The sequence below is a fragment of the Miscanthus floridulus genome, chromosome 2, assembly GCF_019320115.1.
Source record: "Miscanthus floridulus cultivar M001 chromosome 2, ASM1932011v1, whole genome shotgun sequence".
Lineage (NCBI taxonomy): Eukaryota > Viridiplantae > Streptophyta > Magnoliopsida > Poales > Poaceae > Miscanthus > Miscanthus floridulus.
This window is the reverse complement of record NC_089581.1, coordinates 41817913-41878860: the sequence shown is the minus strand read 5'-3', so window position 1 is coordinate 41878860 and position 60948 is coordinate 41817913. Positions and strand designations below refer to the sequence as shown.

At 47.4% G+C, this 60948-nt stretch overlaps 2 protein-coding genes across 2 annotated transcripts; both read right to left on the bottom strand.

Moving 5' to 3' along the window:
* Nucleotides 1-4771: 4771 nt before the first annotated feature.
* On the bottom strand, nt 4772-5525 carry LOC136538590 (3-oxo-Delta(4,5)-steroid 5-beta-reductase-like). Its single transcript, XM_066530541.1, has one exon. The coding sequence runs from the start codon at nt 5515-5517 to the stop codon at nt 4804-4806; it is 714 nt and encodes a 237-aa protein (XP_066386638.1). The 5' UTR covers nt 5518-5525; the 3' UTR covers nt 4772-4803.
* Nucleotides 5526-35884: 30359 nt separating this feature from the next.
* Nucleotides 35885-44559, bottom strand: LOC136538589 (auxin-responsive protein IAA11-like). The gene is made up of 5 exons (XM_066530540.1): nt 43973-44559; nt 43102-43328; nt 36932-37067; nt 36791-36852; nt 35885-36650 (listed from the first exon to the last, which is right to left on the bottom strand). Exons 1-5 carry the CDS (start codon nt 44314-44316, stop codon nt 36613-36615), a joined length of 807 nt encoding a protein of 268 aa, XP_066386637.1. The 5' UTR covers nt 44317-44559; the 3' UTR covers nt 35885-36612.
* Nucleotides 44560-60948: the final 16389 nt, after the last annotated feature.

Here is a 60948-nt window from a genome sequence, read left to right as displayed (position 1 = left end):
GGGAGCGATGACCGACTAGGAAGAAACAACACGACCTCGGAGGCGTTTATTCTAAGCTGCGCGGATTGATGGGGTTGGGGTGGAAAAGGCACGGGCTTATTTTGACCCACGAGGTTTCCAAATGGTGCCGTGGATCACGACGGGGAGCAGCGACACGGGCCTCTCGCCACCCGCAGATGAGTCCGGGATCCCCGCGGGGATGCCCCTGTCCAAAGGAGCCCTGATTGGGTTCATGATGACACCTTTCACCCAACCACTTGAGTAAAACCCACTTTCTCTTCTTGCGCTTTTGCAAAACTCGATAAAAACTTTTTTTAAATAAAACAATATTATATTAAAGTATACCCTTCCTTTTCTTCTTTCTTTGTTCCTACCACACTGGTGTGTGCCACCTCGTGGAGGATCTCTAGAGGTACTCCAAACCGTCGAGACATTATACTGTCTATTCGGATCAGCTTGCTATGGCTCCAACAGGACACCGAATATAAAGAAAATCACAGCATCTACAGCTAAAAAGCAATAAAAGTAGCACAACAGAAGACACCCATAGTACATTCAAATGCTGAATTAAAAACACAAAAACAAGAAAGACTACCAGATACAGGAGCTTTGCCGAGTGCCAGGACCCCAAAAACACTCGGCAAAGCATTTTGCCGAGTGTTACACTCGGCAAACGACACTCGGCGTAGGTTTTAATGGCAAAGAGGTGTTTGCCGAGTGTCAATCGTCGGGCACTCGGCAAAGACTATGCCGAGTCCAAAAAAAAAAACACTCGGCAAACATTTTTTGGAAAAATAAAAAAAACAAGTCACCGGCGGTACCACCACCACAGCCGCCGACCACCACCACCACACCACGCCGAATCCGGGAGAGGGAGGGTTGGATCCAACCGGGAGAAGAAGAAGGGGAGGGGAGGGGCTGCTGCCATGGAGCCCGCCGCCGTCGCGTTGCTCGCTGTGGAGCCTGCCGCCGGAGGGATCCTAACCGTCAGATCCACGGATCCACCGCCACCAGGATCCAACCCACCGGATCCGCCGCCGGAGGACACCTCTCTGCCGGATCCACGCCGTGGTGGCTCCATCCCACCGGATCCGTGATGCCACACGCCGGTGGAGCCATGGAGGGAGGGGAGGAGGGCGGATCTGCACCGCCACCCGCTGCTGCTGCTGCCGCTCCGCATCGCCGGGAGGGGCCGAGCCGCCCTGCGCCATAGACGGGAGGGGTTGGGATGCCTCGCAAGCGGCCGTGAAGGGCCCCTTGGAGGAAGGGGAGTGGCGCGGCGGCGCTAGAGAGAGGGCGTGGGCGGGTGGATCTGAGGAGGAGACAGGGGAGGAGGTAGGGGAGGGGCGCCCGCAGGAAGAAGAAGGGGGAGGGGAGGGGCGCCATCGGGGGAATAAGAATGGGGAGGGGAGGGCGCCATCGGGGGAAGAAGAATGGGGAGGGGAGGCCGGGGCGCCTGTGGGAAGAAGAAGAGGGAGGGGAGGGGCGCCGGCGGGGGAAGAAGAATGGGGAGGCCTCCGGAGGGGAGGGGCGCGCCGGAGAGGGAGGGGAGGGGCGCGCCGGGTCGGGAAGGGAGGAGGGGAGGGAGGGGAGGGGCGACGGTGGGGGAAGAAGAAGGGGGAGGGGAGGGGCGTCCGCTGGGGCCGGTTAAAAAAGATTTTTTTTCTTTGCCAAGTGTCCTAGATTTGGGCACTCGGCAAAGTTTTTTTTTCATTTTTTTTCCTTCTCCTTTCCAAAAAAAGATTTTTTCCTTTGCCGAGTATCCTAGATCTGGGCACTCGGCAAAGTTTGTTTTTTCTTCTCCTTCTTTCCTAGAAAAAAAAGATTTTTTTTCCTTTGCCGAGTGTCCTAGATCTGGGCACTCGGCAAATTTTTTTTGTTTTTTTTCTTCTCCTTCTTTCCCATAAAAAAGATTTTATTTCTTTGCCGAGTGTTCTAGATCTGGGCACTCGGCAAAGTTTTTTTTTCATTTTTTTCTTCTCCTTCTTTCCTAGAAAAAATATTTTACTTCTTTGCCGAGCATAAAAAAAAAACACTCGGCAAACCCCATCTTTGCCGAGTGTTTTTTTTGACACTCGGCAAACCTCCTCTTTGCCGAGTGGTTTTTTTTTGCCGAGTGTTTTTAGAGCAGCACTCGGCAAAGAACTTGTTTGCCGAGTGCCCAAGAGAATACACTCGGTAAATATAAAAACACTCGGCAAATTTGATGTTTTCGGTAGTGAAAGTAATACATAAATTGGACCTTTTTCTGCCTTTTATATTCTAAACAACATGTTGATATAGACGGATCCAAAAATAGACTTCCGTTTAGAGAGAAAAAAAATAATTTGAAGTTTAGATTCAAATTAACTAATCACTCCACCAAGTTAGGCCCATATGTGGCAATGTGTGACCCTAACAACGCCGACACGAGCCATGCCTCTGTCTCTGGCCCTTCGCCCCTTCACCTTGGTCTTCAAGTCTTCATCAGTACCTTCCCCCTATGTGCAACGTTATGTCTTTATTAAAATATATACGCACCTTGTAAAGTAAAAAAATCAGTGCAATTATTGCCTTATTATGTCCACTCAACGAGCAAGTGATCACCAGTTCTAAGGACATGCATGTCATTATACACTCAAGCGCAAACAATCTCTCCTTCTGTCAGTTTCAGTGGAAGTTTCATCCACATTTAATAAGCTCCCACATAGACATTTTTTATGACGTGGCACCATATTAAGAGAGAGAAGAAATGAGTTTTATGGGGATGAAACTCTCCTGGCACAGTTACCAACTCGTAATGAGTCATGGAATTAAATGCCTATAAAACTATAGAATAAAACTATGCATTGAGAGTGGTTGCTTCATTCAAAGTTTTATTGCATTCTACTTGATGTGATATTCTTAGAAATAATATTACGAAACTCTCCACTGAGACTGGCCTTCTCCGGAAATTCTACGGGCAACAACTTTTCATAGCAGCCATTTTTTAAGAATCGCTTTACAAGAACGCTCCTCCAATAAGACTACTCGTAAAGAATGTTTAGTTGCTAGTCGCACTTTACCACACTTTACTTAAGGTAAGTTTACACTTTACTTAGTCATACTTTACCTTAACTTAAGTTTGACTAGCAAGTTTGGCATATGTCCACTCTTAAAGGATGTAAGTTTGACTAAGTCGATAAATGCTTGGTTGGAAACTAAAGTTAGATTTTTTAGGCTCCATGTGTCATATAGTAAAAAAGAGTGGTGAGATTCCTTTAAGCATAGCGAACTGTGGTTAGAATTAGTTGTGCCAAATTATGGCTGGAAAGCAAATAACCCTTGATCTCAAATACGTTGAGGTGAGTAAGTCTAGATATAGTGGAATATGCATAGAAATTTCAATGTGGATCTCTGAAAAAGTGTATACTGTAGGAAATAAAATCACCATAAACTTCAAAGGACAACCATACAAAAATGTTATTCAAAACAAGCATCTCCACTATATCTAGTTCCACCTTTCACTTAAAATCTAGTATAGCAGATTAAAAAAACCTGAATTAAAGTGTATAGAGGATATGTGCTCCAACCGTTTAGAAAATATCACCTCCTTTATACATAGGACCTACATGTGAGTGACAAAGAAATCTCTATCGGGTCTCTTCAAGGGGGAGTTGGCACATATTCCATATGAGCTCCCCAACACATACATAATTTATCCGTGTAACTTTTAATTACTTATTACATAACATAAGATTGGCCATGATGAAGCATTGAGTTGATGGCTAGTTCTCATAATGAATATAATTATATATCAATTTCGTGTTAGTAATTTATACCTATAATATATGTTAAAGAGAGCGAAGTAATTCTTTTGTCCCACTTTTTTACTTCTCAAACCACCCTCATGCCCTCCATATATGCTTCGTATAACTCATGATATGTGTTATCTGAGTTAGAACAACTTACGTCTAGCCATGATATAAAGTTCGATTTTTAAGATGTATTGGTTCCGTTGCAGATTTGGTAGTCTATCTATATAAAATTAGAGGAAGTAATAGATTCATTTTTTAACCTTTCCTAGTTACCCTCTCTGTATATTGTTCTCGGTGCATATATAAAAATTATATTAAAATTGAAAATCAGGCGATTGCTTGGTAACCTCTGTCATCATTGCAAGGGGACACAAGATCCCAAAAGGCAATTATGTTTTACGTAATTTAACATTGCTTTAACAATCAGGCATGACCTGCGAATACAATGTTCTGCTGGCCTAGAAACCGCAGGTCAAGTCTACTGGAAATATGGTCTATTGCCACCCATACACCTTTAGTCGGCAGCTTGACATATACTACTATTAAACTACTACTAAATGGACGTGAGAGCTAGTTTGAATCAATCATTCTCTTGTGGATTGGTGAGAGGATTAAGGGAGAAATTAAGTCATTTCCTCCTTAATCTCATTGAATCCTCGTGAGAAAATGGGGGTTATCCAAACTAGCCCTAAAATTTTAAAGCTGTGTTGCCACAGGAATTGCCCATGCACATGCAAGTTGCAACTTGAAAATGCCGCGTACAGGGTAGTTGGCGAGGAATAACAAATGAGTCTTTCACCATACATCTGAACGAACTTAAATTTTTAGGTTCATGTTTATTCGACAATACAAAAGTACTATGGATCGAGAACAAACTTGTTTATATCACAAGATGACATACAAGTGAAACTTAGATATTCCTGGGAAACAGTTGATACCTGACCATGGTAATAACTGAAACACATGCATGTCACAGCAAGAATAATTAGGGAAAACTAACGAGAATATATAGTAAAATCGAAGGTATTCAAGGAACAATCTTGTAGGCGTTCATCTTGTCGATCCATGTGTTGAAGGACTTCAACGTGTCGCGGAAGCCGAGGAATCCGTGCTCCTTGCTCTTGTTCATGCTGTCCAAAAGCTTCCAATTGGTGCCGTACCCATACACCACGACGTCCATAAGCCACCAATCGGCAACGTCGTGGAGGTGTGTCTCCACGAGTTGGTTCTCCCTGACGATCTCTGCCCACACCGCCTCCTTCCCGGCCATGGCCTCCGATACCTTGAACTGCTTCTCCTCCCCGTCGTACCCAGTCCACTCCAGCCCGAAACGAGCCGCAAGCATCGGCCACAGCATCTTCCAGCTGTAGAGGTCTCCGTTGTTGCAGTTGAACGCCTGGTTCTTGGCCATGGGGTCCACGGCCGCCCAGATGTGCTGCTCAGCGATGAGGTCCGCGTTGGAGGCGTTGCTGAAGCTCTCCCAAGAGCCGAGGCACCCCGGCCAGCGCAGCGCGACCCCCTCCTTGCAGCAGATGGCGGCGTACACGCAGAGGCTGCGGACGACGTTGATGGCGCCCCGTGGGGAGAAGCCGAGGATGATGTTGTGGCGGTGCACGGACCAGCTCACGTCGCCGCCGCGCCGGGAGACCTCGGCGAAGAGGATGTCCTCTTGGTCGTAGTAGAAGTTGGGGCAGTCCCGGCGTGGCATGTCCTGGGCGTAGGGTGGGTCCGGGGTGGGCATCTTGCCGATGAACTGGAAGGGTCCTCCCAGGTAGTGTTTGGTGCCCGTCTGGAGGGAGACGTGGACGAGGAACGGTTTCCCATGCCTCTAAGCAACCGTGTCTATAAATTATTGATTTATAGGTGTGGTTCTTAAGCCGTCTCTAGAGATTAATTTGTAGACCCAATTAGCGCTGGCCCAATTAACAGCCTATAAATACTAATTAGATTTTAACCCTAATGAGGTGCGATTCCTTTGGCCAGCCGCCGCACACTTTGCTTACTGCCGCACGAAACTTCTTCTACCGCACCAGCCTGCTGCCGCAGGGCTGCTGTTGCCTGCCGCGTAGGGGCTCCTGCCCACACACAACCTCTGGTGCGCCGCTGCAATCCTCCCTCCCGGATCAAAGGTTGATCGCGGGGATCTTCGAGTACGTGCCGTGGAGTGCTAGCACGCTTCGGTTCGTCGTTCCATTCCGTACGTGTGGACTGCCGTAGAGGTGTCGCTCGGTTGCGCACTTCGTCAAATCATACGACTACCTCCTCGACGTCGATCGGATCGACTACTCGCGCTTCATCAAGACTTCCGCTGCGACGCGCGACGAGCGAAGGTATAGGCCCCGTTCGGCTTACCCAGAAACCGGCTTGTTCGGCTTGTTTTTTTTTCAGCCGGAACAATGTTTTTCTCTCATAACAATTCAGCCAGAACAGTGCTTTTCAGCCAAGTTTCAGCAAGCCGAACGGGGCCCACATCATCTACTCGAAAGTGATCCTGTTTACGCGGTTATTTTATTGTGTGCTAGCGAGTAGCATACCCGCGTTTCCTAACAGTGGTACCAGAGCTGTGCTTGTGCTATTTTGATCTAGATTAAATATTTTGCATGGTTGGTTGTATATCAGATCGTTTCGGCGAATAGCGCTACGCGTGAATTGAACTATTTTACTCCGTTCTTGCTTCCTCATTACGTGACTGGCTAACTGGCCGTCTTTACGACAGCGCGCGAGCGTCGTGCGGCTGACCACGAGGTTGTGAGTTCATGTAGCGAAACATTCAATACGCGGCGTGAACGGCTATGTCGGCTAGAACGCCATGCCTGTTAGCTTGCTGGCAGCATGCGAAAAATCTGTTCTATCCGTTATCGGCTGACGGGACCAGATCATGTTTTAATTAAAAAAAGGGACGTGTTGCATCGTTCGTAGAAACACCTAACTTGTTTTTGCAGAGAATGATGTGATGGTATTGCCTCAAAATCATGTGATGATCTGTGTGTAATAATTCCGCATGGCCTGTGTGTCACAAATTATTACAGCCGGGTTGAGGCTGTTCATTTTTGGCCTGCGTGCCACTCCTGTGATGTAATTTATAATTTTAATTTAGCTACTAGCGTGTATTAGCTGAATTAGATTATGTAATTCATCGACACAAGCGAAGCGACTCGGCGACCATCATACCTTGGAGAAGGCGCCCAAGATGCGACGTCTCGGCGTAGGCATGCGGACTGGTGGTCATTGACATGTGCTGATTTTCATTGGACGAAGAAAAGGCCATACTATCACAATAATTTGATTATCTATGATGATTAATATTATGCACTGCCTGTGATGCGAATGATGAATCCCTCACGAAAAATTAAGATTTTATGCCCTTCCAACAGCTGCACCATTGGGATCTTGTTAGTAGGTGATGGGTCTGCCAAAGCGGGGTGTCATCTTCTACCTTGATCCATTGGGTGGTGTCGGACACCACAACATAGTGTTGGTTTACTTGACAGAGTTATCAAGTCAGACTTGGGCTTTGGGGCATAAGTGTTGGGAGCCGAGACATATGATGTCGCCCAACAAATGAGAGTCGCATTGGATGCGATTGGCAAGTGTTGCCTACCTTGTTCACTATGATGCTAGCGGTGATGCCAAAGCTCACTAGTATCACAGGGAGCGTTGGATCTCGTCCTGCTATGCAACGCCGGGGATGTTCGCACAACATAGCAGGAATTCTTTTATTAAAGGTGTTAATAAAAGAAGTGCTAACAATTGCGTATCTTACTGTTGTAGAAAATGTCAAGTGCATCAAACTTCAATCTGCGATCGATCCTAGATAGAGAAAAGTTAAACGGAACAAACTTTGTTGATTGGAATCGGAATATGAGAATTGTTCTCAGACAAGAAAAAAAGGAGTACGTTCTCGATACGCCTTACCCAGAAGGGCCTCAGAATGTCGCGCACACCACTAGTGCATATCGTGCTTATGTGAAGCATACTGATGATGCGGTGGATGTGCAGTGCCTGATGCTTGCTTGCATGAACTCTGAGTTGCAGAAGCAATTTGAGAGCACTAACCCGTACGATATGATCATGGGGTTACGTGGCATGTTCGAAAACCAGGCGAGGGTCGACAGGTTTAATACCTCAAAAGCCCTATTTGGTTGCAAGCTTGCTGAAGATGCTCCAGCCAGCCCTCATGTGATTAAGATGATTGGGTACATTGAGAGCTTGCAGAGACTGGGTTTTCCCCTCGATGACGATCTCGCCACCGATGTGACTCGCCACCGATGTGATACTGCAGTCCCTGCCTGCTAGCTTGGAACCATTCATCCTGAACTATCACATGAATGGTTTGAAGAAATCGCTGACTGAGTTGCATGGGATGCTTAAGACGACAGAGGCGAGTCTTAGGAAGACTCCTGGTCATGTGATGACACTCCAGAAGGGTAAGAAGCGTAAGCGCCCAGCGAAGGCTAAGAAACCTGTCGAAAGTGGGACTTCCGGGCAGGCGTCCAAGGCCAAAGAAAAGAAAGCTGGTGCCTCCCCTGACGATGCTTGCTTTCACTGTGGTGCAAAGGGGCATTGGTTGAGGAATTGCAAGAAGTACTTGGAAGATAAAAAGAAGAAAGGAGGTGCGACCTCCGCTCAAGGTATTAATGTTATTGAAATTAATCTTGCTACGCGTTCTAATAATGCATGGGTATTTGATACTGGTGCAATGATTCACACTTGCAAGTCGTTGCAGGGGCTGAAAATAATTAGACGCTTTGCAAGAGACGAAGTGGATTTGCGCGTCGGGAATGGAGCAAAGGTTGCTGCGTTGGCTGTCGGCACTTATCCATTGTCGTTGCCTTCTGGATTAGTGCTAGAACTCAATAATTGTTATTTTGTTCCTGCATTGAATAAGAACATTATTTCCTCCTCATGTTTAGAGGATGATGGTTATGAATTCATAATAAAGAACAAGTGTTGTTCCATTTTTATGAATGGCATGTACTATGGGAGATGTCCTATTGTGAATGGGCTTTACGTTCTTGATCTGGAAGATGCAGAAATTAATAGCATTAGTACTAAGAGAACTCGCGTAGATAACTCAAATCCTACTTACTTGTGGCATTGTCGTTTAGGCCATATAGGCGAGAAACGCGTAGAGAGGCTCCATAAAGTTGGTCTTCTCGATTCTTTCAATTTTGAATCGATTGAGACATGCGAGTCATGCCTACTTAGAAAAATGACTAAGACTCCCTTTGTTGGACAAAGCAAGAGAGCAAGCGAGTTATTAGGCCTAATACATACTGATGTATGTGGTCCAATGAACTCGGTCGCAAGAGGTGGTTTTCAGTACTTTATTACCTTTACTGATGACTTGAGTAGATATGGCTATATCTATTTGATGAGGAATAAGGCAGAATCCTTTGAAGGTTCAAAGAATTCCAAAATGAAGTACAAAATCATACCGGCAAGACAATTAAATTCCTATGATCGGATCATGGTGGAGAATATTTGAGCCATGAGTTTAGCGATCATCTAAAGAGTTGCGGAATTGTTCCACAATTGACTCCGCCAGGAACACCGCAATGGAACGGTGTGTCCGAGCGGAGGAACCGAACCTTGTTGGACATGGTGAGGTCTATGATGAGTCAGACTGATCTTCCATTGTATTTTTGGGGCTATGCACTAGAGACTGCTGCGTTTACACTAAACCATGTACCATCTAAATCTGTGGAGAAGACGCCATATGAGATATGGACTGGGAAGCGTCCTAGTTTGTTGTTCTTGAAGATTTGGGGCTGCGAAGCCTATGTGAAGCGTTTGACGCCCACTAAACTCGAGCCTAGATCTGATAAATGTGTCTTTGTGGGGTATCCTAGGGAAACCAAAGGATACTATTTTTATAATCGTCAAGAGAACAAAGTGTTTGTTGCTCGAAACGCTGTCTTTCTTGAGAGAGTTTCTCTCGAAAGAAATTAGTGGGAGCACAGTGCAACTTGAAGAAGTTCAAGAAACACAAGAAAATGTTTCTGTTCCCATTGATGAGGTGCAACATGATGAATCGGCGATGGTCGCTGACCAACATGATGAACCACAACCACGAAGATCAATACGGGCATGTCGCGCACCTGATAAGTACACGCTACTAATTACAGGGCAGAAGGACATCCTATTGTTGGACAATGAGGAGCCTAAAGCATACACAGAAGCATTGATGGGACCAGAGTCTGAGAGATGGCTTGATGCCATGCGATCCAAGATGGAGTCCATGAGAGATAATCAGGTTTGGAACCTGGTTGATCCACCCGATGGCATGACAGCCATTGAGTGTAAATGGATTTTCAAGAAAAAGATAGACGCTGATGGAAAGGTTCACATCTATAAGGCACGACTGGTAGCGAAAGGTTTTTGTCAAATTCAAGGTGTTGACTATGACGAGACATTTTTGCCCGTCGCAATGCTGAAGTCTATTAGGATCCTTCTAGCAATTGCCGCATATTATGACTATGAGATTTGGCAAATGGACGTCAAAACAGCTTTCCTTAATGGAAACCTAAGTGAGGATGTGTACATGACACAGCCTGAAGGTTTTGCCGACCAGCAAAATGCTAGAAAAGTGTGTAGACTTAGGAAGTCTATATACGGGCTAAAGCAAGCATCCCGGAGCTGGAATCTTCGTTTTGACGAGGTAGTCAAATCGTTTGGATTCTCACATAATAAAGAAGAGGCATGTGTTTACAAGAAGGCTAGTGGGAGCGCACTCGTATTTCTAATCTTGTATATGGATGACATACTATTGATTGGGAATGATATTCCGCTTATGGAGGATGTCAAGGCCTCATTGAGAAAGAGTTTCTCTATGAAGGACCTTAGAGAAGCAGCCTACATACTGGGCATAAAGATCTATAGAGATAGGTTTAAACGCTTAATTGGATTAAGCCAGAGCATGTACCTCGACAAGGTGTTGAATAGGTTCAACATGAATGATTCCAAGAAAGGATTCATACCTATGTCACATGGTGTAACCTTGAGCAAGACTCAGTGTGCGTCGTTGCCTGATGAGCAAGAAAGGATGAGTCGGGTGCCATATGCTTCAACTATTGGCTCGATCATGTAAGCCATGTTGTGCAAGCGCCCAGACATTTCGTATGCTCTAAGTGTTATGAGCAGGTACCAATCCAACCCGGGTGATGGTCATTGGGTTGTAGTAAAAAATATCCTAAAGTACTTTCAAAGAACTAAGGATATGTTCCTAGTCTATGGAGGTTCGGAGGAGCTCGTTGTAAAGGGTTACACCGATGCTAGCTTCCAAACTGACCAGGACGATAGCAAATCTCAATCGGGATATATCTTATGCCTCAATGGTGGTGCAGTGAGCTAGAAAAGTTCCAAGCAAGAGACAGTTGCAGATTCGACAACAGAAGCCGAGTATATTGTAGCTTCGGAAGCTGCAAAGGAAGCTGTATGGATCAAAAAATTTATTTCTAAGTTGGGCATGGTCCCTAGTTGCTCTAGTCCGATAGACCTCTATTGTGACAATAGTGGTGCTATCGTACAAGCAAAGGAGCCTAGGTCACACCAGAAGTCCAAACACATACTACGGCGATATCACCTGATTCGAGAAATCATCAATCGAGGAGATGTGAAGATATGCAAGGTGCACACCGACTTGAACATTGCAGATCCGTTGACTAAGCCACTCCCACAAGCAAAGCATGAGATGCATACGAAGTCAATGGGCATGAGATGCTGGCATAACTGACTAGCACTAGTGGGAGGCTTATGATGATGTATTCCATAAAGGTAGTCATAAGATGATGACATCATGTCAACATTTGTAATCTGCATTTTTCAGTGATATGTTCCATGACTTTGTCATTATATGTGATTAGCGAATACGTGATTCGTTAGTGAAACTCCATGATACAACATTGACATTGTACTAAAAATGGTCCCCAGCTTCCATCCGTCATGCGGGACTGTGACATAGAGATAAGCTAGTACATGTGTTGGGTGGATGATCTTGTTTCATAGGTCATGGCAATATGGGATATTGTGCCAACAATGTAGGCACGTGTTAGGAACACGGTGCCGGATAGACCCACAATGAGACACAGCGAATACACTGCTATCGGTGAATCTCGTAACAACACGCATATTACGTCCTTAGACCTAAGATCGGTACAGAGTCCTGGATTGTGGAGCATCACATTTTGGGGTTGCTAAATGCTATTCCGTAACTAGGTAGTTATAAAAGCAGCTTTCGGATGTGGTTGAAGCAAGTCACAGGGTGTACCAAGTCAAGAAGGAATCTGCCCCTCCCATTTTAGGGAGAGACTCCTCTGGGCCCTCTCGATGTGATGAACTGAAAGCACATGGCCATGCCTCGACTAAAGGTTAGTCGATCAGAAAAGTTCTTCACTGAGCGAGAAATGGCTAAGAATAAGGGTAGCACTTCATTCGCCTTACACTTGGCTAGGTGTCATGTGGCAGAAGGATATAATATTGGTGAGTGTTACAGGTTATGCAAGAAATGATCTTTGTGAACCTTCAGGAGTCAGTACGCCTTGCTAGAGGCCAATGCTAACTATTGATCGGAAATGGTTTCTGAGTCATGTCCGCAGGTTGCATGAACCTACAGGGTCACACACTTAAGGGATTGGAACACATGGATACTTGCATAAATAACTCTTGTGCAAGTGGGAGACTGTTGGGTGCCCAAGAGGGGCCTCGTCCAATTAGCGCTGGCCCAATTAGGAGCCTATAAATACTAATTAGATTTTAACTCTAATGAGGTGTGATTCCTTTGGCCAGCTGCCGCACACTTGCTTACTGCCGCACGAAACTTCTTCTGCCGCACCAACCTGCTGCCGTAGGGCTGCTGTTGCCTGTCGCGTAGGGGCTCCTGCCCACACGCAACCTCTGGTGCGCCGCTGCAATCCTCCCTCCCGGATCAAAGGTTGATCATGGGGATCTTCGAGTATGTGCCATGGAGTGCTAGCACGCTCCGGTTCATCGTTCCATTCCCTACATGTGAACTATCGTAGAGGTGTCGCTCGGTTGCGCACTTCGTCAGATCGTACGACTACCTCCTCGACGTCGATCAGATCGACTACTCACGCTTCATCAAGACTTCCGCTGCGACGCGCGACGAGCGAAGGTACAATCTATGATCATCTACTCGCAAGTGATCTTGTTTACGTGGTTATTTTATTGTGTGCTAGCGAGTAGCATACCCGCGTTTCCTAACAGCTCATACAAAAGAATTTGCAGGGGCGGCTGATAACACCAGCTGTCTCTATAATTTAGATTTGTAGGGGCGGCTATGATACTAACCGCTGTCGACAAAATATGGTCGGCAGTCCACCGAGGGGGGTGCCCGTGGTGGTAGATTGTCGGTAGACGGTGCGTGTAATCAGGAACCAGATGGTTACAGAGGCACAAGACACAAGATTTATACAGGTTTGGCCGCCGTGTTGGCGTAATACCTACGTCCTGTGTCTCATTATTCTGTATTGATTGAGGTTTAGATGGATTGTCCTCTAGGGGGACCCTTGCCCCTCCTTATATACTCCGAAGGGACAAGGTTACAAATAAAGTATCCAATTTGGTACAATTATAATATAGCGTGCTCCGCATGCTTCATCTTGTGGGCTGGGCCACCCCTGGTGGTGCGGCCCATGTATACCCATGAGGGTATAGGGGGTCTATTCCCCCACAGCTAGTCCCTGAGCGCCTTGTATCCTTCGAGTAGCGCCGTCTTGAGCTTGCCAGAAGGATGTAAGGGGCTCAAGATAAAATTTGAAAAATATTTCCCCCGAAGTGTGTCCACTTTGACTCTGAGTCGAGAAGAGACACCGTTGTCCTTGTAGAATCGGAGGCGTTTGATCCATCAGATCGAGCACATTCACCGCAAGGTGAAGTGTGCCCACTTAGTCCCCGAGCCTGGTAGTAGGTGACGTAGGCACGTGGTGCCAGGGTCTAAAAAGAATTCCCAGTTAAGTTGAGAATCCAATCGTCGTACAGGCGATACGAGATGCACCGGCAGGTGCATCGTACCGATGTAGTCCACGAGCTTGCTGGAAGGCGAGGTATGAGCCTTGTAGCAAGGTCTAAATGAGAAAGAATATCCCAACTGTATGCGAGTCGCCAGTCGCATGTAGTTGAGACGCAAAGTCCCCGAGCTGTGGTCGGAGAGTGGTCGAGGCAGTCCCTGAGTACAGGTCGAGGGGCGAGCGACAGAGTCCACGAGCTGTGGTCAGAGAGTTGTCGAGGCAGTCCCCAAGCACAGGTTGAGGGGCGAGCGGCGAAGTCCCCGAGCTATGGTCGGAGAGTTGCCGAGGCAGTCCCCGAGCATAGGTTGAGGGGCGAGCGGCGAAGTCCCCGAGCTGTGGTCGGAGAGTTGTCGAGGCAGTCCTCGATCACAGGTCGAGGGGCGAGCGGCGAAGTCCCCGAGCGTAGCTCGAGATCCCTGCAATATAAATATATAGAACGGTAGTATACGATGTACAAAATAATAAATTATGGAGAAAAATCAGCGGTGAAGAAATAGCGTATGACGCTCAGCAGTCATTTGCAAATGAGCATGATGTGATAAAGCAGTTGGTGCTTTGTAAACATCAGTGTTAATGTAAAGTTTGTGTTTATACTTAATATAAACTGCCCGACCAGTTAGTATGTAGCTGAGTCTCCAGCCCTAGCTAGCCCGTTAACCATAACGCGGGGCGCGGAGCCCGTGCACGTGTAGAAAGAACAAAGCGTCGCTAAGGAGCCGCTGTCGACCACCCATAACGTAGAGGGCAGACGCTCGTGCACGTGTAGGGAGGAGCCGGAGACAGGGCCTTTTCTGGAGACATCGAGCGTCAACATGACTGGTCGAGGATTTGCATTAAGTATAGCTGTATGTTATATTTAAGATGGTATACATGGACAAACATTATTTGAAGAATAATCATGACGAGGATGTTGTGGAGAAACATCGTAATGAAAATTATATTAAATATAAATATTAGAAGTGTACTTATCTTTGATAGAAATCTGGTCGGTGGCGATGAAGTTGTCCGGTCCTCGAGCTTTTCGACCTGTTGTGACGGTGGTCGCGGTTGTCATAGCGCCGTTCTTCGCGGTGATCATCATTGCGACGTGGTCTGGTGGTCGACGTGGTCGGAACTCGGCGGAGCCGCTCGGGACGTGGTCGACGTGGTCCGTGGTCGGAGCTCGGCGGAGCTGCTCAGGACGTGGTGGACATGGTCCGTGGTCGGAGCTCGGTGGAGCTGCTCGGGACATGGTCGACGTGGTCCATGGTCGGAGCTCGGCGGAGCCGCTCGTGATGTGGTCGACGTGGTCCGTGGTCGACGTGGTCGGAGCTCGGCGGAGCCGCTCGGGATGTGGTCAATGTGGTCGGAGCTCGGCGGCTCGCTTGACGGCTCGTGCGGTTCACTGGCTCGACGTGGCTCGCTCAGCGGCTCGACGTGGCTTGTTCATCGACTTGGTCGGAGTTCTAGTGACGCCATGATGGCTGCGCAGCTCCTGCCAAAAGCAATCGCGTAGATGTAGATATATCTGACATATATTTCATAGAATAATTAATTAAAATAGGAAACATGACTTAGCTTGCTTCTCATATGCCGAGCATGTATGTGTCTTCCTGCACGATGTACGGATATATGCAAACCAATCTTATCTAAAGTTGGCTTCCTTCCGCGTAGATGTGTGTATATACGTAGATGCATGCAAGCTACATATTCTAATTAACTTTGCATAGCTTGCGATCGGCCCTGTGCATGGCATGGTTGTGCATGGCATGGCTCTGTAGATTGCATGTACGTCTGGTTCTTGGTTTGGCATTATTGGATCTTTGGCCAAATAAACACAGACACATGACCAATTACCGCCGCATGCCTGCACGATTAATCCTGTACATCATGCATCTGTAGTCTGTATGGTGGTTCTTGCTTGTCACATACTAGATCGTACACCTCCTTTTTTTTAATTGCCTGGAGCTTTCCTTGACCACACGTTGCGGCGTCGTGAAGATCTGGCATGGAGAATTTGGTCTTGCATGCTGGTCGGAGTTGATAGAGGCTGAACGCCGGGATCGATCTTGACTGGGACAGATCGCTGCGGCAGCTGAAGTCACCACGGGTGGTGTTGATAAAGAGGATCCCATCTGATTCGCCGGAAGATCAGCACGCACAACCCCTAAAAGGGGACCCCTACCTGGCGCTCCACTGTCGACGAAATATGGTCGGCAGTCTACCTAGGGGTATGTCCAAGGTAGTAGATTATCGGCAGATAGATGCACAAGCTACAAACAAGATGATGACGCAAGACAAACACGAGGTTTTATCCAGGTTCGGCCGCCGTGGAGGCGTAATACCTACGTCCTGCGTCTGATTGTATTGCTGTATGTCAATGAGAGATGTTTTTTTAGAGGGGTCCTCTGCCCGCCTTATATAGTCCGGGGGGCAGGGTTACAGATCTGGAAACTAATCCTAACCAGTTACAATTGCCATATGTGGTCGGATAAGGATTCCTACTCTAACCGACCAGGATCTTGCTTGATCTCCAAATCTACCTTGATTCCTTGCGCGAGACTCCAAACAGATTGGTCGGGCCGCGCGTCGTCTTCTAGTGGGCCAGATCCCCTGGTCCGGGCCGGCCCAAGCCTAGCCGTAAGGGTATAGGGGTTAATACCCCCACAACCGCCCCTATAGTTTTCATTTGTAGGGGCGGTTATGTAACAACCCAAAAATCCACACACTAAAAATACCAACTACAAAATTTTTCTTAGAACAACCATGTGACGATGAGTGTCATGCATAGTAACCCAACCTAAGAGATGCATTAGGTCTAACCTCAACCCTAGCTAACACATAAGCATGGCATGTCATTAGTTAATTGTGATTATTTAAAATCTAACTAATAAAGTGATGCATACATTGATTATTCAAAATGTGATTTGGATTTCCATTTGAGTTATGATATGCTTAACAACTCCAATAAATTAGGTGCACCAATTTGGAATTCAAATTCTAGAACCAAATTCGAATTCAAACAAAAGAGATGAAAAGAAAAATGGAAAAAGGAAACGAGGAAGAAGGCCTCGCAGCCCAGGCTGCTCGGCTTCATGGCCCAGCTAGCCCAACCGTGCCCACCTTGCACCGGCGTGCACGTACGTAGCCCACGAGCCGGCCTAGCGCGTCGCCCACGCTCGCGCACCCGTCTGCCTCGCTCGCAGCCACTGCCCGCTGGACCCCGCATGACAGCCGCACCCCCCATCTACAGTGTCATCTTCCTCACCCACGCCTCAACCACCTATGCGACCGGCGCCCGACAGCTGTGGCAGGGGCGGGCCAGGGGGTCACGCCCGGGGCATGACCCTGTCCCCTTGCGCCACACCCACGCAACCTCGCACCACCGTCTGATGCGATGCACACGCCTCCACCACACGATGCCATCTGCCCTGGGAGGCATGGCGCTCGGCTATAAAGCCAGCTCGCACGCCGCTCACGCCCGGCGCCCTAGCTTCTCCCTCAGCCTCCGCCGCCGCTTGGTGGCCCAGCAGCCGCACCACACCGAGAGTAGAGGGCCAGAAAGGAGATCGTGAGAGGAGGATCAGAGCCCCGCACGCTGCCGAAGTCGCCGGAGCCGAAGGCTACGCCGTCGTCGTCATCACGATCACGGGTCAGCACTGCACGGCACTGCTTCTAGAGCTACACGGCCGCAACTCGACACTGCACCGCCATCCTTTCTTCCACAGCACCCATGGTGAGCCCCGGTTCATTCCCTGCTCGCCACTGGACCTTGCTACTCTGGCCATGGTGCTCCATACCGTGAGCGCGTAGGCCAAGGCCATCCCCGGCCTCTAGGCACACCAGCACAGCACACTCACGATGACCATGACCATCCCCGAGCCCTTGGACGCTGTAGGCCTCTCCAGGATCCCCGGACGCTGTAGCCGAGCACGCATGCCGCGCTCGCAACGCCGCCGCCATGGCGCAGCCACCACCGGAGCACCGAACCACCAGTCCGAGCACCCGACCACCTCCGAGCACTAGACCACCGTGCCGAGCACCAGACCACCGGTCCGAGCACCCGACCACCGTGCCGAGCACTAGACCACTGGTCCGAGCACCCGACCACCGGTCCGAGCACCGACCGCCGTGGCCAGTACTGCTGGGAGCGCCTGGCGCCTCCTTGACTCGCCCGTTCCGTTCGCTGAAGCCACGGGTAACTCACGCGCACGCCGTGACCACCCCGCCGGAGCCCGTAGTGACCCGCGCACCTCGCCGTCGTCACCATGTCGCCGTGGCCGCCGGGAAGACCCTACCGGCCACCTAGAAATTAGAAGTCCTGCCCTGAGCTTTGGATGCCCTCGCTGCGTCCACATGGATCCGTAGGAGCCTACATGCCCCACTGTGACGCCCTCCGAGGCCATAGCCCCCACACCGATGCCGCCGACAAGATCGGAAGGCCGTCCGCCGTGGCCAAAGCCACCGGAGGCCCTGGAGGACCCCTCGACCTACCCAACACGTCCGCTGGAGCATTGTGATGCCCATGCGCACCACAGAGCCGGCCAATGCCGCCGCACCCGCGCCATTCCCGCACGCCGGTTGTGCTCGAGCCTCCGTTCGCCGAGACCAGTGACTTAGGATGCACCATCCGTCGCCCTGACTCCACCATTGCAGTCGCCATGGCACAGGGAGGCTTTTCCCCACCTCAAATGGATGCCTGAGCCATTGCGGGAGCTCGCCGGTGAGCACGTCGCCGGTGGGAGCGCGCCGTGGAAGAACAGAGGAGAAGGGGCAAGGTGAGCAGCGCAGCCTTGCACACGGTGCACATGAGCCGAGCCAAGGAGAAATGACGATGGGCTCGATCCACCATGGACCCTGCCTTAGGGCCATGGACCAGGAGCGCTGGTCCACCGTGAGCCACACGGTGTGAGCCGTGCTGCGGACGAAGCCCAATAAGAGCCCACGGCCGTAACGTGGCTGCGCCATAGCACGCCACGTGTTCGGCCCAGCCCGGTTCAGACCGGCCCAACCCGAAGAACAACCGGCCCAGTTCGGACCCGGCACGTATTGACCGTTGACCGACCAATGTTGACCGTTGACCTGGCCCCACATGTCAGCAGCACAGACACGTTGGACCCACACGTTAGATGTTGACGTCATGATGACGTCACGAGGGACCCGCATGTCTGCGACCCAAGAGCCCTGGACCCACCTGTCAGCTCGGAACCGAGATGATGACGTCATGCTAACGTCATGCTGACATCAGCATGCCACGTTGACCAGTGACACCGTGACACGTGTCAGCCCAGGATTAATTCAGCCTTTATTCAATTTCAGAAAGGATTTAAACTTCAGGAATTCATAACTAATTCATACGACCTCGGAAAAATACGAGACTAGGACCAAAATTCATCTAAAATCAAGCTCTACGCAATGACCTCATGTTTGAGTGCATTTGACTGTTTTGAATTTTCATTGCTTCTTTGTGCTACTCTATAGACGTCGCTAACGCGACTATAATGCAAACGTTGCAGACTCGGAGGAGAATCTGACAGACGAGGACCGTGAGTACCGTGAGGAGAACGGAGATGACTACACTGAAGGTGCCACATCCCACCCAATCTCGTAGCACCTATTACGCATGGCTAATATAGAACTGCTATTGCTTTACTTTACTGTTATAGTCATACTATGCTAGGACTTGCATGGTAGTATGCTTGCTTGAAAGCCTTTACCTTGGCGCAACCTTACCCCTGCATACCCTGCTATAGGGCTAGACACACGCTTACTGCTGTACATTTCATTACTCATACTTCTACTATGCTTATACGACGTGCGTGGTGGATACTGGTATTATCCAGACCATGGGGAGAGTGCTGCGTGTGTGACTTGGGTGTGTGGAGGGTGAGGGTTGTGTCGACCAAGTTGGAGTATACGACAAGCCTGGGGCAAGTCTTGCTATGGGATGCTACCTGGGCACCCCTGGAAATGGATACCTGTAGTGGGTAAATGGTATATGAGGTGGACCTGGGTGTGAACCTATGACGGGTGGAGCCTGGGATGGAGGTGCTGTGGTGGCATGGTAAATGGAAACCCTAATGGAGACATTCTGGCTTGGTCATCCCTAAGGACTTACTAGTACTCAGATTCACCGGGAAGCCTTACGTACCACTCGCCCTATATGGTGTAGGACGGCTGGACTACTTGGTAGGATATTGCCACTACTGCTAGGTTGATAGCGGACAGTGTAAGGAGGTACGGGGCACGGCGGATTTCCCCCACACCCTTCCGAGACTTCATGGAGACCTTATGGACCCGGCTCATGACTCACAGTTTCAGCCACCCCAGACTAGACTTGGGGTGAACCAGGGCTAAATGGTAGAGTGGCATTATCCTAGGCTAGCAAGCGGCCGGAATCAGCCTAGTTGACGACGGTCAGCGAGGAAGGCGGATCTTGTGGTTATGTAAAACCTCTGCAGAGTGTATGGTTGATCGATCGATACATATGCCGACTTGTCGGCTATGGACCTTTCCTGGGTTTCGCTTAAACTAGATAGTGAGATGAGTCCTTCTTTTCTTCCCCCGTGAGAGAGTGTCGGTCGTAGCCAGGGGGCTACGGGCCTTGAGACAGTGCCGAGAGGGAGTTGGCCTGTCGACTGAGCGATGATATGGTATGGTGATGGTATGGAGATGGTGGTATGTCGATCCCAGGATTGAAACCTGGCTCGGGAAAGGGAATGGAGTGGAATGTGTGTGGGAATGGTGTTAAAACTTGACAAAATATTATTGTTTACTGATATGCTAATGCATAGGAGACCCCAACCTTATAGGTTCACCTTGCTTTTACCCAACGTGCATCCAATTTCCACAAAGCAATGCTCATAGGGTTGGGAGTGGCCAGTACAAATCGTACTGATAAATTTTGGCACATAGGTTCTGCTGAGGAGTTTAGCTCCGAGGAGTTTGACGGATGAGGGGTTCCTGCCTACGCTCGAGTTTGGCGATCTTATCTTCAAGCTGTTCTGAATGAATGCTACTTTTGATTCCACCAATGCGGCGATGTAATAAATTATGTAATTCCGCACTATTTGTACTCTGATATTATCGTTGTATGGATGTGATATTCGACTGGAATTTGGGTAATATGATCTACAACGATCTTATTACACTTCGACGCTGTGGATTTCCCTTCATGGAAATCGGGGTCGTTTCAGTTGGTATCAGAGCCATACTTGACCATAGGACGAAACCCTTAGAAATGGACGATAGAGTAGGACATGGACAACCCTTCATTCAGTTATATACCGACCCTGCATTCACTTTTATGCAAGGCTTATCTATATTTGACCTGCTAACACCTGTTCCTTAAAACATGCAGATGGCAACGAACGTTGACTGGTCGCCTCTAGGACCGCTACCTCTGGACCACGCCAAGCTTACCTTCGACCTACGTGAGCTCGGGGGTTTTGCACAGACCCTCTACCGAGTTCTCGTCACGTTAGGTGTCCCCGACGAGCTTGTCAAGGTCACCTGCACCAGAAAGCCAGCACAGGAAGGAGGAATCGAAGGACCAGTCGTCACCTCAGCCGAGTTCCCAGCTAGCACTACCTTACCTTCTGTCCCAACTTTCACCGAGTTGACTATAGAGGACACAGTCGAGGAGGGACTGCGAGCTATCTCACACAAGGCACTTCGCAGAGTGATGAGGGACCACTACGAGCACTTGAAGACGACCGAGTTCCGTCTACTTCCCCAGGCCCTCGACCTCAGCCTTACCCCTAGTGAGCAGAGTTTCACAGCCGGCAGAGTTATCCTTGCTGAGGAGGATAGATGCCTTCGTGTCTCAGCTATTCACCTACTGGAGCAGGATAAGTACGTGTCCCGACTTCATAAGTCTGACGAGGAGATCGAGATCAAGAACAGCCGTATCCCAGCTACGGTGTACGAGTTAGAGTAGATGACTGTGCGTGGTTATGAGTTGTGTTAGTAGCTACCATGAGTTGTACCCCATGATGTACCCCTTATGAGATGTATTTTGAGACGCTATGCGTAGTACGATTCTCGCACATCTTCAAGTGTAGCTACTGGAGATGATGTTATGTAATGAAACACATGTAATGAATGTTTTGGATCTTATTGCATCTTATGGATCTTATTGCTTCTTTGTAATGAGTGTTGGATAGTGTAAATGTTTTCTTTAAATCGTCAAAATCATGTAATCATATTAAATTATATGCACTTATGGCACGAGCACTAAACTCTCTATGATCCACGTTGCAGATGTCGAACCGCCGTTCTAATCGCCTAATGAACCGTGGACGTGCGCCCACCCCTGAACCAGTTGAACCAAATGGGGGACGTGGTGCCAACAACCGTGGCCGTGGCCATGGCCATGGACGTGGTGGGATACCCTTCAACCTGGAGAATACCCCGCCGCCTGAGGAGAACATTCCTCCACCATCACCACCGAATCTAGCAGAAGTGATGGCACAACAGACCCAGCTTCTTGCAGCCCTTGTTGAAGGAGCAAACCGTCGCTAGGGAGGTCAGCAGAACGACTTCCAAAGGAAGCTAGAAGGATTCCTGAAGCTAAGGCCACCTACCTATGATGGCACCGACCCTGACCCACTTGTAGCTGATGACTGGCTCAGGGAGATGGAGAAGAAGCTTAACCTCACTACTTTCACAGACGATGAGTGTGTTGGAGCTGCCACACACCAGCTCACAGGTGCAGCACGTGCCTGGTGGGATAGTTTCAGTGATTCCCATGAGGACCCTACCAACATCTCATGGGATGAGTTCACCGAAGCATTCACTGAGTATCACATTCCCAAGGGTATCATGGTGGCCAAAGCCAAGGAGTTTTGCAACATCAAGATGGGAAAGGATAGGGTGACTGAGTACACCACTCGTTTCACCAACCTTTTGCGCTATGCACCTTCTTATGTTGTGAACTCTGAGAAGGAGAAGCTGTACTATTACCGCAAGGGACTTAACCCGCACATCAAGCTGAAGTTTGGCGGTATTGAGAGCAACACATTGCGTGCTCTGGTGGATCGCTGCATCCAGATTGAGAAAGACCGTGCTAAAGCGGGAGAAGAGTACAGGGAGAGGAAGCGTAAGCCTGAGGAGTCTCTCCGTGGTCGTGATCGCAAGAGGTTCCGCAGAGATGCACCATCTAGGGAATGCTCTCGCCACAACAGGGATGTCAACCCTGGATCGAGTAGGGGAAGTGGAGGCTACACCGCCAAATACTCCCGCCCTGCTCAGGATCGTTGCACCCGGGACCGCTATGCTCAGGACCACAACAGCCAGGACCGTTTCAACCGTTCCCGCTCTGTGAACGAATGCCCAGCATAGAACCGCTCTGCACCAAGCACTAGAAACTGGAAGGCACCCGCGTCGACCCCTACAGGCGATACGCCTTTCACCTGCTTCGCTTGTGGCCAACCGGGTCACAAAGCCACTGAATGTCCTCAGAACTCAGCTGCTCAGAAGTCTCAGTTCAAGGGATCTGCTACCCGTGGACGTCTCAACCATCTGGACGCCGAGGAAGCACAGACTGCCCCTGACGTGGTGTACGGTATGTTTTTAGTTAATGGCAATACTGCATCAGTTCTATTTGATTCTGGAGCAACTTGTTCGTACATATCATCCAAGTTTGCACGAGAGCATGACCTGCCTGTAACCCCATGTGAAAAGCCTATCATCACCAGCTCACCTTTAGGAGACCTAAAATGCACCCACATCTGTAAGGGTGTGAGTCTTACCATTGAGGGTCTTACCTTTAAAGCCGATCTAACCCTATTACCTTCCACTAACTTAGATGTCATCTTAGGTATGGATTGGTTAACCATTCACCGAGGTATCATATCATGTTCACCTAGATATGTCCAAGTGACCCATCCATCAGGCCAAATTATTAGATGTGAACCCCAGTCTGGAAAGTCCACCTCTATCCTATGTGCCCTTAAAGCAAGTTCAGAATCACGAAAAGAGGAGAAGATAGTTCATAATGTGCTAGTAGTCAGAGACTATCCCGATGTATTCCCTGAAGAATTACCAGGTATGCCACCAGACCGTGATGTAGAGTTCATCATTGATCTGTTACCAGGAACGGGACCCATTGCCAAGAGACCCTATCGCATGTCAGTTGATGAACTGACTGAGCTCAAGAAATAGCTTGATGAGCTCATCTCGAAGGGATATATCAGACCCAGTGCTTCACCCTGGGGATCCCCCGTTCTGTTTGTCAAGAAGAAGGATGGCTCAATGAGAATGTGCATTGATTATCGGAACTTGAACGCAGTCACCATCAAGAACAAGTACCCCCTGCCAAGAATTGATGATCTGCTTGACCAGCTTCGAGGTGCCAAGTATTTCTCCAAGATTGACCTCAGATCTGGCTATCATCAGATGAAGATTCGAGAGAATGACATCCCGAAGATAGCTTTTGTGACTAGGTATGGTCAGTTTGAGTTCACCGTGGTGTCCTTTGGACTCACAAATGCTCCCGCATACTTCATGAACATGATGAATAAGGTTTTCATGGATGATCTGGATAAGTTCATGGTAGTATTCATTGATGACATCCTTGTCTATTCACCTACTGCTGAAGAACACGAACATCATCTGAGAACTGTACTTGAGAAACTAGCCCAACACCAGCTCTATGCAAAGTTTAGTAAATGTGAGTTTTGGCTACAGAAAGTTGCCTTCTTAGGCCACGTACTATCAGCTGAGGGTGTCGCAGTTGATCCAGCCAAGATTGAAGCTGTGAAAGAGTGGGATCAACCCCATAATGTGACAGAAGTCAGAAGTTTCTTGGGATTGGCTGGATATTATCGCCGATTCATCGAAAACTTCTCCAAGATAGCCCGTCCAATGACCAATCTTCTGAAGAAGACCAATGAGTTTGAATGGACGCCCGCGTGCGAGCAAAGCTTCCAGGAACTGAAACTGAAGCTTACCACAACTCCTGTGCTATCATTGCCTGATATCAGCAAAGATTTTGTGGTCTATTGTGATGCATCTCGTCAAGGACTCGGTGGTGTGTTGATGCAAGATGGAAGAGTGATAGCTTATGCTTCTCGACAGTTGAAAGAACACAAGAACCATTACCCAACCCATGATCTGGAGTTAGCAGCAGTTGTGCATGCCTTGAAGATCTAGAGACACTACTTGATAGGCAACAAGTGTGACATCTACACCGATCACAAGAGCTTAAAGTACTTTTTCACTCAAGAAGATTTGAATATGAGGCAACGCCGATGGCTTGAGTTGATCAAGGACTATGACCTGGAAATTCACTATCATCCGGGGAAAGCTAATGTAGTCGCAGATGCTCTCAGCCGTAAGAGTTACTGTCACACTTTGATCACTGAATCTGTACCACCTGAGCTCAAGGAAGAGATCGATGATTTCCAACTTGAGATACTACCGCATGGCTTGTTGAATGAGCTCCGCATACAGTATGATCTCACAGATCGCATCTATCAAGCTTAGAAAAAGTGTGAGGAGATTGAATATCTCCATGGTCTGATGAAACTAGGCTACAAGACCAACCACCATGAAGATGAACAAGGGACCATCTGGTTCAAGGACAGAATCTGTGTACCTTCTGATTCAGCCCTACGAGAGGAAATTCTGTCAGAAGCTCACGATTCTAAGTACTGTATTCACCCTGGAGGTTCAAAGATGTACCAAGACCTGAAGAAACACTTCTGGTGGAAAGGCATGAAGACAGATATTGCAGGACATGTGGCACGTTGTGACACCTGCAACAGAGTCAAGGCTGAACATCAAAGGCCTGCAGGATTGCTAAAGCCTCTTGACGTTCCCGAGTGGAAATGGGAGAACATATCCATGGATTTCATAGTTGGATTGCCCCGTTCACAGAAAGGCAATGATTCCATCTGGGTGATTGTTGATCTCTTGACCAAGATTGCTCACTTTGTACCAGTAAAGACCAAGACCAACGCTGAGAAATTAGCGGATCTATATGTTGAGCATATCCTCAGACTGCATGGAGCTCCCACTAGTATTGTATCTGATCGTGGTCCTCAATTTGTGTCCCGATTCTGGGAAGCTCTGCACAAGTCTATTGGAACCAAACTTGATTTCAGTACCGCTTACCACCCATAGACAGATGGACAGACAGAACGAGTAAATTAGATCTTAGAAGACATGCTTCGCGCTAGTGTACTGAATTATGGCTCTGATTGGGAGAAATGCCTACCTTATGCAGAGTTCTCGTACAACAACAGCTACCAAGCTAGTATCAAGATGTCGCCATTTGAAGCTCTATATGGCAGACCTTGTAAGACACCTTTGATGTGGTCCCAACCAGGAGAAAGATCATTCTTTGACTCCGCTAAGATTCAAGATGCAGAAGAAGGAGTTGCACAAGTGAAGGAGAATTTGAAAATTGCTCAAAGTCGATACAAGAGCTATGCCGACAAAAGGAGAAGAGAACTTGAGTTCAATGTGGGAGACTTCGTCTATCTCAAGGTATCCCCGCTACGTGGAACTGTCAGATTCCATGTGAAAGGAAAGCTTGCCCCAAGATTTGTTGGCCCATACAAGATTTGCAAGAGGATTGGAAAGCTCGCCTACAAACTTGAGTTACCTGAGGAATTGACGGGTGTACATCCCGTATTTCATGTATCCCAGCTACGCAAATGTTTAAGAGTACCCGATGAAGCAGTCCCAACTGTTACACTTGACATTCAGGATACACTTGAGTATAAAGAACATCCTATCAGAATTCTGGGCAGAGATACCAAAGAGACCCGAAGCAAGACTATCCCTATGTGCAAGATCCAATGGAGCAATCACACAGAGAGAGAAGCAACATGGGAGAAAGAGTCTGACCTCTGGCTACGATATCCCTACCTCTTCGAAGAGTACGTTACGCTTTAATCTCGGGGACGAGATTCTGTTAAGGGGGTAGGACTGTAACAACCCAAAAATCCACACACTGAAAATACCAACTACAAAATTTTTCTTAGAACAACCATGTGATGATGAGTGTCATGCATAGTAACCCAACCTAAGAGATGCATTAGGTCTAACCCCAACCCTAGCTAACACATAAGCATGGCATGTCATTAGTTAATTGTGATTATTTAAAATCTAACTAATAAAGTGATGCATACATTGATTATTCAAAATGTGATTTGGATTTCCATTTGAGTTATGATATGCTTAACAACTCCAATAAATTAGGTGCACCAATTTGGAATTCAAATTCTAGAACCAAATTCGAATTCAAACAAAAGAGATGAAAAGAAAAATGGAAAAAGGAAACGAGGAAGAAGGCCTCATAGCCCAGGCTGCTCGGCTTCGCGGCCCAGCTAGCCCAACCGCGCCCACCTTGCACCGGCGCGCACGTACGTAGCCCATGAGCCGGCCTAGCGCGTCACCCACGCTCGCGCACCCGTCTGCCTCGCTCGCAGCCACTGCCCGCTGGACCCCGCATGATAGCCGCACCCCCCCCATCTACAGTGTCGTCTTCCTCACCCATGCCTCAACCGCCTACGCGACCGGCGCCCGACAGCTGTGGCAGGGGCGGGCCAGGGGGTCACGCCTAGGGCATGACCCTATACCCTTGCGCCGCGCCCACGCAACCTCGCACCACCGTCTGATGCGATGCACACGCCTCCACCACACGATGCCATCCGCCCTGGGAGGCATGGTGCTCGGCTATAAAGCCAGCCCGCACGCCGCTCACGCCCGGCGCCCTAGCTTCTCCCTCAGCCTCCGCCGCCGCTTGGTGGCCCAGTAGCCGCACCACACCGAGAGTAGAAGGCCGGGAAGGAGATCGTGAGAGGAGGATCAGAGCCCCGCACGCTGCCGAAGTCGCCGGAGTCGAAGGCTACGCCGTCGTCATCATCACGATCGCGGGTCGGCACTGCACGGCACTGCTTCTGGAGCTACACGGCCGCAACTCGACACTGCACCGCCATCCTTTCTTCCACAGCACCCACGGTGAGCCCCGGTTCATTCCCTGCTCGCCACTGGACCTTGCTACTCCGGCCATGGCGCTCCATACCGTGAGCGAGTAGGCCAAGGCCATCCCCAGCCTCTAGGCACACCAGCACAGCACACTCACGATGACCGTGACCATCCCCGAGCCCTTGGACGCTGTAGGCCTCTCCAGGATCCCCGGACGCTGTAGCCGAGCACGCATGCCGCGCTCGCAACGCCGCCGCCATGGCGCAGCCACCACCGGAGCACCGGACCACCGGTCCGAGCACCCGACCACCTCCGAGCACTAGACCACCGTGCCAAGCACCAGACCACCGGTCCGAGCACCCGACCACCGTTCTGAGCACCAGTCCACCGTGCCGAGCACCAGACCACTGGTCCGAGCACCCGACCACCGGTCCGAGCACCGACCGCCGTGGCCAGTACTACTGGGAGCGCCTGGCGCCTCCTTGACTCGCCCGTTCCGTTCGCTGAAGCCACGGGTAACTCACGCGCACGCTGTGACCACCTTGCCGGAGCCCGTAGTGACCCGCGCGCCTCGCCGTCATCACCATTTCGCCGTGGCCACCGGGAAGACCCTACCGGCCACCTAGAAATCGGAAGTCCTACCCAGAGCTCTGGACGCCCTCGCTGCGTCCACACGGATCCGTAGGAGCCTACACGCCCCACTATGACGCCCTCCGAGGCCATAGCCCCCACACCGACGCCGCCGACGAGATCGGAAGGCCGTCCGCCGTGGCCAAAGCCACCGGAGGCCCTGGAGGACCCCTCGACCTACCCAACACGTCCGCTGGAGCATTGTGACGCCCATGGGCACCACAGAGCCGGCCAATGCCGCCGCACCCGTGCCATTCCCGCACGCCGGTTGTGCTTGAGCCGCCGTTCGCCGAGACCAGTGACTTAGGATGCACCATCCGTCGCCCTGACTCCACCATTGCAGTCGCCATGGCACAGGGAGGCTTTTCCCCACCTCAAATGGATGCCTGAGCCATTGCGGGAGCTTGCCGGTGAGCACGTCGCCGGTGGGAGCGCGCCGTGGAAGAACAGAGGAGAAGGGGCAAGGTGAGCAGCGCAGCCTTGCACCCGGTGCACATGAGCCGAGCCGAGGAGAAATGACGATGGGCTCGATCCACCATGGACCCTGCCTTAGGGCCATGGACCAGGAGCGCTGGTCCACCGTGAGCCACACGGTGTGAGCCGTGCTGCGGATGAAGCCCAATAAGAGCCCACGGCAGTAACGTGGCTGCGCCACAGCACGCCATGTGTTCGGCCCGGCCCGGTTCAGACCGGCCCAACCCGAAGACCAACCGGCCCAGTTCGGACCCAGCACGTATTGACCGTTGACCGACCAATGTTGACCGTTGACCTGGCCCCACATGTCAGCAGCACAGACACGCTGGACCCACACGTCAGATGCTGACGTCATGATGACGTCACGAGGGACCCGCATGTCTGCGACCTAAGAGCCCTGGACCCACCTGTCAGCTCGGAACTGAGATGATGACATCATGCTGACGTCATGCTGACATCAGCATGCCACGTTGACCAGTGACACCGTGACACATGTCAGCCTAGGATTAATTCAGCCTTTATTTAATTTCAGAAAGGATTTAAACTTCAGGAATTCATAACTAATTCATACAACCTCGGAAAAATACGAGACCAGGACCAAAATTCATCTAAAATCAAGCTCTACGCAATGACCTCATGTTTGAGTGCATTTGACTCTTTTGAATTTTCATTGCTTCTTTGTGCTACTCTATAGACGTCGCTAACGCGACTATAATGCAAACGTTGCAGACTTGGAGGAGAATCTGACAGACGAGGACCGTGAGTACCGTGAGGAGAACGGAGACGACTACACTAAAGGTGCCACATCCCACCCAATCTCGTAGCACCTATTACGCATGGCTAATATAGAACTGCTATTGCTTTACTTTACTGTTATAATCATACTATGCTAGGACTTGCATGGTAGTATGCTTGCTTGAAAGCCTTTACCTTGGCGCAACCTTACCCCTGCATACCCTGCTATAGGGCTAGACACACGCTTACTGCTGTACATTTCATTACTCATACTTCTACTATGCTTATACTACGTGCGTGGTGGATACTGGTATTATCCGGACCATGGGGAGAGTGCTGCATGTGTGACTTGGGTGTGTGGAGGGTGAGGGTTGTGTCGACCAAGTTGGAGTATACGACGAGCCTAGGGCAAGTCTTGCTATGGGATGCTACCTGGGCACCCCTGGAAATGGATACCTATAGTGGGTAAATGGTATATGAGGTGGACCTGGGTGTGAACCTGTGACGGGTGGAGCCTAGGATGGAGGTGCTATGGTGGCACGGTAAATGGAAACCCTGATGGAGACATTCTGGCTTGGTCATCCCTAAGGACTTACTAGTACTCAGATTCACCGGGAAGCCTTACGTACCACTCGCCCTATATGGTGCGGGACGGCTGGACTACTTGGTAGGATATTGCCACTACTGCTAGGTTGATAGCGGATAGTGTAAGGAGGTACGGGGCGCGGAGGATTTCCCCCACACCCTTCCGAGACTTCATGGAGACCTTGGGGACCCGGCTCATGACTCATAGTTTCAGCCACCCCAGACTAGACTTGGGGTGAACCAGGGCTGAATGGTAGTGTGGCTTTATCCTAGGCTAGCAAGCGGCCGGAATCAGCCTAGTTGACGACGGTCAGCGAGGAAGGCGGATCTTGTGGTTATGTAAAACCTCTGCAGAGTGTATGGTTGATCGATCGATACATATGTCAACTTGTCGGCTATGGACCTTTCCTGGGTTTCGCTTAAACTAGATAGTGAGATGAGTCCTTCTTTTCTTCCCCCGTGAGAGAGTGTCGGTCGTAGCCAGGGGGCTACGGGTCTTGAGACAGTGCCGAGAGGGAGTTGGCCTGTTGACTGAGCGATGATATGGTATGGTGATGGTATGGAGATGGTGGTATGTCGATCCCAGGATCGAAACCTGGCTCGGGAAAGGGAATGGAGTGGAATGTGTGTGGGAATGGTGTTAAAACTTGACAAAATATTATTGTTTACTGATATGCTAATGCATAGGAGACCCCAGCCTTATAGGTTCACCTTGCTTTTACCCAATGTGCATCCAATTTCCACAAAGCAATGCTCATAGGGTTGGGAGTGGCCAGTACAAATCGTACTGATAAATTTTGGCACACAGGTTCTGCTGAGGAGTTTAGCTCCGAGGAGTTTGACAGATGAGGGGTTCGTGCATACGCTCGAGTTTGGCGATCTTATCTTCAAGCTGTTCTGAATGAATGCTACTTTTGATTCCGCCAATGCGGCGATGTAATAAATTATGTAATTCCGCACTATTTGTAATCTGATATTATCGTTGTATGGATGTGATATTCGACTGGAATTTGGGTAATATGATCTACAACGATCTTATTACACTTCGACGCTGTGGATTTCCCTTCGTGGAAATCGGGGTTGTTTCAGGTTAGGTATAGAACCGGCCCTATAGTCAATGTTTTGGCCAAAAAAATTAAAATTTAAAAATTCAAATCTGACCAGAATATGAATGAGTTCATAAGAACCATAATAATTTAGATTCCTTCATTACAAACCCATAATAATTTACATGAACCATAATAATTGAAATTACTTCATTACAAACACATAATAATTTAAATTTGTTCATTACACACCATAATAATTCATTACAATCAACAATATTTTAAATTTCTAGAATTTTCCAACGTCGTACCACGTACTCGGAGAAGTGCAGATCGCTAATTTCATATGCCAAAATGTGAATGATGTAGTGCAATGTATTTACTAGTGCACTCTCCCTTGCTTGACAAGATCGTTCACAAGGTCTACTGACGACGATCAGATATGGTCGAGCCCCTTCCCTCCCAGTTACAAGAATTTTTCCTGGATTTCCTCTGAAGTTTCCACAGGGCCACCATATTCTTAATTATAATGACCTAATTAATGCATGACCTGGTTTATAATGGCTTCAAAGCTACAACTTGCGTATGTAACGTCAATCTCTTGAATCTGCAAGTATTGGAAAAAATATGGTTATCAGAACCATGCATATATATGGACATAACAATTAATATGGATATAAGTTATGAGACTGACCACATCATCTATGTTGTCCTCACCAAGCTATGCACAAAACAGTCCAATATCATGGTGTAGGACCACATTCAAAGCTCCAATCCTCGTGGAGCAGTATGTAGGAATATTGTACCCAATATTTTGAAGGGCCCTTAAACATTCTTGCACAACATATTTTTGTGCACTAATGTCGTGATAATCTGTGTGGCCCGTTCTCTTGATGTATAAAACTATACCTTGTTGGTTACCCACCCTAGCGAGAATAGAAAAGCCAAGTCGACATTGCTTGAGTCCACCATCTATAGGGAATGTACCAACATTAATGTAATCAACCCTGAAATTTGAGATTGTCTCTCTGAACCATAGTATTGGATGAATTGTCTATATTTAAGAATTATATATATTAGAACAAAATATCTATAGAGGTGTCTTTAAAACATGTTACTTACTATGCTTGGATATGGGTGGTTTGCCCTCCTCAATGTTGGTCGGAAGCCCAGATCAAATGCATAATTATCTGGCAGATCCGGCGAAGGGAGTTCGACCATCTCTTCTCCTAAATTTATGTCAAGGAAAACAATTATAGTAGAGGAGGATAGAAGAGGAGAGGAGAGGAGTAGGAGAAGTAGGAGCAGAGGACAGGAGAGAAGACTAGAAGTAGTAGGACTAGGAGAGGAGGGTCTACAAAGCAGCAGCTTCCTGCCAATGGAGAGTAGTAGTAGTAGGACAGCAGCAGTAGTATTAATAGTAGGACAACGACAGTAGTATTAATAGGTGAAGTTGCATTACAACCAAAATATAGCTGCCAACATACAATTAGTGTTATCCAAACTAATAGGCCTCAGACACCATAATTAAATCATCATACAATTGTGTTATCCAACTACATCGACCATCTAATTGTGTCATCACAGGCCTAAGTCTTGCAGTTGCATTGGCAGCTCATGGAAAGCCTCATCCAAAGTCCAAACACCATCATCAACAGACTGATAATCACCACATTCTTCCAGGAACCACTCTTACCACCCTGAGGGATGATGCTTTCACCACAATCACCCTGAGGAGAGGAAGTTGTTGCTCCAACATAGGCATTGAAATCTCTAAGTGCATGGTCATAGTTGTACTTCTTGTGTATAGTATTTTTGAACCCAAGCACATGTTCACTAGCCTTATGCCAAGGCATGTAAATCCTAGATTTCTCCCCGTAGAAAACAACATAGCAAGGGCCCATTTCCTATAAGTGGAATTGAAGAAAATAGCCATCAATCAGTAGTAGTAGTGGGAGAAGTAGTATTAGTAGTAGGTGAGATCACAAATTCAATTTTCAATAGAGGCCTCAGAAACATGTCAATCATCATTTGATCATGAACTTGGAGCATAAAGGCATCATAAACATAGTGAGCATATATAAAAACAGTGATCATATAGAAAAAGACAGTAGGGGCGGCTGGTAATGATGCCAAGTTCCTCACAAGATTCATGATCATCAGCTCATATTCCAGACAATTTCTGGAGTTGGACAGTTTCATCATTCGCAAAAGAGAGAGGAGAGGAGTGTTGAAAAAAAAATAGCTGCTGCTTCCCAAACATAGAGGAGAGGAAAAAGTGGCCAAAAAAAGCAGTTACCGGTTCCCAAACATAGAGGATAGGAAAGGAGACCAAGAAAAGCATATATGCTCACCGTGTTTATATATGCTCACTATTTTTATATATGCAGGCAGTAGCTGCTGCCATATATCACAAAACTAGTAATAATAGTAGTAGTTGTAGAGGCCCCAGAAACATGTCAAACATCATTTGATCAATAACTTGAAGCATAAAGGCATCATAAACATAGTGAGCATATATAATCATAGTGAGCATATAGAAAAAAGATAGTAGGGGCGGCTGGCAATGATGTCAAGTTCCTCATAAGTTCATGATCATCAGCTCATATTCTAGATAATTTCTGGAGTTGGACAATTTCATCATAGGCCAAAGAGGGGAGAGGAGATGAGAGTTTGCCCAAAAAAAAGCAGCTGCTGGTTCCCAAGAAAAATTAGCAGCTACTGCTAAACATAGAGGAGTAGAAGTAGTAGTAGAGGAGAGGAGCGGAGGTCAAACAAAAACAGTGAGCATATATAAAGACAGTTGGCATATATAAAAACACAGTGAGCATATATAAACAGTGAGCATATATAAACACAAGGTAGAAGTAGGAATAGTAGGAGATGAGATGAGAGTAGTAGTAGGAGAAGAGAGGAGAGTAGTAGTAGAAGTAGGAGTAGTAGGAGAGGACAGAAGAGGAGAGTAATAGTAGAAGTAATAGAAGTAGGAGTAGTAGGAGAGGAGAGTAGTAGTAGAAGTAGGAGTAGTAGGAGAGGAGAGAAGAGTAGTAGAAGTAGTAGAAGTAAGAGAGGAGGATATACAAAGCAGTTGCTGCCTGTCAAAACGAGCATATATAAACATAGTGAGCATATACATTCACAGTGGGCATATATAATCACAGTTAGCATATATAAACACTGTGGACATATATAAAAATAGTGGGCATATACAATCACAGTGAGCATATATAAAAGTAATGTGCATATATAATCATAGTGAGCATATATAAACACAATGGGTATATATAAAAACAATGGGCATATATAAAAATAGTGAGCATATAATCATAGTGAGCATGTCTAAAAACAATGTCATATATAAAAACAGTGAGCATGTATAATCATAGTGAGCATGCCTAAAAATAGTGTGCATATCAAAAGACAGCGAGCATGCCTAAAGACAATGAGCATATATAAACACAGTGAGCAAAATTTTTAGTAGCCTAGAATCAAAATTAATTGTGTAGATCATGAGAATATATAATAAAAGCAAGCATTATGCCCTACCTTAAACACATGGATCCCAATAAAAATCATTCCTAACATCCAATGGCTATCAGCTCCATTTCACAAGGCTACCGGCACACACATTCACCAAATCCAAGCACTGCATGAACTCAGTAGAGCAGGAATAGAGAAGAAGAGGTGGGGGATACCTGTAGAAGACCTAGCCAAAGAAAGGGGCGGTGGAGCGGAAGTGGAAAGGATCGTATGTGGTGAATGATACCATGTAAACGTTAATACCATGTAAACGTTACATAGATGGAGTGAATTCCATAACTCACTGAACATATGTATAGGTGCCGGTAGGAGTTAGAGAGGCACAGGAGCTAGAGAGGCACTAAGAGCAAGTATAACAGTAGGCTGTAAGCCGACTAAATGCTGAGGTGGAGGAGAGAGAGAGGAGGAGAGAGAGGAGAAGCGGGCTGTAAGCTTACAGCCGGCTTGGGCACAAGAACCAAGAAAATCTATGAGAGAGACAAGTGGGCCATGTATTAACTATAAAGAGCTAACTACTATATGAGTGGGCTGAGAGAAGGCTACAAGAAACCTTACAGCCAGCAAGCCAGCTGTATTATTAGCCTTGCTCTAATACACGCTAACACACAAGAGCTAGAGAGGCACGGAAATAATACGCTAACAAGAATAACTCGTGTCTAGCAATGATACAGAGTTTAATTCTAAAATATATTTATTGAGTTAACGATGTGCACATTTGCTAGTCCATATAAAATTAGTTGCAGTAATTGATTCATGTTTGAACCTTTCCTAGTTACTCTCTCTCTCTATATTGTTCGGTGCATATATTAAAACTAAAAGCAGGCGATTGCTTGGTAACCTCTGTCATCATTGCAAGGGGACACAAGATCCCAAAAGGCAATTATGTTTGACGTAATTTAACATTGCTTTAGCAATCAGGCATGGACCTGCGAATACAATGTTCTGCTGGCCTAGAAACCTTCGAATACAATGGTCTTTTGCCACCCATGCACCTTTGGTCCTTTATACATGCATAGTCGGCAGCTTGACATGTATTACTACAAATGGACGAAAGAATCTGAACAATATACAATGCAAGTTCAAGTTCTTTAACCACTGAATCGTAAGTAGTAGTATTTAAAAAGCATGATCCTCTATAACTGTATATACATATACCTGGATGCACATGGCATGCTCCCTCCTTTAGTTGGCACAGGCATCTTAAAACCATGGAGATGCGCGGCTGTGCGCACCACAAGCATTGACCGGCCTGTTTCTTGCGAATGCAGCCACGCAGAAAGCACAGAGAAGATCATATAATGCCTCTCATTATTGGAATGCAGACACCAGTTGGGCAGCTACAGCTTGATAATTGAGCATTCATGCTGTGCAATCATGTATCATTTGCGCAACGGAAGCATGCATTTGTGATAATTGAACTTGCTTGGCTGCTAGGCAAACAGCACGCAGGATCTCAACCCTTGTGCTAGACAAACAGCACATCCCTGAAGATCAGGTATTGGCATTCAATATTTTGGCGAAAAATTAAAAGGACAAGAGACCAGAGGCCGGCCGGTATGCAAAAGGGCACATACAAACATATCGATCACACCATCTTTGTTACGTGTGTATATTACATACTTCATATAACAAGATGAAACTTAACGACGCAATATATGATACATGGAATATATGGAAAGTCCCTAAAATAAAAGTAAAAAAAGAGAGAGAAAGAAATACACTAATACATGAAGACGTACGCCTCAATGAGACGAGATGCGCAGAACTTCAGGGTAGTAAACAACAATATGATACAGAGAGGAGCAGAAGCAGTAATACTACATTATCCAACCATTGCAGTTAATTAATATAATACCGAACCCTTGCATTGCAATGCCTTGCTCAGCAGTTGTTGTTGCACTTGTCCATCGCCCTCGGTGCTGAAGAAAATGAACAGACCAGCAGACAACCAAAGCGCACACGAATGTCGTTAGTTAGCTTAGCTTGCTTAGCTCTCAGGTGTTAAATAAAACGTCAGACAGTAAGTGAAGCTTTTTGTGAGGCAGTGATGACTACTGACCGAGTCCGATGGCTTCTGATCCTTTCCTGATCCGGAGGCGCTTGCACGACTCCACGAACATCCTGCAATTGGTAAAAAATGGTAAGAACGAGAGCCACGCTAGCTAGCGAGTGAAATGAATGAGAGGTTTCATTATCTTACTCCCAGGGGACGTCGCCGACGAGCATCCAGTCGCCGTCCTTGTCCTCGTACGTGGGCACGTACTCATCGGAGCCGCTCACTAGGTCCGCCTGCAGCTTCGTCTCGTTCATCATCCCCTGCTGCGACCCGCAGCTGCCTGAACAAATAAACGTACAAACATTAATTGGAGACTGGACCGTCCACACTATGGAATCTCGCATTTTTCTGTGGGTGAAGAAATTTTCTGTGCGTTTTTTTTCGGCACGCACAAAAAAATTATGATTACTCTGTCGGTTTCAAAATATCCCAACAGAAAAATGAAAAAACCGACAGAATAATTAAATGATTTTTCTGTGTGTGACAATACACACACGGAAAAAATCAGCACTCACAGAAAAATAAAACTTATTCTGTCGGTTCCTTAAAAACACATAGAAAAAATACATGCACGCACACGAAAATCCTACTTGATAAACCGGCCCCTGCGACGCTCTGAGCACCCTGCCCTTCTCTTCCCCGGCGCCCCTCCCCTCCCGGCCCCAGCGCCCCTCCTCTCCCTTCTTCCCCGCGGGCGCCTCGGCCCCAGCGCCCCTCCTCCCCCGCAGGCGCCCCACCCCTCCCCCTTCTTCTTCCCCGGCGAGCGGCCGCTCCTCCCCTCCCCCTTCTTCACCCGGCCGGATCCGGCCCTCCCTCTCCCGGATCCGGCCGGTGGTTGCGGTGGTGGTGGTGGTGGTGGCCGGCGGCGGGGCGTGGTGGTGGCGGCGACCCTCCCCTCCCCCTTCTTCTCCCCCACCGGCGCCCCTCCCCTCTCCCTTCTTCTTCCCCGACGGGTGCCCCTCCCCTCCCCCATCTTCACCCGGCCGGATCTGGCCCTCCCTCTCCCGAATCCGGCCGGTGGCTGCGGTGGTGGTGGTGGTGGCCGGCGGCGGGGCGTGGTGGCGGCGGCGGCCCTCCCCTCCCCCTTCTTCTCCCCCTGGCGCCCCTCCCCTCCCCTCCCCCTTCTTCTTCCCCGGCGGGCGCCCCTCCCCTCCCCCTTCTTCACCCGGCCGGATCCGGCCATCCCTCTCCCGGATCCGGCCGGTGGCTGCGGTGGTGGTGGTGGTGGCCAGCGGCGGGGCGTGGTGGTGGCGTCGGCCCTCCCCTCCCCCTTCTTCTCCCCCGCCGGCGCCCCTCCCCTCCCCCTTCTTCTTCCCCGGCGGGCGCCCCTCCCCTCCCCCTTCTTCACCCTGCCGGATCAGACTAATTTCTCTATTGCGTGGTTGCAGGCTGTTATTGATGAGCCACGCAGGATGTTGGCTCCTGCTGTAACATCCCGGCCCAGGGCTTAACAGGATTAATAGGATACTCATACCAATAAGTTGCAACTTCTTTTCCGGAAGCCCATCTGCAAATAACTTCGAGGTTAAGCGTGCTTGGCCTGGAGCGATGGGTGACCGACCGGGAAGTTCTTCCCGGGTGCGCACGAGTGAGGACAAAGTGCGCAGAAAAGACCTGTGTTGGTCTATGAGAGCAGTCTATATCCTAGAGAAGCTGCCAGATGTAAGCGGGCCCGGCCTCGGAGAGGCGGGACGTTACAGAATGGTATCAGAGCCGACTCTCGTGGTTTCACGGGCGCGTGTGTCGCAGTTGCGCAGGCATGGTGTGCATGACTGGTGTGGATCCGGCGTGGTCACACAGCATGGCACATGCGCTGGCTCTGGACACACGGACGTGGCCAAGAGAGGATGCTCCTGGCTTGGGATTGATCGACGAGGACGTCGATCTCTTAAGGGGGTGAGGATGTAACATCCCGGCCCAGGGCTTAACAGGATTAATATGATACGCATACCAATAAGTTGCAACTTCTTTTTCGGAAGCCCATCTGCAGATAACTTCGAGGTTAAGCGTGCTTGGCCTGGAGCGATGGGTGACCGACCGGGAAGTTCTTCCCGGGTGCGCACGAGTGAGGACAAAGTGCGCAGAAAAGACCTGTGTTGGTCTGTGAGGGCAGTCTATATCCTAGAGAAGCTGCCAGATGTAAGCGGGCCCGACCTCGGAGAGGCGAGACGTTACACCTGCCGTCCTAGAAAGTTGTTCTTGACTCCAACGAACGGACGGTTGTCGATTTCCTAGTTGTTGATTTTCTTTACTAGAACTGTGGATATTGTTTGCTGCTCTTGCTTTAGCTGATGGTGTCCTATCTATTTGCATTCTCTAAGCTTTGTAGAATATATTTGAACCGGAGATGCTCAGGTAAGAAGTAAGAAATACACTGCCCAATACCCATGAATCAAAACATTTTTGTTCTAGAATTGTTGCAATCACTTGCTCTTGTAAACCAGATTATGCAGATTGATATTAACTTTTAATCAGATGTATGCCAAGCTGCTAGCTAACTGTATGTGCAGAAATTTTTTATCTATTGAACTCCTAAAGTGAAAAATGACTAAACTTGCTAGAGATGGAACATAAAATTAACTAATCTAGGATTGTCTATAAGTAGTCTTGGGCAATGATAGAGCTCTAAAAATTTTCTAGTAACTACTTGATAAAGGTGTAGTCGGTTTGTTGGGAAGTTGTCCAGCTTTTTATTTATATGACTCTGATTTGCGATGATGTGAGGTCTTGCACTGCTTTCTTTTTCCTTTCTCTCATGCAAATGACTGCTATGAATCAGCATCATATTTTATTCTTTGCTGGAACTGGACCGCCTAACTTTGTAGAGAAAATGCTTATCTCTGAATTTTTCATACCTTGGAGCAATGTAATAAGAAGATTTTACTGCAAAGTTAAAATGCAATTTTAACTTGTTTGTTTTGTTACCCTGGTTGCTTTTCAGGTGAGATGCTATGAAAACAGTATCTTGAATATCTTGCATATATCAACCTGATCAATCATTTTGATATGTGATATTTGCAGAGCTGAGATGATATGAAACCCCAGTCTCGTGCCGCGCTGCTCTCTCCTTCCCTAACTATGCCTTGTGACTTTTTTTGTTTTGTACTACTCTTGAGTGGCTGTGATGAATCAAGTTTCCATTAGAGAACTTCTGCACTTTAGCACCTTATGAGCTGGTACTTGGGATATTTTGTTCTGTTTGCTGCTTAACTAGGATGGCTTGTACCAGTACAAGCAACCAGTTCTATGGCCAGTTCAATTCCCATTAGAGAGAGAATTAAATTAAGTTACAGGTGAAATTAAGTTGCAGTTGTCATGCTGATAATGGGTAAATCTGAGCCATTTCTCAAATTCTTTTGCTCTTGTTCTTTTGCTCCAGGTGAAATGTATGTAGTTCTTGTGCTTTTGACATACTGCTCTCTAATGGATCTGGAATGACCAATAGTTTCTTTTCTATTAGCTCAGTTCAATAGAGCTCTGTGATTTTTGCATCGCTATTTGTAGAAGAACATGACTTTTTTTAATTCAATATATTAGCTAAGCTGACACCTGTATCTGAGCTTGTTTTTATGCTCCGATTGATGCTAAGAGTTATGACTTGAATGTTTGTTCAGATTGGATCAGGTTTGGCTCCTCTTTCTTGTGTGACAATTTGACTGTCGCCACCTATACATGTGTGCATGACCAACTTTAGTGTTTGCTTGGTGTTCTATACTACTGTGCAGTTTATTTTTAAAACTTGTTGCAATGCAGTAGGGTATTGGGGACTTAGGTCTGTCAGTTAACCTTGTCCATGGGATAAGTATGCATGCAACTTGAGCCCCGGCTACTGTCAGTTAACCTTGTCCTACACTATATCATATAAGATCTTTAGTTTCTGAGCCCCGGCTAATGTGTCTTTGAGAAAAATTAGATATGCTAATTTGGGCTGCAACTAAGTGCTCTTATTATGATGCATGCATCTATCTCCGAATTAAAATGATGAAAATCTTTGCTTTTCAGCCTGTGATGAAAATGACATCATGTAACTTGAGAGTATTGGCTGATGATCTTGCTCAGCTATTACAGCTAGGGGCAGCAAATGGTAGCAGCAGCTTATTCAAATTGTAGCAGCTAGGGGCAGCACTTATTAATTCTTTAACCCAAACAAAATCATTATATTGATCTGGTTGGTGTAATTCAATTTTTGGACAAATGGATTATACGTTTATGACTGTTGTTATCTCTTTCTATTGGTTGTATGTCTTTCTCTAAAATAAAATGGTCTATATGCTTCTACAGATTAAAACAATGTCTTATTTCTTAGCCATAATTTGGATATTTTTGTGAAAGCGCTGACTAGTATAGCACCTCATGTATGTTACTAGTTTGGTACATGTCAAACTGCCTGTTAAAACCATTTGCTTTGTTTGGTTAATTCTTTGTTCTATTTTCTCATGTAGGTATGCAACCAACAAATCTACGACTTAGGCCAAAAGATAGTGTGGTGGAGGAAAATGTAAAATAGACATGCCTCTTTGTTCCAAGTGAGTTCCTTCTCTCAGGCTTTTTTGTTACATTGTTTCAGATCAGTTATCTCATTAGTGAGCATATGTTGATAGATCAGTTATCTGTCTTTTTACGTTAGCAAAAGGAAAAGGCAGCAAGTTTACTTGTTTAGCTTGTGTAAGCTTCTGTAGCTGGTTCACTATTTATTTTAATTGTATCTTGTCTGTTAACGAGTTTGGAAACAATATGATGCATGTAAGTTGTCTAAAAGGAAGCCCATAGTCCACCAAAATGTTTGTAAGACAACATAGCTCTCAGTACTTGTGTTTCTATTATGCATTATTAAGCAACAGAGATATTTTTGTGCCAATTTTAAGACCTTTCCCTATATAAAGAAATGATGTCAGTTGACCCTAGTTTTGTCAATGACACATTTATCATTATTGCTGATCTTTCCTTTTATGGTGTTATATGTAAACAGGTACCTCTGACTGCTGTTATTTCTGTCATTGATGGCTTGAAAAAACTTTATATCGAAAAGTTAAAGCCTTTGGAAGTTACATACAAGTTCAATGATTTCGTCTCCCCTTTGCTGGTACATACTGTATTCCCATTTTCTAGATACTTTAGGAAACAGAAATGACTACTTTCCTGTGTAATCATTGCAGTATTCATGTTGACTGCTCTTACAGGTAGAGATGGAGTGCAAGGTGAAGCAGTTTACAATTGATTGAACAAGAAAAAATAGTTTGGTTTCTTTTTCGATATCCACATTTGTGAATTCGTTGTAGTATTCATGTTGAACATGCCGGACCATTTGGACATCATCTATACGTAGCCCGAATGCCATTAATGAATGTGCTGAACATTTGGATCTTTATATGTATGCTATCTATTATGTTGTGATGAAATTACAGTATGGACAGTCCATATTTAATATGTTGTTGCTACTGTTCTGTTTGTATATAATTATTATATCCAATTTGCTGCATGGTTAAGGGTTTTTTCAGTCGGTGGTCTGTTATTTTTCTGTGCGTTAACCGAGACCGACACAACATTTAAATTTAATATGGGCTAACGCAATTTTTCTGTGCGTGTAACACCCACAGAAAAATTATTTTTCTGTCGGGATTTTCTTTTTTTCTGTGAGGATCAACGCACACAACATTTAAATTTAATCTGGGCTAACGCAATTTTTCTGTGTGTGTAACACCCACATAAAATTTGTTTCTGATGGCGAACACACAGAACAATTGAATTTTTCTGTCATTATATTTCTGTGGGTATTTTTCTGAAGGTACACCGTCAGAAAAATATTTTTCTGACGGTATTCGCATTTTTCTATGTGTTTTCGCACACACAGAAAAATGCGAGATTCCAGTAGTGCCACATTATTATCACGTAGGAGTAGAGTATTTCTTCTTCATCAGAATCAGAAAAAAAGAGAACCTTCTCTGTTCTCTTGATATATATGTACAGTGCGATGTGCGAACGTATCTGTCATGTCCTTAATCGATCAGCAACTCAATCATACATGCATAGCATGTACTGTCAGCCGTATCGTCGTCGTATCCTATCGTACAGCTGGAACAATGGGTATATGTACGTTCGTACATGAGCGTGACATGCACGTTCGTGCTGACACCGTACGTACGTATGTTATACGAAGTGCCCGTGGTGGCGTGGTGGGAGTGGGACAGACGAGCAATGCCAGCCAGCCATGCCAAAGCCAGGACAAACAGACACACAGCTCTCTCATAACGTCGTCGACCAATGCAAGCAGGAGAGAATGAACCATGCATAGGTGTGTGTACGTACGTACGTACCGATGGTGAAGGAGCTGAACATCTTCTGGAGCGCCTTGGACAGCTCCTGGTAGCTCCCGTACGTCCTCAGGTCCACCTTGCGCAGGTACGGCGCGCCGTCCATGCTCACCTTCACAAACGCCGGCGGCGCCAACAACTTGCCGTCGTCGCCTCCGCCTCTCTGGGACTCCACGGCTAGGATGTTCTTGCGGAACGACCGGACGGGAGGCCAGCCCACCGCCTGTGCCCTGTGTGCATCAAACAACGTACGGAATGAACTCATCATGCTCTTGATTGACATCATCATCAGAGAAATTACAGACAGACAGCAGATTGAAGATTCGGGCTCCACAGCTTCTGTTACTGATTCATGATATAAACAAGTATGTATCTTTCAGGAAATTGAAAGGCTCTTTCTTTTGGTAAATGTAAATATAAAAAAAAATCATGTCGGCAGCACTAGCTAGGGACTGGGTGTCATGCTCCACAGGCCCACATGCTGCCCTCCTGTCTTTTTCTCTGCGCTGTTCGCTGTTCAATGTTCATCCACCACGCCATCACTGTAAGGTATGGGTGTATGAGGCTATAAGCTGCGTATCCAGTCTCTACATGTCAAGATCCAAATGAGCACCGATGCTTAGGAGTAGAACGCAGACCCAAAATGAGCCTTGCGTGTCATTCAGTCCTCAACCGATGCGTACAGCGCACAAATTTTACAGAAATCCATACATAGCGGTCTCACCCGAAGTGGTTAAAATTCACCTCTCTTTACTTTGATGAGAGCCCGTTTCTCGCAAATACTAACAATTGCACAATCATGCCCATGCATGTTTATAGCTGTTTACGAAGAGAGGAGAGAACGAACAAGAATATATAGGCGAGGAGGACGTACTTGGGCGCGCGAGGCTTTTCGGGGTCCGTCGGCTGCGCGTCGGCGGTGACCACGCTGCCCTGGCCCGGCGACCTCTTCATGGTCGTACCTGCGCCGGTGGTGGCTACTGGAGGCGACGACAGTGGGACCGCGGCGGGGACGACGACGACGTCGCTAGCCTCCTGCTCCTCCTCCTCCACGTGCACCGCGGCCGATGACGCCGCCGCCGGCTGCTCCAGCTTCAGCTTGAGGTCGATGGTCTCCTCGAAACCCCGCTTCCTCGCCGCCGCGGCGGCATCCTCGGCGTTGTTGCCGCCGGGCAGGCCGAGCCGGAGCTCGGTCTCGTCGAACCCGAGGCCCGCCATTGACGGCGCCGCTCCAATAGAGTGCTCGCGCGCAGCCGCAGCCCGCAGCTGAGGTCGACTTCGATTTCTCGTTGGGTTCTGGGCGTCTGCTTTGGCTTTTGGTTTGTGAGCTGTGAGCGCGGCGGAGACAGGAGCGGCGGCAGGCCGGCAAGATGCAAGCAAGAAGCGGAGGGAGAGATGATAATGGCAGGTGGATGGTGAGAGAGGGACACGGTTCCCTCTTTCCGGAGCGCCGTATATAATACGAGGCCTATCATGGTGTCATATACAAAATGTAAAAGGCCTGTCCTTTTTGCGCCAAACTTCGAAAATTGTATGGGCTCCATTTCTTCACCCAAGGGCCCACTTGCAAAATGGCGTCCTTTATTTTTATCCAAACTTTGGAAAAGGTTATTATTATATGAATTATTTTTTGGTACATTGAACGGCACGTTTTGTTTTAAGGCAAACTTGAACTAGCTGTCTTTTGAGTCACTATTGGAATAAGTATGTTATTATTACTGATAGAGTTAAAGTAGGATCTCTAGGTATAAATCTAGTATGTCTACTTGCACTTTGAATAAATCGTGAGTCCTAGAAGAATCTAGGAGTACTGGATTAGAGATATAATAAGAGAGAGAGGGGTGAAGGGGTGCAAACCATCGGCCGCCTTGGATGAAGATGGGCTCGCCATCGCAGTGCTTGGCGATAACCCGCTGGCGGTGCTGAGTCGAAGGGAGGCGGTGCAGTAGCAGCGTCGTCCAGGGGTCGGTGTAGAGGTCGCAGGGCAGCCCGACGTTGTAGCAGCCCTTCGGTGTAGATGCAGAGGCGGTGGCGGCGCTGTCCGTCGCTAGCAGCGCCCCCTCTGTGATCGGTTAGGGTTTAGGACTGTAGGTGGGGTGCTAGGCGGCTCAGGCGAACCTCGTGCTTGGCGCCCCCGGCCCCCACCTCCTATTTATGGCGCTGTGCGACGGGGGCCCACCGACTATATTAGGGTTGGGCGCCCCCGATCAGGGCGCGGATCCAAGGGCCCAATTGGTCGTTGGGCCAATTGGTGGAGATCAACTAACATTCTCCCCTTTGATCTCACTTATAACTTAAACTTAACTTACTTACTTTCTCTTATTCCCATTCCATCACAGATCAGTGCATAGAGCATGCATCATCGTCATGGTCTCTTGCCATTAAATTAAACAGCTACAATACACCTCTCTATTTTTGAAATAGATTCTTAACTAGGCCCTTATTACCCAGGAATCATAGGCTTTCCCTTAAACTCATGCCGGCTACGTGTTCTCTGAACACACTGGGTGGTAAGCCTTTTGTAAGCGGATTCGCGAGCATCTTTTCTGTTCTTATATGCTCAAGACTAATTATATAATCCCAGACTTTATTTTTCACAACATAATACTTTATGTTAATATGTTTGGCAGCACCACTTGACTTATTGTTGTGAGCATAACATACTGTTGGATTATTATCACAGTATAACTTAAGTGGTTTATGTATGTCGTCTAGCACTTTTAATCCGGGCATGAATTTCTTTAGCAAATTCACCTACTATGTGGCCTCATAACATGCTACAAACTCGGCATACATTGTGGACGATGTAGTGATGATTTGCTTTGAGCTTTTTCACGATATAGCTCCTCCTGCGAGAGTGAATATGTATCCTGACGTGGACTTTCTTTCATCTCCTGCATAATCAGAATTTGTATACCCCTCTATTTGCTGGGAATCAGATCTTCTGTACGTTAACATGAGACCCTTCGTACCTTGCAGGTAACGCAAAACTTTCTTTACTAATTTCCAGTGTTCTATTCCTAGATTACTTTGATATCTGCCAAGCAACCCGGTAACAAACGCTAAGTCAGGGCGAGTACACACTTGAGCATACTATAAACTTTTGACAGCTAAACTATATGGAACCGCTTTCATTTGATCGATCTCATATTGGTTACTGGGACATTGAAATTCCCCATATCGGTCGCCCTTGACTATGGGAGCAGGTGATGACTTACAATTTTACATACTGTATTTCTTTAGAACTTTTTCTAAGTATGTTTTTTGTGATAATCCTAAAACCCTCTTTTCTCTATCTCGGTGAATCTCTATTCCTAGGACGAATGAAGCTTCACCGAGATCCTTCATATCAAACTTTGAGGACAAGAACTTCTTTGTTTCTAGTAGTAGATTAACATCACTGTTAGCGAGCAAGATGTCATCCACATACAAGACTAGGAAAATATATTTCCCATTCTTGAACTTTGCATAAACGCAATTGTCCTCTACATTTTCTTGAAACCCAAACTTTCTTATTGTACTATCAAACTTCAAATACCACTGTCTTGAAGCTTGCTTTAATCCATAAATGGATTTCTTCAGGTGGCATCCCATGCGTTCTTTTCCTTCCACAACAAAACCTTTCGGTTGTGCCATGTAAACGTTTTCCTCCAAATCCCTGTTTAGGAACACTGTCTTTACATCCATCTGATGTAATTCTAAGTCGTAATGTGCTACAAGCGCCATTATGATTCTAAAAGAATCCTTACATAAGACTGGAGAAAATGTCTCATTGTAATCTATGTCTTCTCTTTGCATGAAACCTTTTGCCACAAGTCACGCTTTAAACCTTTCTATATTCCCTTTGGAGTCATGTTTAGTTCTGTAGACCCATTTACAACTTACTGTCTTGGCTCCTTTAGGAATTATTTCTAAGTTCCAAACTCTGTTGATTTTCATTGATTTCATTTCATCTTCCATGGCTTCAATCCACTTGGATGAGTGAGCGCTTCTCATGGCTTCTTCAAATGAGGTGGGATCACCCTCCATTTGAAATTCCTCACATTCATAAACTTTATAATCATCAGGAATGGCTGATCTCCTGACTCTTTGAGACCTTCTAGGGGCCTCGTTAGATGATGCTTGTTCTATATGAGGTTGTTGTTGCTCTTCCTCATGTGTGACAATGGGTTCTTGGAGATCTTGAAGGATAGGTTCCTCATGCTCATTCATTGTTGCCACAGGAGAACTAACAGCAGGTGATGTTACTACAATGTCTTGCACTGTTGGTACAGCAACAATAGGTAACGTGAAAAATGGCTCCTGAACCATAGGAGTGGGCACATATACCCGCTTATCTTCAAAACTTATTTCTCACGCTACCATGCTCCCCCTGATCATATCATCCTCCAAGAAGACAGCATGTCTTGTTTCTACAAACTTTGTTTGTCTGTCAGGACAATAGAAGCGATAACCTTTTGACTTTTCTGGATAGCCAATGAAATGGCAGCTAACTGTCTTGAAGTCTAGCTTCCCTATGTTTGGGTTAAATACTTTTGCCTCAGCTGGACAACCCCACACACGTAAATAGTTTAGTGAGGGTTCCTTTCCTGTCCACAACTCATACGGTGTCTTGGGCACCAACTTACTTGGCACTCGATTAAGAATATGAATGGCAGTTTTTAACGCCTTCATCCATAAACTTATCGGTAAGGTAGAGTAACTTATCATGCTTCTCACCATGTCCATTAAGGCACGGTTGCGTCTTTCAGTTACTCCATTCTGCTGAGGCTCGCCCAGTGTAGAATACTGGGCTACTATACCATTTTCATGTAAGTACCTTGCAAAGGGTCCAGGAACTTGGCCATATAGGGTGTGTCGACCGTAGTACTCTCCCCCACGGTCGGACCTTACTACCTTAATCTTTAAGTTGTGTTGATTTTCTACTTCAGCGTTGAATATTTTAAATTTATCCAATGCTTCTGATCTTTCTTTAATTGGATAAATATAGCCAAAATGAGAATAGTCATCTGTGAATATTATAAATGAATCATAACCATCCACACTCTTCACAGGAAAAGGACCACAGATGTCTGTGTGGATTATTTCTAAAATTCATGCGCTTCGTTTGGCATCTTTCTTTATTTTTTTAGCATACTTTCCTTTTATGCAATCTATGCATTATTCTAAATCTGAAAATTCTAAAGGTGGAAGAATTGATTTCTTAATCAATCGCTCTATTCTCACCCTCGAAATATGGCCTAAACGACAGTGCCATAATTTTGAAGATATATCATGCACTCTCTTCCGCTTATTTGTTGAATTCATTGACGAGGAAGCATTCTCATTCTTAGTACTTACATCATTCACATTCTTAGAAAGTGATAATAAATAAAGCTTGTCTTGTCGGAAGGCAAGACCAACACATTTATTATTATAAACAATCTAACATTTGCCATTACCAAAATGGCAATCATATCCATCGTCATCTAAACATAAAACACTTATTAAGTTTCTTCGTAAAGAGGGTACAAATAGGACATCTGAAAGCTTAAGTAGAAAACCATCAACTAATTTTAGAGAAAGATCTCCAATGGCTTCAACTTGAGCTTCAACTCCATTTGCTACTTTAATTCTTCTTTCTCCTCTTTGTAGTGTCCTCGTACGGAATCCCTCGCTTCAGCAGGTTCTTCAGGAAGTCTGGATAGTCCCTCTCGTAGTGTCCATGCTTCTTGCACCATTTGCACTGATCCTTTTCAACTTGAACATTGTTGTTCTTCTGACGGTGCTCAGTCTGAGTGGCTTTCCCTTGAGGTTTGGCATTCTTATTGAAGTTTTTTTTCTTGTCCTTGACAAGGTTAGCAGAGTCACCCTATAAGGACTTTAGCCTTTCCTCTTCTTGAACACACATTGCGATGAGCTTTTCTATGTCCCACTTGTCGGGCTGCATGTTATAGTTAACAACAAAGGTTTCATATTCCTTTGGCAAGGAAGCAAAAACCAAATGAATCAGGAACTCATCCTTGAGCCCCAAATCCATTGGCTTCAGCTTCGAAGCCGTGTTGCTCATCTTCAAAATGTGCTCTCTGATACCGCCACCAGTATATTTTCAATAAACAATTTCTTGATCAATGTACTAGCATAAGCCTTTGAAGAGCCAATGAACTGACTCTCCACCTTCTTTAGGTACTCCGTGGTGGTATCACAGTCTGGGATAGACCCCCTTATAGCATGTGAGATTGTGGACATAGCCACCATCAAGAACTTGCGGTTCGAGATGTCCCATTTCTTGCGCTTAAGATCATACTTCATGCACACTTCTGCATGATCTTGCTGCCGAGCAGTGAAATCAGCATCAGACTCGTTTTCTTCCCTCACCGGATCCACTGGCTCAGTAGGACATGGGGAGGTGAGCGCTAAGTCATTCTCGGACAGTGCAAGTGCGAGCTCATACTTCTCTCACCATACTCTGTAATTGCCCCCTTCTAGAGGTGGTATGTGCGAGATGAATGCCATTGGGTTGAGTCCTGAAAAACACTGTCAGAGATAGTGAGAAAATATGATATTATAATTGCATGCTTTAATTTAACGTTGATCAAAATTAAAACATACAATATTCTTATACACTAATTCTACATCACCATTGGGCAAAAATAGAATTAATGCATGGAAAATTTATGATTAAACATTATAATATTGTTATTATCAACGTTGGTCAGAAAAATAACAATATTATAATTTACTGATTAAAATTAACTACTCTTCAAATTAAATTCTCCCATTTGTTCGAATTTAATTAGAAGATTATAAACTTTAATATTGCAGTAGAAACATGAAAAATTATTTATCTACTTTTCACAAGCATTTACTGTACTAATCTACTCTCTGAAAAAATTATCCCGTTGGTTCAAATTTTGACACAAATTTAAACTAAACAAAATTCATCGAAATCTGCTTCTGAAAATAATAAAACAAAAATGAAAAAGGTTACTGTGCAATCTAGACCGAAATTCCGGGCGCGCTGTGCATTGTCGTGGCCCAGCTGCAAAAATCAGCCCGCACCTATGTAGGGTTGAGATGGCGGACTAGAGGGGGGGATGAATAGTCCTTTCTAAAATTAATCACGTCGGCTAACCGAAACAAGTGCGGAATTAAAACTATCGGTCTAGCCAAGACTGCACCCCTCTATCTATATTCTCTAGCACCTTCTAAAGATACTAATTAAGCAACAAAGGTGTCGGGCTAGCTAGAGCTCGCCTAACCAATTTTAGAAGCAAGATCACACAAACCTATGCCACTAGTACTTTAAGCAAAAAAGGGAGCTCCTACACATGCTAGTAAGCAAAAGCACAAAGCCACCTAAACTCACTAGCAATGCTTAATAACAAGGCAACCAATACCAAATTAGAGAGCGTAAATACTTAGCTACATAAACTAAGCAATGTGACTAATAAGGTTACACAAACCAAATTAGCCACGCAAGGGAGCCACTTCTATGCTACACAAGCAAGAAGGTAACTAGTGAGCTACACAAGCTTAACTAAATACAAGAGCAACTACACAAGCACAATGTATATGAAAGTAATTAGAAGTTTGTGTAATGAGGATGCAAACCAATGGGAAGAACAATGTTGACACGGTGATTTTTCTCCCGAGGTTCACGTGCTTGCCAGCACGCTAGTCCCCGTTGTGTCGACCGCTCACTTGGTGGTTCGGCGGCTAATTGGCATCACTCGCCAAGCCCGCATGTCAGACACCGCAAGAACCTACCCCTAAAGTGAGGGTAGCTCAATGACACGCTTTACTAAAGTTGCTCTTCGTGGCTCCCGCGGGGCGAGCACAATGCCCCTCACAAAGCTCTTCTCCGGAGCACCGCACAAGCTTCTTGCGGGCTTCAACGGAGACCACCACCAAGCCATCTAGGAGGTGGCAACCTCCAAGAGTAACAAGCACAACCGGCTTGCAACTCGATCACTTAGTGCCACTCGATGCAACCTCACGATGCAATCGCACTAGAATCGCTCTCACACAATCGGATGATCACTATCAAGCATATGTGAGATAGAAGGCTCCCAAGCACTCTCAAGCATGGACACAAAGTCCCCCGAGGTGCCCAACACCAGCGATGGCTGAGACCCCCTTCTATTTATAGCCCCATGGACTAAACTAGCCGTTACCCCTTCACTGGGCGTTTTTCGGGTTGACCGAACGCGCCGGCCAATCGACCGGACGTAGGACCTCAGCGTCCTGTCAACGGATGCTCGCCACGTGTCGCCTTCGTTCAACCTCAGTCACTTGATCTCAACGGTCAAGTGATGACCGGACGCAGCTGCTCAAACTGATCGGACGCAGCAACCCGAGCGTCCGGTCGTTTCCAGTAAGGTACCAGTCGTGACCGGACGCGTCCGGTCGGTCATGATCGAACACGTCCGGTCGGTCATGATCGGACGCAGCGTTAGCATCTGGTCCTTCTCCAACTTTTTTGTGTTACCTATGTCACCGTATGTCAGCCTGACCGGACGCACCCTGTCAGCGTCCGGTCACTTGCAGCACCAGCGTCCGGTCGAAGACCGACGCCTGCACGCTCACTGCTGCCACTGACCGGACGTAGGACCCCAGCATCCGGTCACCACGTGACTAGCGTCCGGTCCACTCTGTGAGACCCTGTGTTTTCTGTATAGGGTGCCGGTGGCACCATCAGACTGTCCGCACTCTACGGGCGGACACTCTGCCGGTGGAGTTCGAACCCTTGCCTCCGTTCCTTCGCCGAGTTGATCCACATCAACTCCAACTTCATGTCCTTTGTAAATGTGCCAACACGACCAAGTGTACACCACCATGTGTATGTGTGTTAGCATTTTCACAAACCTTTCCCAAAGGATTAGCCACTCAACTTGCCACGCCACTCAATCCTAGCAACGATGCAAAGTTAGATCACTCGAGTGGCACTTAAATGACCGATATGCAAACAAGTTTGCCCCTCTTGATAGTACGGCCATCTATCCTAAACCCGGTCATCAACTTCTCTACACACCTATGACCGGTGAAATGAAATACCCTAGGTTATACCTTTGCCTTGCGCATTCCATTCCATCTCCTCTAATGTCGATGCAACACATGCACCAACATGATCAACAATGATATGATCCACTTCATATCATCACGTGATCATATTGGTTCATCGATCTTGACTTCACTTGCTTTTCACCGTTGCCTTCGTCCATCGACGCCAAGTCTTGCTCAAGCTTAACCGCCACACGGTCCATCGCTCTAAAGCCTCCGACTTGCCCTTCACGCTTGCAGCTGGTCCATCAAGCCAAGTCTTGTCTTGATCTTTTCCACCTTGATCACATGACTCAATGTCATGTCTCATGTGCAATGAGCTCCTTCATCATCACATGTGTGAGCTTTGCAACATCTCTAAGCCATTTTCACCTTCATGGCATATGTTGCTCATACATATGTACCTGTGGACTAATCACCTGTATATCTCACATAAACACAATTAGTCCACCTAGGTTGTCACTCAATTACCAAAACCACACAAGGACCTTTCAACCTGTTCGGCTCTCGCATGCGCTGCGCCTTCCAGGCCACACCCTAGGCCTAGGCTGGCAAAGCCACTCATCGCGCGCGCCCGCCTGGGCCGATTGTTGGCCCATTTGCTGTCAGTCGTTCATCTGCATCGGACGGTCACGCGCGTGGTTCGGTCAAACAAAACCCCCAGCACGGCGTCCTCCCCTAAACCCTAACTCATTCGTCTGCCTCCCTTCCTCTCTTTTCGCCATGCTCCTTCTTCCCTCTTAGCACAGCAGCAGCGAGTGACCAAGAGCGAGAGCGCAGTGGAGCATGGCACCGTCATTGGCACCCTCGCCGGCGTGCTTGCTCCCCAACGGGTGAACACGCCGCCATTGAGGGGCCTAGCCATGGCACCCTTGGCCAGAGCCCACGCAAGACCTACCCCGCTCGACCTTCTTCTCACGCACCAGCGAGGCGGCAGCGCGGTGCACGTCGAGGTAGGCCTCTTCCCCCTTTCCCCTTCTTGTCTGTCTAGATCTTGTTTCGTTCCTCTCAGATTTGTCCGATTTGGGGATTAAGGTTTGGTTAGGGTTAGGGATTCGCTCACTGTTCTTCTTCTTCCCTGAGTCTAATTCACGGGTTAGGGTTCGACTTCATGTGCGGAGACCCCTTTCTCTTCTCTGTGCTTCACCCAATTAGGGTTAGGGTTCAGTGACCCTCTTTTTAGATCCAAAAATGAATCTATCACCTCCTTCTAGCTGCTACTCAGTTTTCTCATCCGATAGGCTAGATCTACACCTAGTTAGGCGTCTGATACCAATGATAGAGTTAAAGCAGGATCTCTAGGCATAAATCTAGCATGTCTACTTGCACTTTGAATAAACTATGAGTCCTAGAAGAATCTACTAGTACTAGATTAGAGATAGAATGAGAGAGAGGGGTGAAGGGGTACAAACCATCAGCCGCCTTGGATGAAGATGGGTTCACCATCGCAGTGCTTGGCGATAACCTAGGTGCGGTGCTGAGTCGAATGGTGGTGGTGAGTGTAGAGGTCGCAGGGCAGCCCGACATTATAGCAGCCCTTCGGTGTAGATGCAGAGGCGGTGGCGGTGCTTCCCATCACTAGCAATGCCCCCTCTGTGATCGGTTAGGGTTTAGGACTGTAGGTGGGGTGCTAGGCGGCTCAGGCGAACCTCGTGCTTGGCGCCCCCGACCCCCACCTCTTATTTATGGCGCTGTGCGATGGGGGCCCACCAACCATATTAGGGTTGGCCGCCCCCAATCAGGGCGTTGGGCCAATTGGTGGAGATCAACTAACAATTACTTCTATGCAAACTTGAATAAGTATATTACTACCAAGGTGAATTATTTTAAGTTAAGCCTTTCCCAATCCAAGGTAACTTCTATGCTATCTCGATCCTAGCTTTTCTGAGAAGTGGCGACAGAGAATATCCTTCTTTATAGGATGACTAAGATGAGGTTCCATTCAGTATATCTAAGGTGTGGGATGAGGTTGCGTTTTTGGCGCCCATTTGCTCTATGATGGAAGAATTTTATGCAAGCGTCTCTCTCCCTCATTTGAATGAGCCACGAGCTTTGCTGCCTCCTCGACAGCTAATTGGTTGCCCATCCTAGAACACTTTGTGTTCAACTCTCTGTTTTGGTTTACCATATGTGAAATTAAGGGTCTGGATACTTGGGCAAAGTCTAGATGAAGGATAATTTCATTAGCCATCAATAGCTGAACTCGGGCATCACTGAAGAGCGATTTGCTCCAGTTTCGCAGGCTATTTGCAGTATTCATCAGACGGTTGTGTAGGATCATTAGGGGGAGACTCCTCTAAGAGGGGTTTCCTAGGCTGATTTGATAATCTCATGGATGTAGGTATTCAGTCTAGAACTGCTCAAAGTAGAAAACTACCCATTCGGTGGTTGGTGTTGGTTGCACAAGAAAAGGGGGCAGTGATTAGAGAGAGAGAGAGAGAGAGTTGGAGAGGGCTCGTAGGCTAAAGTTTGAGTAAATACTCTCCAACTATTGGTTGCAAAAAACTCTATCCAGATGGACGAGGTTGGTGATACTCGTTCATTATTCAAAGTGAACCATTTGTTTTGAAGATTAATTTCAAACAACTCATTGTCATTCAACGCTTGCTTGAATTGGCTCATTAATCTTCGGTTGATGTTACAGTTGTTTTGTCGCGTGCTTCATATATGAGGTTGAAATCCCGTAAGCATAGCCATGGAGTGTTAGCAGCCGGTTGGCAACCAGAAGGGGATGTTCTGGCTACCTTCTGTTCGCCCGTGCACCGATGTGATGAAGAAGGATATGCTGGTTAGTTGCATGGTAAGTCCCAAGGTTATTGAGAAAGTTTTCCTGACCGGTGTTGCGCCCTCCACCAAATCTTGATTCCATGCCACCAACACGCCACCCCTAGTGGAATCTGCAGCTAGGTGCTGAAATCCTATACATATTTGTCCTAGGAATTCCACCATAAGGAGGCTATCCACACTGTCTAGTTTGGTCTCCCGGAGACAGATGACATTTGGTTGTGTTTGTTGCATCAAGATTTCATAGTTTCTCTTCTTGCTGCACAATTCAACCCTCGGACATTCCAATTTAGAACCTTCAAATCACCGTCATTCATTAGGGGACATTTGAGGGCAAATGGGACAACATGTAACCAACAAATGATGATCTATATTCCAACTGCATGAAAATAACATGGTAGCCGCTACAACGACACCTACCATAACTGTGTCTATGATCAAATCCTAGCCTAAGGTGGTACCTCTAAGAGCACATGATGAGAACATACATCTTAAACCCTGAGAAACGTTACTTAAGAACTGAACTAAAGCAACCTATTTAAGAACGGTTGGTGTTGGCACTAAATTAGAAAACATTGATTGAAGGGACTAGTGACTTCCTCTGCAGCATCAGCATCATGCAACCTCCATCTCAGCTACACTTGACTATGCTATCATGGCTACCAGAGCCCTTGAGAGCTTCTTGTTGCGGTCCCCACATATGTCAACATGCATCTTGTGTGTACATGTTGACATATGTGGTGACCGCAACATTCGGTGCTAGCGCAAGGCTGCTAATGAACTCTAGCTCTTGCATAAGCTTCTGCTGGGTGTGCTAGGCGAAAGGCACCAGGGATAGGTGGGTAGGCAAGCATGTGCTTGAGCGGGTGTGGGCCACCATCATCCTCTAGCCCTAGCGGATAGCTAGACTACCCATGGCGAAGTTGAAGCAGGCCTTGCCAACACATGATCAGGGATGCTTCTAAACAACTTATCATAGAGGCTAGGGTTGTCATCCTGGCCATCAGAGCTAGGGTCATCATCTAGGCCATCAGTCACATGGCTGCCCGATGTGTGGGCAACGTACTCATCCTAGGCATGCTGGCCCTCAACCTCTAGGATGGCTGGGTCATCCACATATGATGCGGAGTTGTTGCCTAGTCCATTGTTGTTAAGGTGCACAGCGACATCGATAATGTCGATGTCCAGTTTGGTCACTAGGTCTGAGTTGGCCACTACTTATTTTTCTATCGACGACTGGTTGGACCCAGGGAGCTAAACACCTAGGCCAAACACTGTTAAATAATTTGTTGCTCTCCTGTATGAACACATGGCAGGGACAGGTGTCTAAAGGCTCCCTGCTACTACACTGTAGCCGCTGTAGGGGCAGGCATCGAATGGCTCGCCTGCCGCACTATAGCCACAGCAGGGGCAGGCGCCAAAGCCAGCCCTGCTGTCACATCTAGTCACTGTAGCAACATGGCAGCCTGACATGTCTATGTACTAGGATTAGATGGGTAGAGTTATATATAAAGCTTCCTACTGCAACTTAGTAAAGAGAGCGAGTTCAGTTTTGCCATCTTCTCTGTAGAGCTCCGGCCAACGCTGGTGCTTGTGCTGTGTGTGTGTTCTGTTCTCCCTACCTTCTTCTACCTCTAGCCATAGTGTGTGGTTGGCAATGCTGGTGAGTGGTCGGCTTACCCATGCCAAAGATCCAGGGGCTAATAAGTGGTATCAGAGCCATACAAGCGTTGTCGCTAGACTAACCGCTGGCGATGACAGACGGTTTTGAGATGGACGACAGCGTGGGGCTGCTGTGGCTGTCTAGCCAAGATAGGAGGTCGTCGTGCGCATAGTGCGAGAGGTCAACATCACCAATTGGCTGACCCTGACTCGCACCAACTATGGTGATTGGGCGGTGACCATGAAGGTCAAGCTCAGAGCCCGACAGCTCTGAAATGCTATTGACAAGGGTCATCGACAACGAAGAAGATGACATGTCAGCGTTGGAGGCTATCCTCGCTACTATGACAGTAGAGTACAGGGAGTCGTTGGGGGCAAAGAGCTCTGCTAAGGAGGCGTGGGAGTCCATTGTAGTGATGTGCGTCGGTTCCGACTATGCAAAGAAGGCGATGGCCTAGCTACTAAAGCAGGAGTACGCCAACCTCAAGTTCAAGTATAGTGAATTAGTGGAGGACTTTGTAACACCCCCGGTGTTACATTATACAGTTTTTGCTAAAACACTGCATGAGCATCATACTTGTGTGTAAATGTGTGTAAAATAGGGTATAAAGTGATGTATATAACTTGAAACGTTCATCGGCAACACGAAACAAATGCTACATTTCATGTCGCTTTATATCGTTTAGGGTTCTAAGTGAATTTTTATCGAACAAAAATGCTATAGAACGCTTATGCGAGACTTTGATAAAGTCATAGTACGAACTTCATAGGCGACGATAAAATATGTGCAGTCGAGGACAGGATTCGCTTGCTAGTGTATCCAGTAGCTTGGAAAAGGAATTTGACGCGAAACCATTTGAATCTTAGTCATTTCGCGTAAGTTTTAAAACGGGTTGATGAAGCCATGTTCGGCAATTTTTGTAGAACGATCGGATTAAGAAGTGGTGAGATATCGTGGCTTAGGTCGATAGCCCTATGTACCCACTTGAGGATAGAATGACTGGTTTGGCTTTGGAATCATCGAATTGGTCATGGTAGCAGCTTTAAAAAGCGTGCACGACACGTTTTCCACTTCTAGGCGCGGTCACCGCCTCCGTTCAGCCTGGCACCGCTGCTTTGGCCTACCCAGTGTGCGCTGTGTCGCCACCACCATGCCTGTGCAACCATGTCTACGTGCATGGCTCCCTACGCTGCTGGCCATGGCCTCCCACTGCCACGCTCTGGCGCAGCTCGCGCACGCCGCACGCGCCCAGTCGCCACTGCCTACCCATCATCGCCATGCGCTGGCCGCTTGGCCTTCACTGCCGCTCTGTCCACACCGCGTTATGCGCCTGGCTGACGACTCGCGCACACACACGCGCGCTGGGGTCCAGCGGGCCTGGATGCTCTGCCTCCTCCATCATGTCCGTCTGCATCACTGCCGCCATCGCGTCTGTCTATGTGTGCGGCTCATCCGAACCGGTGTCGCCACTCGCCCAAGCTCGCTCACTCGCACCGCCTGCATAGCCACCGCTCCCGTTGACGTTGCAGCTGCACACGCACGGGTTGGCCCCGCCGGCCCTTGTCTTCACGGTTGCGTGCATGGACACGCCACGTTATCCCATCACATCGTCTAGAGAGTCACCGGCCAGCCGCGCTACGCCAAGGCCTAACTCCATGAGCCTGTCCCCTATTGCATTTGCCAACGTTCGGAGGACGAGTGGGAGTACAGTGTCGGGCCTAACTTGCCTAGGGTGGTAGTATGTTGTCGGGCGCCAATTTAAGCTTTCGCCATCGTCGTCGTCACCTTTAAGTCGAACATCGTCGCCCTCAAATTGGCCATGTGGAGTCCATCCCTTTCCAATTCACCGTGCGCCCAAATAGCTTGAGTAGTTAGCTTTCGATTGGAGTCATCTCAACGGGCTTCCTTCCTACGATGAGGTAATGGGGAGAGTTTTCCCCTCGATGGTCTGCCATGGCCAGCGCGACGAGTTCTTGGCCTAGGGCGCTGCTCTTTGCTCTTGTGTCTAATTCGAGCAGGGTTGTTGCCTCTCCTTGACTTGTTTGCCTTGCCCGTGTAGTGGCTCCGCCGATGGAGCAGCAGGGTGTCGGGAACGTCTTCACCGTGGCCGGCGTTAACCGGGCAACCTTGCGCACGTGGCTAGCCCATTGCCATTCCTCATGACTTCGCCTAGCCCATCCATCACATCTCTAGTCAGGCCCTCTTGCTCCTAGGATTGACGGTTGAGCCAATTAGTGGCTAGGTAGCCCGGAGCGCGTTGGCGGCCGTCGGCGAGCTGGCTTAGATGCCGTCCCTGAGGCCAGCCCGGTTGGGTGCGGTAGTGATTCAATTAGGGCTTCAAGGTGGTTACTCTTAGCCTGTAGATAGTCACTGGGTAGCAGTAGAGGCATGGTGTTAGGTGAGTTCGCCGACGTCGGGTTGCCGCGGCCAGACCCCGCTGTGGCGTGTGGCCACGCCTACGTGATGCGCCATTCTTGGCGTTTGTTACCTCAATCTGTTGTGCGTTGCACGTAGAGGCTCATGGGGGTGTTGGTTGGGGCCAGAGAGGTCTGTGCTCTCCGGCGTTTGGCCGACGAGGGCGCATCCTCTGTTCATCCGGACAAGGGCTTCGTAAAACATGAATTCGAATAGAAGTAGGGTCCTAGATGCAAACTCTGTGACTCGGTGAAATAGTACTCGAGTGGGTTTTGCGAATAGGGTATAGAACGGGGGCTTTTGCGCTAAAGAGCCAACAGCGCGCGGCACCACCATGGGCCGCCTAATATGGGCCGCGTCGCGCGCCGCTGAGTGGGCCACGCCGGTTGCTATGCATGTGCACGGGCGGGAAGCCGGGGTGGGCCGAGCCATCGCTCGCGGGCCGCACTGTGAATTCGTTTTCCAATTTTCCAGCGATTTACAAATGTTTATTCAATATAGTTTCTAGCTAAACTTTGATAAATTGTAGTAAATCTTGTGGATGTCCAAAAATAGTGAAACTAAGTTTGTTAGGTTCACGAAAATACAATCTACTTGTTAGTGTAGTTAGATTATAGTTAGCTGTAACAATGGTAGGTTCATAAATTCAAATTAAAGAGCTTAGTATTATGTAGATTAATAATTTTAGGAATTTTTGTGGTAAATTGGTGATAGCTATAGCTATGAGAATTTTACAGTAGGCTCACTAGATTATTATGTACTTACTGTAAATTTTGTAGCCCTAGAGTAAGTTGATAAATATAGTAACTATTATCCTTGCTTTATCATATATAGCGTAAATCAGCATTAGGAGTAAGAATACCGGTAGTTGCTATAATAATGTATGCCATACTTCATACTTGTTGTTGATAACAATAGATAACTTAGTACCTTGGTCGGTAGCACTAGCTTAGTGGTTAAATAGATGTACTTTTATTTTAAGAGTTGCTGTTGCTATATTACTAAGGGTTGCATCATCATTTCATGCATATAGATCACGAGCTGGTAGAATTCATGCCCGTCGACGAACAGGAGTACAACGAAGTCATTGAGGAGTATGAGGAGGAGATCCTCATGTAGGAGGGAGCCCCAGAGCCTTTTGGTGCTGGCCTTACTGACCCGTCGCCTGCCCAAGGCAAGCCCTGGTGCATAATCCCTATTTTATGATCACTAAATATATATATGATGTGCATTTAAGTTACATGTATTTTATGGAAACTACATGCATAAATATATCTACCAATGAGTCCTACTAGTATAGGTCGAGTAGTTGCTATGCTCAAAATATCGGTAGCGTGAGTAACCTGCCGTTACTCGTAAATAGGTGATAAATATGATCACTCATGATAAAATGGTGGAAAGAAAAATGGTGACCGGGCAGAGATATGGTTTGGGTACTGGTGGGTGTAAAGGGTTGTGTCCTGCGGCCAACAGGGCATAGCTCGGTTATACTTTTTCCCTGTCTATGTCAATTAAGGATGGGTCATTGCATATGGCTCTAGGCAAGTCATAGACTTATTCTCCCGAGCACATACTTGGGTATGGGCGCAGGGAGGACTCGTTGCTCTCTTATCGTGGATCTAGCTCTTTCTGGATTGACTGATTGGAGGCGGGGATGGTGGAGGTCCTTACACCGCACTGAGTCTGAGACTCAGAAGTGGGGGCTTGGAGTCCAAGTTTGGACGGGGACCTGGACACCTAGGACAGGAGGGTGATGGGTTAGTCCTGCTTGTGCCTAGGGTACAAGCGGGGCATGTGTTTTTGGGGTACCCAGCTGTGGGCATTGATTCGGGAATCACCGGGCGATCCGGTACGGCTTGTCTACGGTTTAGCACCGTAGTTAAAACTGAAAGATGAAAGGTGATGAAATGGAACTGCTTTCTCAACTCTTGCTTGAAAGTAGAACA

Coding starts and splice junctions, on each gene's coding strand:
- LOC136538589 (XM_066530540.1), bottom strand. CDS start 44,316: ATGGCGGGCCTCGGGTTCGACGAGACCGAGCTCCGGCTCGGCCTGCCC. Junction 43,329..43,972: donor GAAAAGCCTCGCGCGCCCAA/GTACGTCCTCCT, acceptor TGATGCACACAG/GGCACAGGCGGTGGGCTGGC. Junction 36,651..36,790: donor ATCAGAAGCCATCGGACTCG/GTCAGTAGTCAT, acceptor CATTTTCTTCAG/CACCGAGGGCGATGGACAAG.
- LOC136538590 (XM_066530541.1), bottom strand. CDS start 5,517: ATGCCCACCCCGGACCCACCCTACGCCCAGGACATGCCACGCCGGGAC.